The 70,932-nt window shown below is 39.8% G+C and overlaps 22 non-coding genes and 1 pseudogene across 22 annotated transcripts; 2 read left to right on the forward strand and 21 right to left on the reverse strand.

Moving 5' to 3' along the window:
• Positions 1–33,623: 33,623 nt before the first annotated feature.
• LOC134999266 (U1 spliceosomal RNA) lies at positions 33,624–33,786 on the reverse strand. Its single transcript, XR_010201399.1, has one exon. It is a non-coding gene; the product is annotated as a U1 spliceosomal RNA (small nuclear RNA).
• A 152-nt stretch (positions 33,787–33,938) lies between these two features.
• Positions 33,939–34,102, reverse strand: LOC134999252 (U1 spliceosomal RNA). Its single transcript, XR_010201385.1, has one exon. It is a non-coding gene; the product is annotated as a U1 spliceosomal RNA (small nuclear RNA).
• Positions 34,103–34,773: 671 nt separating this feature from the next.
• On the reverse strand, positions 34,774–34,936 carry LOC134999260 (U1 spliceosomal RNA). The gene has a single exon (XR_010201393.1). It is a non-coding gene; the product is annotated as a U1 spliceosomal RNA (small nuclear RNA).
• A 152-nt stretch (positions 34,937–35,088) lies between these two features.
• On the reverse strand, positions 35,089–35,252 carry LOC134999253 (U1 spliceosomal RNA). Its single transcript, XR_010201386.1, has one exon. It is a non-coding gene; the product is annotated as a U1 spliceosomal RNA (small nuclear RNA).
• A 671-nt stretch (positions 35,253–35,923) lies between these two features.
• On the reverse strand, positions 35,924–36,086 carry LOC134999264 (U1 spliceosomal RNA). The gene has a single exon (XR_010201397.1). It is a non-coding gene; the product is annotated as a U1 spliceosomal RNA (small nuclear RNA).
• Positions 36,087–36,238: 152 nt separating this feature from the next.
• Positions 36,239–36,402, reverse strand: LOC134999256 (U1 spliceosomal RNA). The gene has a single exon (XR_010201389.1). It is a non-coding gene; the product is annotated as a U1 spliceosomal RNA (small nuclear RNA).
• A 671-nt stretch (positions 36,403–37,073) lies between these two features.
• Positions 37,074–37,236, reverse strand: LOC134999267 (U1 spliceosomal RNA). Its single transcript, XR_010201400.1, has one exon. It is a non-coding gene; the product is annotated as a U1 spliceosomal RNA (small nuclear RNA).
• Positions 37,237–37,388: 152 nt separating this feature from the next.
• On the reverse strand, positions 37,389–37,552 carry LOC134999250 (U1 spliceosomal RNA). The gene has a single exon (XR_010201383.1). It is a non-coding gene; the product is annotated as a U1 spliceosomal RNA (small nuclear RNA).
• Positions 37,553–38,225: 673 nt separating this feature from the next.
• Positions 38,226–38,388, reverse strand: LOC134999265 (U1 spliceosomal RNA). Its single transcript, XR_010201398.1, has one exon. It is a non-coding gene; the product is annotated as a U1 spliceosomal RNA (small nuclear RNA).
• A 152-nt stretch (positions 38,389–38,540) lies between these two features.
• Positions 38,541–38,704, reverse strand: LOC134999255 (U1 spliceosomal RNA). The gene has a single exon (XR_010201388.1). It is a non-coding gene; the product is annotated as a U1 spliceosomal RNA (small nuclear RNA).
• A 698-nt stretch (positions 38,705–39,402) lies between these two features.
• On the reverse strand, positions 39,403–39,538 carry LOC134999271 (U1 spliceosomal RNA; annotated as a pseudogene).
• Positions 39,539–39,690: 152 nt separating this feature from the next.
• Positions 39,691–39,854, reverse strand: LOC134999258 (U1 spliceosomal RNA). Its single transcript, XR_010201391.1, has one exon. It is a non-coding gene; the product is annotated as a U1 spliceosomal RNA (small nuclear RNA).
• Positions 39,855–40,525: 671 nt separating this feature from the next.
• On the reverse strand, positions 40,526–40,688 carry LOC134999262 (U1 spliceosomal RNA). Its single transcript, XR_010201395.1, has one exon. It is a non-coding gene; the product is annotated as a U1 spliceosomal RNA (small nuclear RNA).
• A 152-nt stretch (positions 40,689–40,840) lies between these two features.
• Positions 40,841–41,004, reverse strand: LOC134999259 (U1 spliceosomal RNA). Its single transcript, XR_010201392.1, has one exon. It is a non-coding gene; the product is annotated as a U1 spliceosomal RNA (small nuclear RNA).
• A 671-nt stretch (positions 41,005–41,675) lies between these two features.
• LOC134999263 (U1 spliceosomal RNA) lies at positions 41,676–41,838 on the reverse strand. Its single transcript, XR_010201396.1, has one exon. It is a non-coding gene; the product is annotated as a U1 spliceosomal RNA (small nuclear RNA).
• A 152-nt stretch (positions 41,839–41,990) lies between these two features.
• LOC134999254 (U1 spliceosomal RNA) lies at positions 41,991–42,154 on the reverse strand. Its single transcript, XR_010201387.1, has one exon. It is a non-coding gene; the product is annotated as a U1 spliceosomal RNA (small nuclear RNA).
• Positions 42,155–42,825: 671 nt separating this feature from the next.
• On the reverse strand, positions 42,826–42,988 carry LOC134999269 (U1 spliceosomal RNA). The gene has a single exon (XR_010201401.1). It is a non-coding gene; the product is annotated as a U1 spliceosomal RNA (small nuclear RNA).
• A 152-nt stretch (positions 42,989–43,140) lies between these two features.
• LOC134999257 (U1 spliceosomal RNA) lies at positions 43,141–43,304 on the reverse strand. The gene has a single exon (XR_010201390.1). It is a non-coding gene; the product is annotated as a U1 spliceosomal RNA (small nuclear RNA).
• Positions 43,305–43,950: 646 nt separating this feature from the next.
• Positions 43,951–44,113, reverse strand: LOC134999270 (U1 spliceosomal RNA). The gene has a single exon (XR_010201402.1). It is a non-coding gene; the product is annotated as a U1 spliceosomal RNA (small nuclear RNA).
• A 152-nt stretch (positions 44,114–44,265) lies between these two features.
• Positions 44,266–44,429, reverse strand: LOC134999251 (U1 spliceosomal RNA). Its single transcript, XR_010201384.1, has one exon. It is a non-coding gene; the product is annotated as a U1 spliceosomal RNA (small nuclear RNA).
• Positions 44,430–45,100: 671 nt separating this feature from the next.
• On the reverse strand, positions 45,101–45,263 carry LOC134999261 (U1 spliceosomal RNA). Its single transcript, XR_010201394.1, has one exon. It is a non-coding gene; the product is annotated as a U1 spliceosomal RNA (small nuclear RNA).
• A 5,147-nt stretch (positions 45,264–50,410) lies between these two features.
• TRNAN-AUU (transfer RNA asparagine (anticodon AUU)) lies at positions 50,411–50,484 on the forward strand. The gene has a single exon. It is a non-coding gene; the product is annotated as a tRNA-Asn (tRNA).
• Positions 50,485–56,247: 5,763 nt separating this feature from the next.
• On the forward strand, positions 56,248–56,321 carry TRNAN-AUU (transfer RNA asparagine (anticodon AUU)). The gene has a single exon. It is a non-coding gene; the product is annotated as a tRNA-Asn (tRNA).
• Positions 56,322–70,932: the final 14,611 nt, after the last annotated feature.

Here is a 70,932-nt window from a genome sequence, read left to right on the forward strand (position 1 = left end):
TGCAGTGGCGTTAATGTTTCCTGGTGTCAACCTGTATTATTTCAGTAGACATTGAAATGAGGATGCATCTTGCTGCCTTTCCAATGAAGCAAGTTTAATTTAGTAATAGGTGAAAAACCATCCTTACAAAGGTGTTAATCAGAGACTTGGCTTTGTGGACACTTTTCAGAGAACAAATTTGTTAGCATAAAAATAAAGCCAGAAAATAAAGAGCTGTTTAATCACTCAATTGGATTTTTCTGCCAGCATATTTTTTTTCTCTGCAACCCACTGCTAAATTGTGCTTCCTAGCTGTTTTTATAAAATCACTGAATCAAATCTAACTCTGATTACATCAGAGAAGGCCAGGTACCCTACACCATAACAGGGAGTTTGAAATTTTGACTTGTCTACTTAAAGATCACCAAAATCTGATAACAAGGTCAATTAGGTCCCTGGGTGGGATTGAACCACCAACCTTTTGGTTAATAGCCGTACATACTAACTGATTGCGCCACAGAGACACTTTGCAAAAGTCCATACTGACAAAGGCTAATAAGCATTCATCTAAAACGTTTCCTAGAAAAACTTTAAAAAGTCAATAATCTGGAGAGTTTTTGTAAGATGTTTCTTCCATCTACCAACGAAGAAACACATTGGTACTTTCCCATGATGAGTGAGTGCTTCAGGATCTCTTGCACTTACATGTGCAGTAGAGTACTGCAATGGAAGCATGCTGGGCCCATAACCCAGAGGTAGGCAGATTGAAACTATCCTCTGCTATATGCATTTTTTTTTGTTAATTAAAGTAATCCAAAACTGGGATTGATATTTTGTCTCTTTTATTTTTACTTAAAGTACAATAACTTTTACCATTTTAATTTGTTTTAATAGTATATTGACAGTATTGTTTTCTTTCAAAAATCCACTTCATTTTCTTTACCCTATTATTAAAATGGTAATTGACAAAAACAAACTACATTGTCACCAGAAGAGCAATACAAAATGTACAAGTGATATATTAAAATCATCTTTCCAGCTTGAATTTCAATGATGCATTGGGTCAACAAATTTGTGAGAAACATCTTCACCCTTAAATAAAGATTTTCTTAATTCCTTACCTGTGTGCTAATTAGATATCACCTTGTTTTCACATTAAACAGACTTCCACATGAGAAAGCAGCAAGGAAGCAGTGGCGTTAATGTTTCCTGGTGTCAACTTGTATTATTTCAGTAGACATTGAAATGAGGATGCATCTTGCTGCCTTTCCAATGAAGCAAGTTTAATTTAGTAATAGGTGAAAAAACATCCTTACAAAGGTGTTAATCAGAGACTTGGCTTTGTGGACACTTTTCAGAGAACAAATTTGTTAGCATAAAAATAAAGCCAGAAAATGAAGAGCTGTTTAATCACTCGATTGGATTTTTCTGCCAGCATATTTTTTTTCTCTGCAACCCACTGCTAAATTGTGCTTCCTAGCTGTTTTTTATAAAATCACTGAATCAAATCTAACTCTGATTACATCAGAGAAGGCCATGTACCCTACACCCTAAGAGGGGGTTTGAAATTTTGACTTGTCTACTTAAATATCACCAAAATCTGACCACAAGTTTAATTACGTCCCTGGGTGGGATTGAACCACCAACCTTTTGGTTAATAACCGAACACACTAACCGATTGCGCCACAGAGACACTTTGCAAAAAGTGCATACTGACAAAGGCTAATAAGCATACATCTAGAACGTTTCCTAGAAAAACATTAAAAAATCAATAATCTGGAGAGTTTTTGTAAGATGTTTCTTCCATCAACCAACGAATAAACACATTGGTACTTTCCCATGATGAGTGAGTGCTTCAGGATCTCTTGCACTTACATGTGCAGCAGAGTACTGCAATGGAAGCATGCTGGACCCATAACCCAGAGGTAGGCAGATTGAAACTATCCTCTGCTATATGCATTTTTTTGTTTGTTAATTAAAGTAATCCAAAACTGGGATTGATATTTTGGCTCTTTTATTTTTACTTAAAGTACAATAACTTTTACCATTTTAATTTGTTTTAATAGTATATTGACAGTATTGTTTTCTTTCAAAAATCCACTTCATTTTCTTTACCCTATTATTAAAATGGTAATTGACAAAAACAAACTACATTGTCACCAGAAGAGCAATACAAAATGTACAAGTGATATATTAAAATCATCTTTCCAGCTTGAATTTCAATGATGCATTGGGGCAACGATTTTGTGAGAAACATCTTCACCCTTAAATAAAGATTTTCTTAATTCCTTACCTGTGTGCTAATTAGATATCACCTTGTTTTCGCATTAAACAGACTTCCACATGAGAAAGCAGCAAGGATGCAGTGGCGTTAATGTTTCCTGGTGTCAACCTGTATTATTTCAGTAGACATTGAAATGAGGATACATCTTGCTGCCTTTCCAATGAAGCAAGTTTAATTTAGTAATAGGTGAAAAACCATCCCTACAAAGGTGTTAATCAGAGACTTGGCTTTGTGGACACTTTTCAGAGAACAAATTTGTTAGCATAAAAATAAATCCAGAAAATGAAGAGCTGTTTAATCACGCAATTTGATTTTTTTGCCAGCATATTTCTTTTTCTCTGCAACCCACTGCTAAATTGTGCTTCCTAGATGTTTTTATAAAATCACTGAATCAAATCTAACTCTGATTACATCAGAGAAGGCCAGGTACCCTACAACATAACAGGGGGTATGAAATTTGACTTGTCTACTTAAAGATCACCAAAATCTGATAACAAGGTCAATTACGTCCCTGGGTGGGATTGAACCACCAACCTTTTGGTTAATAGCCGTACACACTAACTGATTGCGCCACAGAGACACTTTGCAAAAGTACATACTGACAAATGCTAATAAGCATTCATCTAAAACGTTTCCTAGAAAAACTTAAAAAAGTCAATAATCTGGAGCGTTTTTGTAAGATGTTTCTTCTATCAACCAACGAAGAAACACATTGGTACTTTCCCATGATGAGTGAGTGCTTCAGGATCTCTTGCACTTACATGTGCAGCAGAGTACAGCAATGGAAGCATGCTGGGCCCATAACCCAGAGGTAGGCAGATTGAAACTATCCTCTGCTATATGCATTTTTTTGTTTGTTAATTAAAGTAATCCAAAACTGGGATTGATATTTTGGCTCTTTTATTTTTACTTAAAGTACAATAACTTTTACCATTTTAATTTGTTTTAATAGTATATTGACAGTATTGTTTTCTTTCAAAAATCCACTTCATTTTCTTTACCCTATTATTAAAATGGTAATTGACAAAAACAAACTACATTGTCACCAGAAGAGCAATACAAAATGTACAAGTGATATATTAAAATCATCTTTCCAGCTTGAATTTCAATGATGCATTGGGGCAACGATTTTGTGAGAAACATCTTCACCCTTAAATAAAGATTTTCTTAATTCCTTACCTGTGTGCTAATTAGATATCACCTTGTTTTCACATTAAACAGACTTCCACATGAGAAAGCAGCAAGGATGCAGTGGCGTTAATGTTTCCTGGTGTCAACCTGTATTATTTCAGTAGACATTGAAATGAGGATGCATCTTGCTGCCTTTCCAATGAAGCAAGTTTAATTTAGTAATAGGTGAAAAACCATCCTTACAAAGGTGTTAATCAGAGACTTGGCTTTGTGGACACTTTTCAGAGAACAAATTTGTTAGCATAAAAATAAAGCCAGAAAATGAAGAGCTGTTTAATCACTCAATTGGATTTTTTTTGCCAGCATATTTTTTTTCTCTGCAACCCACTGCTAAATTGTGCTTCCTAGCTGTTTTTTTATAAAATCACTGAATCAAATCTAACTCTGATTACATCAGAGAAGGCCAGGTACCCTACACAATAAGAGGGGGTTTGAAATTTTGACTTGTCTACTTAAATATCACCAAAATCTGATCACAAGGTCAAATACGTTCCTGGGTGGGATTGAACCACCAACCTTTTGGTTAATAGCCTTACACACTAACCAATTGCACCACAGAGACACTTTGCAAAAAGTACATACTGACAAAGGCTAATAAGCATTCATCAAGAACGTTTCCTAGAAAAACTTTAAAAAGTCAATAATCTGGAGAGTTTTTGTAAGATGTTTCTTCCATCAACCAACGAAGAAACACATTGGTACTTTCCCATGATGAGTGAGTGCTTCAGGATCTCTTGCACTTACATGTGCAGCAGAGTACTGCAATGGAAGCATGCTGGGCCCATAACCCAGAGGTAGGCAGATTGAAACTATCCTCTGCTATATGCATTTTTTTTTGTTAATTAAAGTAATCCAAAACTGGGATTGATATTTTGTCTCTTTTATTTTTACTTAAAGTACAATAACTTTTACCATTTTAATTTGTTTTAATAGTATATTGACAGTATTGTTTTCTTTCAAAAATCCACTTCATTTTCTTTACCCTATTATTAAAATGGTAATTGACAAAAACAAACTACATTGTCACCAGAAGAGCAATACAAAATGTACAAGTGATATATTAAAATCATCTTTCCAGCTTGAATTTCAATGATGCATTGGGTCAACAAATTTGTGAGAAACATCTTCACCCTTAAATAAAGATTTTCTTAATTCCTTACCTGTGTGCTAATTAGATATCACCTTGTTTTCACATTAAACAGACTTCCACATGAGAAAGCAGCAAGGATGCAGTGGCGTTAATGTTTCCTGGTGTCAACCTGTATTATTTCAGTAGACATTGAAATGAGGATGCATCTTGCTGCCTTTCCAATGAAGCAAGTTTAATTTAGTAATAGGTGAAAAACCATCCCTACAAAGGTGTTAATCAGAGACTTGGCTTTGTGGACACTTTTCAGAGAACAAATTTGTTAGCATAAAAATAAAGCAAGAAAATTAAGAGCTGTTAAATCACACAATTTGATTTTTTTGCCAGCATATTTCTTTTTCTCTGCAACCCACTGCTAAATTGTGCTTCCTAGACGTTTTTATAAAATCACTGAATCAAATCTAACTCTGATTACATCAGAGAAGGCCAGGTACCCTACACCATAACAGGGGGTATGAAATTTGACTTGTCTACTTAAAGATCACCAAAATCTGATAACAAGGTCAATTACGTCCCTGGGTGGGATTGAACCACCAACCTTTTGGTTAATAGCCGTACACACTAACTGATTGCGCCACAGAGACACTTTGCAAAAGTACATACTGACAAAGGCTAATAAGCATTCATCTAAAACGTTTCCAAGAAAAACTTAATAAAGTCAATAATCTGGAGAGTTTTTGTAAGATGTTTCTTCTATCAACCAACGAAGAAACACATTGGTACTTTCCCATGATGAGTGAGTGCTTCAGGATCTCTTGCACTTACATGTGCAGCAGAGTACAGCAATGGAAGCATGCTGGGCCCATAACCCAGAGGTAGGCAGATTGAAACTATCCTCTGCTATATGCATTTTTTTGTTTGTTAATTAAAGTAATCCAAAACTGGGATTGATATTTTGTCTCTTTTATTTTTACTTAAAGTACAATAACTTTTACCATTTTAATTTGTTTTAATAGTATATTGACAGTATTGTTTTCTTTCAAAAATCCACTTCATTTTCTTTACCCTATTATTAAAATGGTAATTGACAAAAACAAACTACATTGTCACCAGAAGAGCAATACAAAATGTACAAATGATATATTAAAATCATCTTTCCAGCTTGAATTTCAATGATGCATTGGGGCAACGATTTTGTGAGAAACATCTTCACCCTTAAATAAAGATTTTCTTAATTCCTTACCTGTGTGCTAATTAGATATCACCTTGTTTTCACATTAAACAGACTTCCACATGAGAAAGCAGCAAGGATGCAGTGGCGTTAATGTTTCCTGGTGTCAACCTGTATAATTTCAGTAGACATTGAAATGAGGATGCATCTTGCTGCCTTTCCAATGAAGCAAGTTTAATTTAGTAATAGGTGAAAAACCATCCTTACAAAGGTGTTAATCAGAGACTTGGCTTTGTGGACACCTTTCAGAGAACAAATTTGTTAGCATAAAAATAAAGCCAGAAAATAAAGAGCTGTTTAATCACTCAATTGGATTTTTCTGCCAGCATATTTTTTTTCTCTGCAACCCACTGCTAAATTGTGCTTCCTAGCTGTTTTTATAAAATCACTGAATCAAATCTAACTCTGATTACATCAGAGAAGGCCAGGTACCCTACACCATAACAGGGGGTTTGAAATTTTGACTTGTCTACTTAAAGATCACCAAAATCTGATAACAAGGTCAATTAGGTCCCTGGGTGGGATTGAACCACCAACCTTTTGGTTAATAGCCGTACATACTAACTGATTGCGCCACAGAGACACTTTGCAAAAGTACATACTGACAAAGGCTAATAAGCATTCATCTAAAACGTTTCCTAGAAAAAATTAATAAAGTCAATAATCTGGAGAGTTTTTGTAAGATGTTTCTTCTATCAACCAACGAAGAAACACATTGGTACTTTCCCATGATGAGTGAGTGCTTCAGGATCTCTTGCACTTACATGTGCAGCAGAGTACAGCAATGGAAGCATGCTGGGCCCATAACCCAGAGGTAGGCAGATTGAAACTATCCTCTGCTATATGCATTTTTTTGTTTGTTAATTAAAGTAATCCAAAACTGGGATTGATATTTTGTCTCTTTTATTTTTACTTAAAGTACAATAACTTTTACCATTTTAATTTGTTTTAATAGTATATTGACAGTATTGTTTTCTTTCAAAAATCCACTTCATTTTCTTTACCCTATTATTAAAATGGTAATTGACAAAAACAAACTACATTGTCACCAGAAGAGCAATACAAAATGTACAAGTGATATATTAAATTCATCTTTCCAGCTTGAATTTCAATGATGCATTGGGTCAACAATTTTGTGAGAAACATCTTCACCCTTAAATAAAGATTTTCTTAATTCCTTACCTGTGTGCTAATTAGATATCACCTTGTTTTCACATTAAACAGACTTCCACATGAGAAAGCAGCAAGGATGCAGTGGCGTTAATGTTTCCTGGTGTCAACTTGTATTATTTCAGTAGACATTGAAATGAGGATGCATCTTGCTGCCTTTCCAATGAAGCAAGTTTAATTTAGTAATAGGTGAAAAACCATCCTTACAAAGGTGTTAATCAGAGACTTGGCTTTGTGGACACTTTTCAGAGAACAAATTTGTTAGCATAAAAATAAAGCCAGAAAATGAAGAGCTGTTTAATCACTCAATTGGATTTTTCTGCCAGCATATTTTTTTTCTCTGCAACCCACTGCTAAATTGTGCTTCCTAGCTGTTTTTAATAAAATCACTGAATCAAATCTAACTCTGATTACATCAGAGAAGGCCAGGTACCCTACACAATAAGAGGGGGCTTGAAATTTTGACTTGTCTACTTAAATATCACCAAAATCTGATCACAAGGTCAATTACGTCCCTGGGTGGGATTGAACCACCAACCTTTTGGTTAATAGCCGAACACACTAACCGATTGCGCCACAGAGACACTTTGCAAAAAGTACATACTGACAAAGGCTAATAAGCATACATCTAGAACATTTCCAAGAAAAACATTAAAAAATCAATAATCTGGAGAGTTTTTGTAAGATGTTTCTTCCATCAACCAACGAATAAACACATTGGTACTTTCCCATGATGAGTGAGTGCTTCAGGATCTCTTGCACTTACATGTGCAGCAGAGTACTGCAATGGAAGCATGCTGGACCCATAACCCAGAGGTAGGCAGATTGAAACTATCCTTTGCTATATGCATTTTTTTTTGTTAATTTAAGTAATCAAAACTGGGATTGATATTTTTGCTCTTTTATTTTTACTTAAAGTACAATAACTTTTACCATTTTAATTTGTTTTAATAGTATATTGACAGTATAGTTTTCTTTCAAAAATCCACTTAATTTTCTTTACCCTATTATTAAAATGGTAATTGACAAAAAAAACTACATTGTCACCAGAAGAGCAATACAAAATGTACAAGTGATATATTAAAATCATCTTTCCAGCTTGAATTTCAATGATGCATTGGGGCAACAATTTTGTGAGAAACATCTTCACCCTTAAATAAAGATTTTCGTAATTCCTTACCTGTGTGCTAATTAGATATCACCTTGTTTTCACATTAAACAGACTTCCACATGAGAAAGCAGCAAGGATGCAGTGGCGTTAATGTTTCCTGGTTTCAACCTGTATTATTTCAGTAGACATTGAAATGAGGATGCATCTTGCTGCCTTTCCAATGAAGCAAGTTTAATTTAGTAATAGGTGAAAAATCATCCCTACAAAGGTGTTAATCAGAGACTTGGCTTTGTGGACACTTTTCAGAGAACAAATTTGTTAGCATAAAAATAAAGCCAGAAAATGAAGAGCTGTTTAATCACGCAATTTGATTTTTTTGCCAGCATATTTCTTTTTCTCTGCAACCCACTGCTAAATTGTGCTTCCTAGATGTTTTTAGAAAATCATTGAATCAAATCTAACTCTGATTACATCAGAGAAGGCCAGGTACCCTACACAATAAGAGGGGGTATGACATTTGACTTGTCTACTTAAAGATCACCAAAATCTGATAACAAGGTCAATTACGTCCCTGGGTGGGATTGAACCACCAACCTTTTGGTTAATAGCCGTACACACTAACTGATTGCGCCACAGAGACACTTTGCAAAAGTACATACTGACAAATGCTAATAAGCATTCATCTAAAACGTTTCCTAGAAAAACTTAAAAAAGTCAATAATCTGGAGAGTTTTTGTAAGATGTTTCTTCTATCAACCAACGAAGAAACACATTGATACTTTCCCATGATGAGTGAGTGCTTCAGGATCTCTTGCACTTACATGTGCAGCAGAGTACAGCAATGGAAGCATGCTGGGCCCATAACCCAGAGGTAGGCAGATTGAAACTATCCTCTGCTATATGCATTTTTTTTTGTTAATTAAAGTAATCCAAAACTGGGATTGATATTTTGGCTCTTTTATTTTTACTTAAAGTACAATAACTTTTACCATTTTAATTTGTTTTAATAGTATATTGACAGTATTGTTTTCTTTCAAAAATCCACTTCATTTTCTTTACCCTATTATTAAAATGGTAATTGACAAAAACAAACTACATTGTCACCAGAAGAGCAATACAAAATGTACAAGTGATATATTAAAATCATCTTTCCAGCTTGAATTTCAATGATGCATTGGGGCAACGATTTTGTGAGAAACATCTTCACCCTTAAATAAAGATTTTCTTAATTCCTTACCTGTGTGCTAATTAGATATCACCTTGTTTTCACATTAAACAGACTTCCACATGAGAAAGCAGCAAGGATGCAGTGGCGTTAATGTTTCCTGGTGTCAACCTGTATTATTTCAGTAGACATTGAAATGAGGATGCATCTTGCTGCCTTTCCAATGAAGCAAGTTTAATTTAGTAATAGGTGAAAAACCATCCCTACAAAGGTGTTAATCAGAGACTTTGCTTTGTGGACACTTTTCAGAGAACAAATTTGTTAGCATAAAAATAAAGCCAGAAAATGAAGAGCTGTTTAATCACTCAATTGGATTTTTCTGCCAGCATATTTCTTTTTCTCAGCAACCCACTGCTAAATTGTGCTTCCTAGCTGTTTTTATAAAATCACTGAATCAAATCTAACTCTGATTACATCAGAGAAGGCCAGGTACCCTACACCATAACAGGGGGTTTGAAATTTTGACTTGTCTACTTAAAGATCACCAAAATCTGATAACAATGTCAATTACGTACCTGGGTGGGATTGAACCACCAACCTTTTGGTTAATAGCCGTACACACTAACTGATTGCGCCACAGAGACACATTGCAAAAGTATATACTGACAAGGGCTAATAAGCATTCATCTAAAACGTTTCCTAGAAAAACTTTAAAAAGTCAATAATCTGGAGAGTTTTTGTAAGATGTTTCTTCCATCAACCAACGAAGAAACACATTGGTACTTTCCCATGATGAGTGAGTGCTTCAGGATCTCTTACACTTACATGTGCAGCAGAGTACTGCAATGGAAGCATGCTGGGCCCATAACCCAGAGGTAGGCAGATTGAAACTATCCTCTGCTATATGCATTTTTTTTTTGTTAATTAAAGTAATCCAAAACTGGGATTGATATTTTGTCTCTTTTATTTTTACTTAAAGTACAATAACTTTTACCATTTTAATTTGTTTTAATAGTATATTGACAGTATTGTTTTCTTTCAAAAATCCACTTAATTTTCTTTACCCTATTATTAAAATGGTAATTGACAAAAACAAACTACATTGTCACCAGAAGAGCAATACAAAATGTACAAGTGATATATTAAAATCATCTTTCCAGCTTGAATTTCAATGATGCATTGGGGCAACGATTTTGTGAGAAACATCTTCACCCTTAAATAAAGATTTTCTTAATTCCTTACCTGTGTGCTAATTAGATATCACCTTGTTTTCGCATTAAACAGACTTCCACATGAGAAAGCAGCAAGGATGCAGTGGCGTTAATGTTTCCTGGTGTCAACCTGTATTATTTCAGTAGACATTGAAATGAGGATACATCTTGCTGCCTTTCCAATGAAGCAAGTTTAATTTAGTAATAGGTGAAAAACCATCCCTACAAAGGTGTTAATCAGAGACTTGGCTTTGTGGACACTTTTCAGAGAACAAATTTGTTAGCATAAAAATAAAGCCAGAAAATGAAGAGCTGTTTAATCACGCAATTTGATTTTTTTGCCAGCATATTTCTTTTTCTCTGCAACCCACTGCTAAATTGTGCTTCCTAGATGTTTTTATAAAATCACTGAATCAAATCTAACTCTGATTACATCAGAGAAGGCCAGGTACCCTACAACATAACAGGGGGTATGAAATTTGACTTGTCTACTTAAAGATCACCAAAATCTGATAACAAGGTCAATTACGTCCCTGGGTGGGATTGAACCACCAACCTTTTGGTTAATAGCCGTACACACTAACTGATTGCGCCACAGAGACACTTTGCAAAAGTACATACTGACAAATGCTAATAAGCATTCATCTAAAACGTTTCCTAGAAAAACTTAAAAAAGTCAATAATCTGGAGCGTTTTTGTAAGATGTTTCTTCTATCAACCAACGAAGAAACACATTGGTACTTTCCCATGATGAGTGAGTGCTTCAGGATCTCTTGCACTTACATGTGCAGCAGAGTACAGCAATGGAAGCATGCTGGGCCCATAACCCAGAGGTAGGCAGATTGAAACTATCCTCTGCTATATGCATTTTTTTGTTTGTTAATTAAAGTAATCCAAAACTGGGATTGATATTTTGGCTCTTTTATTTTTACTTAAAGTACAATAACTTTTACCATTTTAATTTGTTTTAATAGTATATTGACAGTATTGTTTTCTTTCAAAAATCCACTTCATTTTCTTTACCCTATTATTAAAATGGTAATTGACAAAAACAAACTACATTGTCACCAGAAGAGCAATACAAAATGTACAAGTGATATATTAAAATCATCTTTCCAGCTTGAATTTCAATGATGCATTGGGGCAACGATTTTGTGAGAAACATCTTCACCCTTAAATAAAGATTTTCTTAATTCCTTACCTGTGTGCTAATTAGATATCACCTTGTTTTCACATTAAACAGACTTCCACATGAGAAAGCAGCAAGGATGCAGTGGCGTTAATGTTTCCTGGTGTCAACCTGTATAATTTCAGTAGACATTGAAATGAGGATGCATCTTGCTGCCTTTCCAATGAAGCAAGTTTAATTTAGTAATAGGTGAAAAACCATCCTTACAAAGGTGTTAATCAGAGACTTGGCTTTGTGGACACCTTTCAGAGAACAAATTTGTTAGCATAAAAATAAAGCCAGAAAATAAAGAGCTGTTTAATCACTCAATTGGATTTTTCTGCCAGCATATTTTTTTTCTCTGCAACCCACTGCTAAATTGTGCTTCCTAGCTGTTTTTATAAAATCACTGAATCAAATCTAACTCTGATTACATCAGAGAAGGCCAGGTACCCTACACCATAACAGGGGGTTTGAAATTTTGACTTGTCTACTTAAAGATCACCAAAATCTGATAACAAGGTCAATTAGGTCCCTGGGTGGGATTGAACCACCAACCTTTTGGTTAATAGCCGTACATACTAACTGATTGCGCCACAGACACACTTTGCAAAAGTACATACTGACAAAGGCTAATAAGCATTCATCTAAAACGTTTCCTAGAAAAAATTAATAAAGTCAATAATCTGGAGAGTTTTTGTAAGATGTTTCTTCTATCAACCAACGAAGAAACACATTGGTACTTTCCCATGATGAGTGAGTGCTTCAGGATCTCTTACACTTACATGTGCAGCAGAGTACTGCAATGGAAGCATGCTGGGCCCATAACCCAGAGGTAGGCAGATTGAAACTATCCTCTGCTATATGCATTTTTTTTTTGTTAATTAAAGTAATCCAAAACTGGGATTGATATTTTGTCTCTTTTATTTTTACTTAAAGTACAATAACTTTTACCATTTTAATTTGTTTTAATAGTATATTGACAGTATTGTTTTCTTTCAAAAATCCACTTAATTTTCTTTACCCTATTATTAAAATGGTAATTGACAAAAACAAACTACATTGTCACCAGAAGAGCAATACAAAATGTACAAGTGATATATTAAAATCATCTTTCCAGCTTGAATTTCAATGATGCATTGGGGCAACGATTTTGTGAGAAACATCTTCACCCTTAAATAAAGATTTTCTTAATTCCTTACCTGTGTGCTAATTAGATATCACCTTGTTTTCGCATTAAACAGACTTCCACATGAGAAAGCAGCAAGGATGCAGTGGCGTTAATGTTTCCTGGTGTCAACCTGTATTATTTCAGTAGACATTGAAATGAGGATACATCTTGCTGCCTTTCCAATGAAGCAAGTTTAATTTAGTAATAGGTGAAAAACCATCCCTACAAAGGTGTTAATCAGAGACTTGGCTTTGTGGACACTTTTCAGAGAACAAATTTGTTAGCATAAAAATAAAGCCAGAAAATGAAGAGCTGTTTAATCACGCAATTTGATTTTTTTGCCAGCATATTTCTTTTTCTCTGCAACCCACTGCTAAATTGTGCTTCCTAGATGTTTTTATAAAATCACTGAATCAAATCTAACTCTGATTACATCAGAGAAGGCCAGGTACCCTACAACATAACAGGGGGTATGAAATTTGACTTGTCTACTTAAAGATCACCAAAATCTGATAACAAGGTCAATTACGTCCCTGGGTGGGATTGAACCACCAACCTTTTGGTTAACAGCCGTACACACTAACTGATTGCGCCACAGAGACACTTTGCAAAAGTACATACTGACAAATGCTAATAAGCATTCATCTAAAACGTTTCCTAGAAAAACTTAAAAAAGTCAATAATCTGGAGCGTTTTTGTAAGATGTTTCTTCTATCAACCAACGAAGAAACACATTGGTACTTTCCCATGATGAGTGAGTGCTTCAGGATCTCTTGCACTTACATGTGCAGCAGAGTACAGCAATGGAAGCATGCTGGGCCCATAACCCAGAGGTAGGCAGATTGAAACTATCCTCTGCTATATGCATTTTTTTGTTTGTTAATTAAAGTAATCCAAAACTGGGATTGATATTTTGGCTCTTTTATTTTTACTTAAAGTACAATAACTTTTACCATTTTAATTTGTTTTAATAGTATATTGACAGTATTGTTTTCTTTCAAAAATCCACTTCATTTTCTTTACCCTATTATTAAAATGGTAATTGACAAAAACAAACTACATTGTCACCAGAAGAGCAATACAAAATGTACAAGTGATATATTAAAATCATCTTTCCAGCTTGAATTTCAATGATGCATTGGGGCAACGATTTTGTGAGAAACATCTTCACCCTTAAATAAAGATTTTCTTAATTCCTTACCTGTGTGCTAATTAGATATCACCTTGTTTTCACATTAAACAGACTTCCACATGAGAAAGCAGCAAGGATGCAGTGGCGTTAATGTTTCCTGGTGTCAACCTGTATAATTTCAGTAGACATTGAAATGAGGATGCATCTTGCTGCCTTTCCAATGAAGCAAGTTTAATTTAGTAATAGGTGAAAAACCATCCTTACAAAGGTGTTAATCAGAGACTTGGCTTTGTGGACACCTTTCAGAGAACAAATTTGTTAGCATAAAAATAAAGCCAGAAAATAAAGAGCTGTTTAATCACTCAATTGGATTTTTCTGCCAGCATATTTTTTTTCTCTGCAACCCACTGCTAAATTGTGCTTCCTAGCTGTTTTTATAAAATCACTGAATCAAATCTAACTCTGATTACATCAGAGAAGGCCAGGTACCCTACACCATAACAGGGGGTTTGAAATTTTGACTTGTCTACTTAAAGATCACCAAAATCTGATAACAAGGTCAATTAGGTCCCTGGGTGGGATTGAACCACCAACCTTTTGGTTAATAGCCGTACATACTAACTGATTGTGCCACAGAGACACTTTGCAAAAGTACATACTGACAAAGGCTAATAAGCATTCATCTAAAACGTTTCCTAGAAAAAATTAATAAAGTCAATAATCTGGAGAGTTTTTGTAAGATGTTTCTTCTATCAACCAACGAAGAAACACATTGGTACTTTCCCATGATGAGTGAGTGCTTCAGGATCTCTTGCACTTACATGTGCAGCAGAGTACAGCAATGGAAGCATGCTGGGCCCATAACCCAGAGGTAGGCAGATTGAAACTATCCTCTGCTATATGCATTTTTTTGTTTGTTAATTAAAGTAATCCAAAACTGGGATTGATATTTTGTCTCTTTTATTTTTACTTAAAGTACAATAACTTTTACCATTTTAATTTGTTTTAATAGTATATTGACAGTATTGTTTTCTTTCAAAAATCCACTTCATTTTCTTTACCCTATTATTAAAATGGTAATTGACAAAAACAAACTACATTGTCACCAGAAGAGCAATACAAAATGTACAAGTGATATATTAAATTCATCTTTCCAGCTTGAATTTCAATGATGCATTGGGTCAACAATTTTGTGAGAAACATCTTCACCCTTAAATAAAGATTTTCTTAATTCCTTACCTGTGTGCTAATTAGATATCACCTTGTTTTCACATTAAACAGACTTCCACATGAGAAAGCAGCAAGGATGCAGTGGCGTTAATGTTTCCTGGTGTCAACTTGTATTATTTCAGTAGACATTGAAATGAGGATGCATCTTGCTGCCTTTCCAATGAAGCAAGTTTAATTTAGTAATAGGTGAAAAACCATCCTTACAAAGGTGTTAATCAGAGACTTGGCTTTGTGGACACTTTTCAGAGAACAAATTTGTTAGCATAAAAATAAAGCCAGAAAATGAAGAGCTGTTTAATCACTCAATTGGATTTTTCTGCCAGCATATTTTTTTTCTCTGCAACCCACTGCTAAATTGTGCTTCCTAGCTGTTTTTAATAAAATCACTGAATCAAATCTAACTCTGATTACATCAGAGAAGGCCAGTTACCCTACACAATAAGAGTGGGCTTGAAATTTTGACTTGTCTACTTAAATATCACCAAAATCTGATCACAAGGTCAATTACGTCCCTGGGTGGGATTGAACCACCAACCTTTTGGTTAATAGCCGAACACACTAACCGATTGCGCCACAGAGACACTTTGCAAAAAGTACATACTGACAAAGGCTAATAAGCATACATCTAGAACATTTCCAAGAAAAACATTAAAAAATCAATAATCTGGAGAGTTTTTGTAAGATGTTTCTTCCATCAACCAACGAATAAACACATTGGTACTTTCCCATGATGAGTGAGTGCTTCAGGATCTCTTGCACTTACATGTGCAGCAGAGTACTGCAATGGAAGCATGCTGGACCCATAACCCAGAGGTAGGCAGATTGAAACTATCCTTTGCTATATGCATTTTTTTTTTGTTAATTTAAGTAATCAAAACTGGGATTGATATTTTTGCTCTTTTATTTTTACTTAAAGTACAATAACTTTTACCATTTTAATTTGTTTTAATAGTATATTGACAGTATAGTTTTCTTTCAAAAATCCACTTAATTTTCTTTACCCTATTATTAAAATGGTAATTGACAAAAAAAACTACATTGTCACCAGAAGAGCAATACAAAATGTACAAGTGATATATTAAAATCATCTTTCCAGCTTGAATTTCAATGATGCATTGGGGCAACAATTTTGTGAGAAACATCTTCACCCTTAAATAAAGATTTTCGTAATTCCTTACCTGTGTGCTAATTAGATATCACCTTGTTTTCACATTAAACAGACTTCCACATGAGAAAGCAGCAAGGATGCAGTGGCGTTAATGTTTCCTGGTTTCAACCTGTATTATTTCAGTAGACATTGAAATGAGGATGCATCTTGCTGCCTTTCCAATGAAGCAAGTTTAATTTAGTAATAGGTGAAAAATCATCCCTACAAAGGTGTTAATCAGAGACTTGGCTTTGTGGACACTTTTCAGAGAACAAATTTGTTAGCATAAAAATAAAGCCAGAAAATGAAGAGCTGTTTAATCACGCAATTTGATTTTTTTGCCAGCATATTTCTTTTTCTCTGCAACCCACTGCTAAATTGTGCTTCCTAGATGTTTTTATAAAATCATTGAATCAAATCTAACTCTGATTACATCAGAGAAGGCCAGGTACCCTACACAATAAGAGGGGGTATGACATTTGACTTGTCTACTTAAAGATCACCAAAATCTGATAACAAGGTCAATTACGTCCCTGGGTGGGATTGAACCACCAACCTTTTGGTTAATAGCCGTACACACTAACTGATTGCGCCACAGAGACACTTTGCAAAAGTACATACTGACAAATGCTAATAAGCATTCATCTAAAACGTTTCCTAGAAAAACTTAAAAAAGTCAATAATCTGGAGAGTTTTTGTAAGATGTTTCTTCTATCAACCAACGAAGAAACACATTGATACTTTCCCATGATGAGTGAGTGCTTCAGGATCTCTTGCACTTACATGTGCAGCAGAGTACAGCAATGGAAGCATGCTGGGCCCATAACCCAGAGGTAGGCAGATTGAAACTATCCTCTGCTATATGCATTTTTTTTTGTTAATTAAAGTAATCCAAAACTGGGATTGATATTTTGGCTCTTTTATTTTTACTTAAAGTACAATAACTTTTACCATTTTAATTTGTTTTAATAGTATATTGACAGTATTGTTTTCTTTCAAAAATCCACTTCATTTTCTTTACCCTATTATTAAAATGGTAATTGACAAAAACAAACTACATTGTCACCAGAAGAGCAATACAAAATGTACAAGTGATATATTAAAATCATCTTTCCAGCTTGAATTTCAATGATGCATTGGGGCAACGATTTTGTGAGAAACATCTTCACCCTTAAATAAAGATTTTCTTAATTCCTTACCTGTGTGCTAATTAGATATCACCTTGTTTTCACATTAAACAGACTTCCACATGAGAAAGCAGCAAGGATGCAGTGGCGTTAATGTTTCCTGGTGTCAACCTGTATTATTTCAGTAGACATTGAAATGAGGATGCATCTTGCTGCCTTTCCAATGAAGCAAGTTTAATTTAGTAATAGGTGAAAAACCATCCCTACAAAGGTGTTAATCAGAGACTTTGCTTTGTGGACACTTTTCAGAGAACAAATTTGTTAGCATAAAAATAAAGCCAGAAAATGAAGAGCTGTTTAATCACTCAATTGGATTTTTCTGCCAGCATATTTCTTTTTCTCTGCAACCCACTGCTAAATTGTGCTTCCTAGCTGTTTTTATAAAATCACTGAATCAAATCTAACTCTGATTACATCAGAGAAGGCCAGGTACCCTACACCATAACAGGGGGTTTGAAATTTTGACTTGTCTACTTAAAGATCACCAAAATCTGATAACAATGTCAATTACGTACCATGGTGGGATTGAACCACCAACCTTTTGGTTAATAGCCGTACACACTAACTGATTGCGCCACAGAGACACATTGCAAAAGTATATACTGACAAGGGCTAATAAGCATTCATCTAAAACGTTTCCTAGAAAAACTTTAAAAAGTCAATAATCTGGAGAGTTTTTGTAAGATGTTTCTTCCATCAACCAACGAAGAAACACATTGGTACTTTCCCATGATGAGTGAGTGCTTCAGGATCTCTTGCACTTACATGTGCAGCAGAGTACTGCAATGGAAGCATGCTGGGCCCATAACCCAGAGGTAGGCAGATTGAAACTATCCTCTGCTATATGCATTTTTTTTTTGTTAATTAAAGTAATCCAAAACTGGGATTGATATTTTGTCTCTTTTATTTTTACTTAAAGTACAATAACTTTTACCATTTTAATTTGTTTTAATAGTATATTGACAGTATTGTTTTCTTTCAAAAATCCACTTAATTTTCTTTACCCTATTATTAAAATGGTAATTGACAAAAACAAACTACATTGTCACCAGAAGAGCAATACAAAATGTACAAGTGATATATTAAAATCATCTTTCCAGCTTGAATTTCAATGATGCATTGGGGCAACGATTTTGTGAGAAACATCTTCACCCTTAAATAAAGATTTTCTTAATTCCTTACCTGTGTGCTAATTAGATATCACCTTGTTTTCGCATTAAACAGACTTCCACATGAGAAAGCAGCAAGGATGCAGTGGCGTTAATGTTTCCTGGTGTCAACTTGTATTATTTCAGTAGACATTGAAATGAGGATGCATCTTGCTGCCTTTCCAATGAAGCAAGTTTAATTTAGTAATAGGTGAAAAACCATCCCTACAAAGGTGTTAATCAGAGACTTGGCTTTGTGGACACTTTTCAGAGAACAAATTTGTTAGCATAAAAATAAAGCCAGAAAATGAAGAGCTGTTTAATCACTCAATTGGATTTTTTTTGCCAGCATATTTTTTTTCTCTGCAACCCACTGCTAAATTGTGCTTCCTAGCTGTTTTTTTTATAAAATCACTGAATCAAATCTAACTCTGATTACATCAGAGAAGGCCAGGTACCCTACACAATAAGAGGGGGTTTGAAATTTTGACTTGTCTACTTAAATATCACCAAAATCTGATCACAAGGTCAAATACGTTCCTGGGTGGGATTGAACCACCAACCTTTTGGTTAATAGCCTTACACACTAACCAATTGCACCACAGAGACACTTTGCAAAAAGTACATACTGACAAAGGCTAATAAGCATTCATCAAGAACGTTTCCTAGAAAAACTTTAAAAAGTCAATAATCTGGAGAGTTTTTGTAAGATGTTTTTTCCATCAACCAATGAAGAAACACATTGGTACTTTCCCATGATGAGTGAGTGCTTCAGGATCTCTTGCACTTACATGTGCAGCAGAGTACTGCAATGGAAGCATGCTGGGCCCATAACCCAGAGATAGGCAGATTGAAACTATCCTTTGCTATATGCATTTTTTTTGTTAATTAAAGTAATCCAAAACTGGGATTGATATTTTTGCTCTTTTATTTTTACTTAAAGTACAATAACTTTTACCATTTTAATTTGTTTTAATAGTATATTGACAGTATTGTTTTCTTTCAAAAATCCACTTCATTTTCTTTACCCTATTATTAAAATGGTAATTGACAAAAACAAACTACATTGTCACCAGAAGAGCAATACAAAATGTACAAGTGATATATTAAAATCATCTTTCCAGCTTGAATTTCAATGATGCATTGGGGCAACGATTTTGTGAGAAACATCTTCACCCTTAAATAAAGATTTTCTTAATTCCTTACCTGTGTGCTAATTAGATATCACCTTGTTTTCACATTAAACAGACTTCCACATGAGAAAGCAGCAAGGATGCAGTGGCGTTAATGTTTCCTGGTGTCAACCTGTATTATTTCAGTAGACATTGAAATGAGGATGCATCTTGCTGCCTTTCCAATGAAGCAAGTTTAATTTAGTAATAGGTGAAAAACCATCCCTACAAAGGTGTTAATCAGAGACTTTGCTTTGTGGACACTTTTCAGAGAACAAATTTGTTAGCATAAAAATAAAGCCAGAAAATGAAGAGCTGTTTAATCACTCAATTGGATTTTTCTGCCAGCATATTTCTTTTTCTCTGCAACCCACTGCTAAATAGTGCTTCCTAGATGTTTTTATAAAATCACTGTATCAAATCTAACTCTGATTACATCAGAGAAGGCCAGGTACCCTACACCATAACAGGGGGTATAAAATTTGACTTGTCTACTTAAAGATCACCAAAATCTGATAACAAGGTCAATTACGTCCCTGGGTGGGATTGAACCACCAACCTTTTGGTTAATAGCCGTACACACTAACTGATTGCGCCACAGAGACACTTTGCAAAAGTACATACTGACAAAGGCTAATAAGCATTCATCTAAAACGTTTCCTAGAAAAACTTAATAAAGTCAATAATCTGGAGAGTTTTTGTAAGATGTTTCTTCTATCAACCAACGAAGAAACACATTGGTACTTTCCCATGATGAGTGAGTGCTTCAGGATCTCTTGCACTTACATGTGCAGCAGAGTACAGCAATGGAAGCATGCTGGGCCCATAACCCAGAGGTAGGCAGATTGAAACTATCCTCTGCTATATGCATTTTTTTGTTTGTTAATTAAAGTAATCCAAAACTGGGATTGATATTTTGGCTCTTTTATTTTTACTTAAAGTACAATAACTTTTACCATTTTAATTTGTTTTAATAGTATATTGACAGTATTGTTTTCTTTCAAAAATCCACTTCATTTTCTTTACCCTATTATTAAAATGGTAATTGACAAAAACAAACTACATTGTCACCAGAAGAGCAATACAAAATGTACAAGTGATATATTAAAATCATCTTTCCAGCTTGAATTTCAATGATGCATTGGGGCAACGATTTTGTGAGAAACATCTTCACCCTTAAATAAAGATTTTCTTAATTCCTTACCTGTGTGCTAATTAGATATCACCTTGTTTTCACATTAAACAGACTTCCACATGAGAAAGCAGCAAGGATGCAGTGGCGTTAATGTTTCCTGCTGTCAACCTGTATTATTTCAGTAGACATTGAAATGAGGATGCATCTTGCTGCCTTTCCAATGAAGCAAGTTTAATTTAGTAATAGGTGAAAAACCATCCTTACAAAGGTGTTAATCAGAGACTTGGCTTTGTGGACACCTTTCAGAGAACAAATTTGTTAGCATAAAAATAAAGCCAGAAAATAAAGAGCTGTTTAATCACTCAATTGGATTTTTCTGCCAGCATATTTTTTTTCTCTGCAACCCACTGCTAAATTGTGCTTCCTAGCTGTTTTTATAAAATCACTGAATCAAATCTAACTCTGATTACATCAGAGAAGGCCAGGTACCCTACACCATAACAGGGGGTTTGAAATTTTGACTTGTCTACTTAAAGATCACCAAAATCTGATAACAAGGTCAATTAGGTCCCTGGGTGGGATTGAACCACCAACCTTTTGGTTAATAGCCGTACATACTAACTGATTGCGCCACAGAGACACTTTGCAAAAGTACATACTGACAAAGGCTAATAAGCATTCATCTAAAACGTTTCCTAGAAAAAATTAATAAAGTCAATAATCTGGAGAGTTTTTGTAAGATGTTTCTTCTATCAACCAACGAAGAAACACATTGGTACTTTCCCATGATGAGTGAGTGCTTCAGGATCTCTTGCACTTACATGTGCAGCAGAGTACAGCAATGGAAGCATGCTGGGCCCATAACCCAGAGGTAGGCAGATTGAAACTATCCTCTGCTATATGCATTTTTTTGTTTGTTAATTAAAGTAATCCAAAACTGGGATTGATATTTTGGCTCTTTTATTTTTACTTAAAGTACAATAACTTTTACCATTTTAATTTGTTTTAATTGTATATTGACAGTATTGTTTTCTTTCAAAAATCCACTTCATTTTCTTTACCCTATTATTAAAATGGTAATTGACAAAAACAAACTACATTGTCACCAGAAGAGCAATACAAAATGTACAAGTGATATATTAAATTCATCTTTCCAGCTTGAATTTCAATGATGCATTGGGTCAACAATTTTGTGAGAAACATCTTCACCCTTAAATAAAGATTTTCTTAATTCCTTGCCTGTGTGCTAATTAGATATCACCTTGTTTTTTTTACATTAAACAGACTTCCACATGAGAAAGCAGCAAGGATGCAGTGGCGTTAATGTTTCCTGGTGTCAACTTGTATTATTTCAGTAGACATTGAAATGAGGATGCATCTTGCTGCCTTTCCAATGAAGCAAGTTTAATTTAGTAATAGGTGAAAAACCATCCTTACAAAGGTGTTAATCAGAGACTTGGCTTTGTGGACACTTTTCAGAGAACAAATTTGTTAGCATAAAAATAAAGCCAGAAAATGAAGAGCTGTTTAATCACTCAATTGGATTTTTCTGCCAGCATATTTTTTTTCTCTGCAACCCACTGCTAAATTGTGCTTCCTAGCTGTTTTTTATAAAATCACTGAATCAAATCTAACTCTGATTACATCAGAGAAGGCCAGGTACCCTACACAATAAGAGGGGGTTTGAAATTTTGACTTGTCTACTTAAATATCACCAAAATCTGATCACAAGGTCAATTACGTCCCTGGGTGGGATTGAACCACCAACCTTTTGGTTAATAGCCGAACACACTAACCGATTGCGCCACAGAGACACTTTGCGAAAAGTACATACTGACAAAGGCTAATAAGCATACATCTAGAACATTTCCTAGAAAAACATTAAAAAATCAATAATCTGGAGAGTTTTTGTAAGATGTTTCTTCCATCAACCAACGAATAAACACATTGGTACTTTCCCATGATGAGTGAGTGCTTCAGGATCTCTTGCACTTACATGTGCAGCAGAGTACAGCAATGGAAGCATGCTGGGCCCATAACCCAGAGGTAGGCAGATTGAAACTATCCTCTGCTATATGCATTTTTTTGTTTGTTAATTAAAGTAATCCAAAACTGGGATTGATATTTTGGCTCTTTTATTTTTACTTAAAGTACAATAACTTTTACCATTTTAATTTGTTTTAATAGTATATTGACAGTATTGTTTTCTTTCAAAAATCCACTTAATTTTCTTTACCCTATTATTAAAATGGTAATTGACAAAAACAAACTACATTGTCACCAGAAGAGCAATACAAAATGTACAAGTGATATATTAAAATCATCTTTCCAGCTTGAATTTCAATGATGCATTGGGGCAACGATTTTGTGAGAAACATCTTCACCCTTAAATAAAGATTTTCTTAATTCCTTACCTGTGTGCTAATTAGATATCACCTTGTTTTCACATTAAACAGACTTCCACATGAGAAAGCAGCAAGGATGCAGTGGCGTTAATGTTTCCTGGTGTCAACCTGTATTATTTCAGTAGACATTGAAATGAGGATGCATCTTGCTGCCTTTCCAATGAAGCAAGTTTAATTTAGTAATAGGTGAAAAACCATCCTTACAAAGGTGTTAATCAGAGACTTGGCTTTGTGGACACCTTTCAGAGAACAAATTTGTTAGCATAAAAATAAAGCCAGAAAATAAAGAGCTGTTTAATCACTCAATTGGATTTTTCTGCCAGCATATTTTTTTTCTCTGCAACCCACTGCTAAATTGTGCTTCCTAGCTGTTTTTATAAAATCACTGAATCAAATCTAACTCTGATTACATCAGAGAAGGCCAGGTACCCTACACCATAACAGGGGGTTTGAAATTTTGACTTGTCTACTTAAAGATCACCAAAATCTGATAACAAGGTCAATTAGGTCCCTGGGTGGGATTGAACCACCAACCTTTTGGTTAATAGCCGTACATACTAACTGATTGCGCCACAGAGACACTTTGCAAAAGTACATACTGACAAAGGCTAATAAGCATTCATCTAAAACGTTTCCTAGAAAAAATTAATAAAGTCAATAATCTGGAGAGTTTTTGTAAGATGTTCCTTCTATCAACCAACGAAGAAACACATTGGTACTTTCCCATGATGAGTGAGTGCTTCAGGATCTCTTGCACTTACATGTGCAGCAGAGTACAGCAATGGAAGCATGCTGGGCCCATAACCCAGAGGTAGGCAGATTGAAACTATCCTCTGCTATATGCATTTTTTTGTTTGTTAATTAAAGTAATCCAAAACTGGGATTGATATTTTGTCTCTTTTATTTTTACTTAAAGTACAATAACTTTTACCATTTTAATTTGTTTTAATAGTATATTGACAGTATTGTTTTCTTTCAAAAATCCACTTCATTTTCTTTACCCTATTATTAAAATGGTAATTGACAAAAACAAACTACATTGTCACCAGAAGAGCAATACAAAATGTACAAATGATATATTAAATTCATCTTTCCAGCTTGAATTTCAATGATGCATTGGGTCAACAATTTTGTGAGAAACATCTTCACCCTTAATTAAAGATTTTCTTAATTCCTTACCTGTGTGCTAATTAGATATCACCTTGTTTTCACATTAAACAGACTTCCACATGAGAAAGCAGCAAGGATGCAGTGGCGTTAATGTTTCCTGGTGTCAACTTGTATTATTTCAGTAGACATTGAAATGAGGATGCATCTTGCTGCCTTTCCAATGATGCAAGTTTAATTTAGTAATAGGTGAAAAACCATCCTTACAAAGGTGTTAATCAGAGACTTGGCTTTGTGGACACTTTTCAGAGAACAAATTTGTTAGCATAAAAATAAATCCAGAAAATGAAGAGCTGTTTAATCACTCAATTGGATTTTTCTGCCAGCATATTTTTTTTCTCTGCAACCCACTACTAAATTGTGCTTCCTAGCTGTTTTTTATAAAATCACTGAATCAAATCTAACTCTGATTACATCAGAGAAGGCCAGGTACCCTACACAATAAGAGGGGGTTTGAAATTTTGACTTGTCTACTTAAATATCACCAAAATCTGATCACAAGGTCAATTACGTCCCTGGGTGGGATTGAACCACCAACCTTTTGGTTAATAGCCGAACACACTAACCGATTGCGCCACAGAGACACTTTGCAAAAAGTACATACTGACAAAGGCTAATAAGCATACATCTAGAACATTTCCTAGAAAAACATTAAAAAATCAATAATCTGGAGAGTTTTTGTAAGATGTTTCTTCCATCAACCAACGAATAAACACATTGGTACTTTCCCATGATGAGTGAGTGCTTCAGGATCTCTTGCACTTACATGTGCAGCAGAGTACTGCAATGGAAGCATGCTGGACCCATAACCCAAAGGTAGGCAGATTGAAACTATCCTCTGCTATATGCATTTTTTTTTGTTAATTAAAGTAATCCAAAACTGGGATTGATATTTTGGCTCTTTTATTTTTACTTAAAGTACAATAACTTTTACCATTTTAATTTGTTTTAATAGTATATTGACAGTATTGTTTTCTTTCAAAAATCCACTTCATTTTCTTTACCCTATTATTAAAATGGTAATTGACAAAAACAAACTACATTGTCACCAGAAGAGCAATACAAAATGTACAAGTGATATATTAAAATCATCTTTCCAGCTTGAATTTCAATGATGCATTGGGGCAACGATTTTGTGAGAAACATCTTCACCCTTAAATAAAGATTTTCTTAATTCCTTACCTGTGTGCTAATTAGATATCACCTTGTTTTCACATTAAACAGACTTCCACATGAGAAAGCAGCAAGGATGCAGTGGCGTTAATGTTTCCTGGTGTCAACCTGTATTATTTCAGTAGACATTGAAATGAGGATGCATCTTGCTGCCTTTCCAATGAAGCAAGTTTAATTTAGTAATAGGTGAAAAACCATCCCTACAAAGGTGTTAATCAGAGACTTTGCTTTGTGGACACTTTTCAGAGAACAAATTTGTTAGCATAAAAATAAAGCCAGAAAATGAAGAGCTGTTTAATCACTCAATTGGATTTTTCTGCCAGCATATTTCTTTTTCTCTGCAACCCACTGCTAAATTGTGCTTCCTAGCTGTTTTTATAAAATCACTGAATCAAATCTAACTCTGATTACATCAGAGAAGGCCAGGTACCCTACACCATAACAGGGGGTTTGAAATTTTGACTTGTCTACTTAAAGATCACCAAAATCTGATAACAAGGTCAATTACGTACCTGGGTGGGATTGAACCACCAACCTTTTGGTTAATAGCCGTACACACTAACTAATTGCGCCACAGAGACACATTGCAAAAGTATATACCGACAAGGGCTAATAAGCATTCATCTAAAACGTTTCCTAGAAAAACTTTAAAAAGTCAATAATCTGGAGAGTTTTTGTAAGATGTTTCTTCCATCAACCAACGAAGAAACACATTGGTACTTTCCCATGATGAGTGAGTGCTTCAGGATCTCTTGCACTTACATGTGCAGCAGAGTACTGCAATGGAAGCATGCTGGGCCCATAACCCAGAGGTAGGCAGATTGAAACTATCCTCTGCTATATGCATTTTTTTTTTGTTAATTAAAGTAATCCAAAACTGGGATTGATATTTTGGCTCTTTTATTTTTACTTAAAGTACAATAACTTTTACCATTTTAATTTGTTTTAATAGTATATTGACAGTATTGTTTTCTTTCAAAAATCCACTTCATTTTCTTTACCCTATTATTAAAATGGTAATTGACAAAAACAAACTACATTGTCACCAGAAGAGCAATACAAAATGTACAAGTGATATATTAAAATCATCTTTCCAGCTTGAATTTCAATGATGCATTGGGGCAACGATTTTGTGAGAAACATCTTCACCCTAATATAAAGATTTTCTTAATTCCTTACCTGTGTGCTAATTAGATATCACCTTGTTTTCGCATTAAACAGACTTCCACATGAGAAAGCAGCAAGGATGCAGTGGCGTTAATGTTTCCTGGTGTCAACTTGTATTATTTCAGTAGACATTGAAATGAGGATGCATCTTGCTGCCTTTCCAATGAAGCAAGTTTAATTTAGTAATAGGTGAAAAACCATCCCTACAAAGGTGTTAATCAGAGACTTGGCTTTGTGGACACTTTTCAGAGAACAAATTTGTTAGCATAAAAATAAAGCCAGAAAATGAAGAGCTGTTTAATCACTCAATTGGATTTTTTTTGCCAGCATATTTTTTTTCTCTGCAACCCACTGCTAAATTGTGCTTCCTAGCTGTTTTTTTATAAAATCACTGAATCAAATCTAACTCTGATTACATCAGAGAAGGCCAGGTACCCTACACAATAAGAGGGGGTTTGAAATTTTGACTTGTCTACTTAAATATCACCAAAATCTGATCACAAGGTCAATTACGTTCCTGGGTGGGATTAAACCACCAACCTTTTGGTTAATAGCCTTACACACTAACCAATTGCACCACAGAGACACTTTGCAAAAAGTACATACTGACAAAGGCTAATAAGCATTCATCAAGAACGTTTCCTAGAAAAACTTTAAAAAGTCAATAATCTGGAGAGTTTTTGTAAGATGTTTCTTCCATCAACCAATGAAGAAACACATTGGTACTTTCCCATGATGAGTGAGTGCTTCAGGATCTCTTGCACTTACATGTGCAGCAGAGTACTGCAATGGAAGCATGCTGGGCCCATAACCCAGAGATAGGCAGATTGAAACTATCCTTTGCTATATGCATTTTTTTTGTTAATTAAAGTAATCCAAAACTGGGATTGATATTTTTGCTCTTTTATTTTTACTTAAAGTACAATAACTTTTACCATTTTAATTTGTTTTAATAGTATATTGACAGTATTGTTTTCTTTCAAAAATCCACTTAATTTTCTTTACCCTATTATTAAAATGGTAATTGACAAATACAAACTACATTGTCACCAGAAGAGCAATACAAAATGTACAAGTGATATATTAAAATCATCTTTCCAGCTTGAATTTCAATGATGCATTGGGGCAACGATTTTGTGAGAAACATCTTCACCCTTAAATAAAGATTTTCGTAATTCCTTACCTGTGTGCTAATTAGATATCACCTTGTTTTCACATTAAACAGACTTCCACATGAGAAAGCAGCAAGGATGCAGTGGCGTTAATGTTTCCTGGTGTCAACCTGTATTATTTCAGTAGACATTGAAATGAGGATGCATCTTGCTGCCTTTCCAATGAAGCAAGTTTAATTTAGTAATAGGTGAAAAACCATCCCTACAAAGGTGTTAATCAGAGACTTGGCTTTGTGGACACTTTTCAGAGAACAAATTTGTTAGCATAAAAATAAACCAGAAAATGAAGAGCTGTTTAATCACTCAATTGGATTTTTTTGCCAGCATATTTTTTTTCTCTGCAACCCACTGCTAAATTGTGCTTCCTAGCTGTTTTTTTATAAAATCACTGAATCAAATCTAACTCTGATAACATCAGAGAAGGCCAGGTACCCTACACAATAAGAGGGGGTTTGAAATTTTGACTTGTCTACTTAAATATCACCAAAATCTGATCACAAGGTCAATTACGTCCCTGGGTGGGATTGAACCACCAACCTTTTGGTTAATAGCCTTACACACTAACCAATTGCACCACAGAGACACTTTGCAAAAGTACATACTGACAAAGGCTAATAAGCATTCATCTAGAACGTTTCCTAGAAAAACTTTAAAAAGTCAATAATCTGGAGAGTTTTTGTAAGATGTTTCTTCCATCAACCAATGAAGAAACACATTGGTACTTTCCCATGATGAGTGAGTGCTTCAGGATCTCTTGCACTTACATGTGCAGCAGAGTACTGCAATGGAAGCATGCTGGGCCCATAACCCTGAGGTAGGCAGATTGAAACTATCCTTTGCTATATGCATTTTTTTTGTTAATTAAAGTAATCCAAAACTGGGATTGATATTTTTGCTCTTTTATTTTTACTTAAAGTACAATAACTTTTACCATTTTAATTTGTTTTGATAGTATATTGACAGTATTGTTTTCTTTCAAAAATCCACTTAATTTTCTTTACCCTATTATTAAAATGGTAATTGACAAAAACAAACTACATTGTCACCAGAAGAGCAATACAAAATGTACAAGTGATATATTAAAATCATCTTTCCAGCTTGAATTTCAATGATGCATTGGGGCAACGATTTTGTGAGAAACATCTTCACCCTTAAATAAAGATTTTCTTAATTCCTTACCTGTGTGCTAATTAGATATCACCTTGTTTTCACATTAAACAGACTTCCACATGAGAAAGCAGCAAGGATGCAGTGGCGTTAATGTTTCCTGGTGTCAACCTGTATTATTTCAGTAGACATTGAAATGAGGATGCATCTTGCTGCCTTTCCAATGAAGCAAGTTTAATTTAGTAATAGGTGAAAAACCATCCCTACAAAGGTGTTAATCAGAGACTTGGCTTTGTGGACACTTTTCAGAGAACAAATTTGTTAGCATAAAAATAAAGCCAGAAAATGAAGAGCTGTTTAATCACTCAATTGGATTTTTTTGCCAGCATATTTCTTTTTCTCTGCAACCCACTGCTAAATTGTGCTTCCTAGCTGTTTTTATAAAATCACTGAATCAAATCTAACTCTGATTACATCAGAGAAGGCCAGGTACCCTACACCATAACAGGGGGTTTGAAATTTTGACTTGTCTCCTTAAAGATCACCAAAATCTGATCACAAGGTCAATTACGTCCCTGGGTGTGATTGAATTACCAACCTTTTGGTTAGTAGCCGTACACACTAACTGATTGCGCCACAGAGACACTTTGCAGAAGTAAATACTGACAAAGGCTAATAAGCATTCATCTAAAACGTTTCCTAGAAAAACTTTAAAAAGTCAATAATCTGGAGAGTTTTTGTAAGATGTTTCTTCCATCAACCAACGAAGAAACACATTGGTACTTTCCCATGATGAGTGAGTGCTTCAGGATCTCTTGCACTTACATGTGCAGCAGAGTACAGCAATGGAAGCATGCTGGGCCCATAACCCAGAGGTAGGCAGATTGAAACTATCCTCTGCTATATGCATTTTTTTTTGTTAATTAAAGTAATCCAAAACTGGGATTGATATTTTGCCTCTTTTATTTTTACTTAAAGTACAATAACTTTTACCAATTAATTTGTTTTAATAGTATATTGACAGTATTGTTTTCTTTCAAAAATCCACTTAATTTTCTTTACCCTATTATTAAAATGGTAATTGACAAAAACAAACTACATTGTCACCAGAAGAGCAATACAAAATGTACAAGTGATACATTAAAATCATCTTTCCAGCTTGAATTTCAATGATGCATTGGGGCAACGATTTTGTGAGAAACATCTTCACCCTTAAATAAAGATTTTCTTAATTCCTTGCTTGTGTGCTAATTAGATATCACCTTGTTTTCACATTAAACAGACTTCCACATGAGAAAGCAGCAAGGATGCAGTGGCGTTAATGTTTCCTGGTGTCAACTTGTATTATTTCAGTAGACATTGAAATGAGGATGCATCTTGCTGCCTTTCCAATGAAGCAAGTTTAATTTAGTAATATGTGAAAAACCATCCCTACAAAGGTGTTAAACAGAGACTTGGCTTTGTGGACACTTTTCAGAGAACAAATTTGTTAGCATAAAAATAAAGCCAGAAATGAAGAGCTGTTTAATCACTCAATTGGATTTTTTTGCCAGCATATTTCTTTTTCTCTGCAACCCACTGCTAAATTGTGCTTCCTATCTGTTTTTATAAAATCACTGAATCAAATCTAACTCTGATTACATCAGAGAAGGCCAGGTACCCACACCATAACAGGGGGTTTGAAATTTTGACTTGTCTACTTAAATATCACCAAAATCTGATCACAAGGTCAATTACATCCCTGGGTGGGATTGAACCACCTACCTTTTGGTTAATAGCCGAACACACTAACCGATTGCGCCACAGAGACACTTTGCAAAAAGTTCATACTGACAAAGGCTAATAAGCATTCATCTAGAACGTTTCCTAGAAAAACTTTAAAAAGTCAATAATCTGGAGAGTTTTTGTAAGATGTTTCTTCCATCAACCAACGAAGAAACACATTGGTACTTTCCCATGATGAGTGAGTGCTTCAGGATCTCTTGCACTTACATGTGCAGCAGAGTACTGCAATGGAAGCATGCTGGGCCGATAACCCAGAGGTAGGCAGATTGAAACTATCCTCTGCTATATGCATTTTTTTTTAATTAAAGTAATCCAAAATTGGGATTGATATTTTAGCTCTTTTATTTTTACTTAAAGTACAATAACTTTTACCATTTTAATTTGTTTAATAGTATATTGACAGTATTGTTTTCTTTCAAAAATCCACTTAATTTTCTTTACCCTATTATTAAAATGGTAATTGACAAAAACAAACTACATTGTCACCAGAAGAGCAATACAAAATGTACAAGTGATATATTAAAATCATCTTTCCAGCTTGAATTTCAATGATGCATTGGGGCAACGATTTTGTGAGAAACATCTTCACCCTTAAATAATGATTTTCTTAATTCCTTACCTGTGTGCTAATTAGATATCACCTTGTTTTCACATTAAACAGACTTCCACATGAGAAAGCAGCAAGGATGCAGTGGCGTTAATGTTTCCTGGTGTCAACCTGTATTATTTCAGTAGATATTGAAATGACGATGCATCTTGCTGCCTTTCCAATGAAGCAAGTTTAATTTAGTAATAGGTGAAAAACCATCCCTACAAAGGTGTTAAACAGAGACTTGGCTTTGTGGACACTTTTCAGAGAACAAATTTGTTAGCATAAAAATAAAGCCAGAAAATGAAGAGCTGTTTAATCACTCAATTGGATTTTTTTGCCAGCATATTTCTTTTTCTCTGCAACCCACTGCTAAATTGTGCTTCCTATCTATTTTTATAAAATCACTGAATCAAATCTAACTCTGATTACATCAGAGAAGGCCAGGTACCCACACCATAACAGGGGGTTTGAAATTTTGACTTGTCTACTTAAATATCACCAAAATCTGATCACAAGGTCAATTACATCCCTGGGTGGGATTGAACCACCTACCTTTTGGTTAATAGCCGAACACACTAACCGATTGCGCCACAGAGACACTTTGCAAAAAGTTCATACTGACAAAGGCTAATAAGCATTCATCTAGAACGTTTCCTAGAAAAACTTTAAAAAGTCAATAATCTGGAGAGTTTTTGTAAGATGTTTCTTCCATCAACCAACGAAGAAACACATTGGTACTTTCCCATGATGAGTGAGTGCTTCAGGATCTCTTGCACTTACATGTGCAGCAGAGTACTGCAATGGAAGCATGCTGGGCCGATAACCCAGAGGTAGGCAGATTGAAACTATCCTCTGCTATATGCATTTTTTTTTAATTAAAGTAATCCAAAATTGGGATTGATATTTTAGCTCTTTTATTTTTACTTAAAGTACAATAACTTTTACCATTTTAATTTGTTTAATAGTATATTGACAGTATTGTTTTCTTTCAAAAATCCACTTAATTTTCTTTACCCTATTATTAAAATGGTAATTGACAAAAACAAACTACATTGTCACCAGAAGAGCAATACAAAATGTACAAGTGATATATTAAAATCATCTTTCCAGCTTGAATTTCAATGATGCATTGGGGCAACGATTTTGTGAGAAACATCTTCACCCTTAAATAATGATTTTCTTAATTCCTTACCTGTGTGCTAATTAGATATCACCTTGTTTTCACATTAAACAGACTTCCACATGAGAAAGCAGCAAGGATGCAGTGGCGTTAATGTTTCCTGGTGTCAACCTGTATTATTTCAGTAGATATTGAAATGACGATGCATCTTGCTGCCTTTCCAATGAAGCAAGTTTAATTTAGTAATAGGTGAAAAACCATCCCTACAAAGGTGTTAATCAGATACTTGGCTTTGTGGACACTTTTCAGAGAACAAATTTGTTAGCATAAAAATAAAGCCAGAAAATGAAGAGCTGTTTAATCACTCAATTGGATTTTTTTGCCAGCATATTTCTTTTTCTCTGCAACCCACTGCTAAATTGTGCTTCCTAGCTGTTTTTTTTATAAAATCACTTAATCAAATCTAACTCTGATTACATCAGAGAAGGCCAGGTACCCTACACCACTAGAGGGGGTTTGAAATTTTGACTTGTCTACTTAAAGATCACCAAAATCTGATAACAAGGTAAATTACGTCCCTGGGTGGGATTGAACCACCAATCTTTTGGATAATAACCGAACACACTAACTGATTGCGCCACAGTGACACTTTGCAAACGTACATTCTGACAAACGCTAATAAGCATTCATCTAGAACGTTTCCTAGAAAAACTTTAAAAAGTCAATAATCTGGAGAGTTTTTGTAAGATGTTTCTTCCATCAATCAACGAAGAACATTCAAGCTGATTTCTTGCAGCAGCTGGGCACTGTAACAGCTCCAGAGCTGCTCTGTAAGGCAACTAAAAGGGTGTGGGCCCTGCAGCACTACCTGTAGTTCGCATTGTGCGTTGGAAGGCACAAAGTAAGCAGACGGGAGAAGTCAGGATAGTGCGCAAGGGCATAGAAGGGAGCGGCTCAAGAAAAGAGAAGTGGAAACAGACAGCAAACTAGGCTGGAGAAAGACCTGAGACAAAGAGATCTGAATTATACGAGAGCCGACCAGGGGAAACACAAATTATGCAGTCGAGTTTCCCACATTTGGGGAAATCGCTGGAGCAGCACACACAGAGTGCAATGGGTGAGCCTTGCCCTGGGAGAAGCACCTTCATGATCATAGTATCTCACCTGGCAGGTAAGTAGGAGTTGGGCAAGAGCTGAGGAGGGTCGCTGCTCGGGCAAACCCCTGTCAAGTGAAGGAGATCCAACTGAGGCAGCACAAGAGAACTCTCGAAAGAAGAACAAGGCTAGAGGAAGATCTGAGACACAGAAATCTGGCTTTTGCCAGAGCTGACCAGAGGAAAGCACAAACACAGTCCCCCACTACCACAAATAATGCAGTCGAGTTTCCCACATTTGGGGAAATCACAGGGGTCAGCATACCCAGAATGCAATGAATGAACCTCACCCTGGGAGAACAATCTTCATGACCATGGTATCTCCTATGCAAAATAAGTATGATTTGGGATAGGGCTGGGGAGGGCCGCTGCTCAGGCACATCTCTGTCAAGTAAAGGAGATTCAACTGAGGCAGCACAAGGGAACTCTCATCTGGGGACAACAACTGCAGGTAGAACACATATTTTCAGATGAACATGGGAGGGCAGAAGGCTGCCTAATACTGAAGCACCCCCAAACAACAAACCAAATGCAACAACTAGTACAAGCATTCCTGGGGGAAGGCCTGCAGCAGATGGATTTGCATATGGTGATGTCATCCAAGCAGTGGGTCAAAGTTGGCTTCAACCCTCATCTGCATATGAAAAGAAAAAAGGGATGTGCAGGGCATGGCATCCTTTTGTGGCGCTTGGATGACCCTTAATTCGCATTAAACATCTCCACCCTCCTTCGGTGTGGGGCTCATGTTGGCTATGCCCCAGCCCCTGAAGCATTCAAGATGATTTCTTGCAGCAGCTGGGCACTGTAACAGCTCCAGAGCTGTTCTGTAAAGCATGTAAAAGGGTGTGGGCCCTGCAGCACTACCTGTAGTATGCATTGTGCGTTGGAAGGCACAAAGTAAGCAGACGGGAGAGGTCAGGATAGTGCGCAAGGGCATAGAAGGGAGCGGCTCAAGAAAAGAGAAGTGGAAACAGACAGCAAACTAGGCTGGAGAAAGACCTGAGACAAAGAGATCTGAATTATACGAGAGCCGACCAGAGGAAACACAAATTATGCAGTCAAGTTTCCCACATTTGGGGAAATCGCAGGAGCAGCACACCCAGAGTGCAATGGGTGAGCCTTTCCCTGGGAGAAGCACCTTCCTGATCATAGTATCTCACCTGGCAGGTAAGTAGGAGTTGGGCTAGAGCTAGGGAGGGTCGCTGCTCGGGCACCCCCCTGTCAAGTGAAGGAGATCCAACTGAGGCAGCTCAAGGGAACTCTCGAAAGAAGAACAAGGCTAGAGGAAGATCTGAGACAAAGAAATCTGACTTTTACCAGAGCTGAGCAGAGGAAAGCACAAACACAGTCCCCCACTACCACAAATAATGCAGTCGAGTTTCCCACATTTGGGGAAATCACAGGGGTCAGCATACCCAGAATGCAATGAATGAACCTCACCCTGGGAGAACAATCTTCATGACCATGGTATCTCCTATGCAAAATAAGTATGATTTGGGATAGGGCTGGGGAGGGCCGCTGCTCAGGCACATCTCTGTCAAGTAAAGGAGATTCAACTGAGGCAGCACAAGGGAACTCTCATCTGGGGACAACAACTGCAGGGAGAACACATATTTTCAGATGAACATGGGAGGGCAGAAGGCTGCCTAATACTGAAGCACCCCCAAACAACAAACCAAATGCAACAACTAGTGCAAGCATTCCTGGGGGAAGGCCTGCAGCAGATTGATTTGCATATGGTAATGCCATCCAAGCAGTGGGTCAAAGTTGGCTTCAACCCTCGTCTGCATATGAAAAGAGAAAAGGGGCGTGCAGGGCATGGCGGCCTTTTGCGGCGCTTGGGTGACCCTTAGTTCGCATTAAACACCCCCACCCTCCTTCGGTGTGGGGCTCATGTTGGCAATGCCCCAGCCCCTGAAGCATTCAAGCTGATTTCTTGCAGCAGCTGGGCACTGTAACAGCTCCAGAGCTGCTCTGTGAGGCAAGTAAAAGGGTGTGGGCCCTGCAGCACTACCTGTAGTTTGCATTGTGTGTTGGAAGGCACAAAGTAAGCAGACGGGAGAAGTCAGGATAGTGCGCAAGGGCATAGAAGGGAGCGGCTCAAGAAAAGAGAAGTGGAAACAGACAGCAAACTAGGCTGGAGAGAGACCTGAGACAAAGAGATCTGAATTATACGAGAGCCGACCAGAGGAAACACAAATTATGCAGTCAAGTTTCCCACATTTGGGGAAATCACAGGGGCAGCACACCCAGAGTGCAATGGGTGAGCCTTGCCCTGGGAGAAGCACCTACATGATCATAGTATCTCACCTGGCAGGTAAGTAGGAGTTGGGCTAGAGCTGCGAAGGGTCGCTGCTCGGGTACCCCCCTGTCAAGTGAAGGAGATCCAACTGAGGCAGCACAAGGGAACTCTCGAAAGAGGAACAAGGCTAGAGGAAGATCTGAGACAAAGAAATCTGATTTTTACCAGAGTTGACCAGAAGAAAGCACAAACACAGTCCCCCACTACCACAAATAATGCAGTTGAGTTTCCCACATTTGGGGAAATCACAGGGGTCAGCATACCCAGAATGCAATGAATGAACCTCACCCTGGGAGAACAATCTTCATGACCATGGTATCTCCTATGCAAAATAAGTATGATTTGGGATAGGGCTGGGGAGGGCCGCTGCTCAGGCACATCTCTGTCAAGTAAAGGAGATTCAACTGAGGCAGCACAAGGGAACTCTCATCTGGGGACAACAACTGCAGGGAGAACACATATTTTCAGATGAACATGGGAGGGCAGAAGGCTGCCTAATACTGAAGCACCCCCAAACAACAAACCAAATGCAACAACTAGTGCAAGCATTCCTGGGGGAAGGCCTGCAGCAGATGGATTTGCATATGGTGATGTCATCCAAGCAGTGGGTCAAAGTTGGCTTCAACCCTCGTCTGCATATGAAAAGAAAAAAGGGATGTGCAGGGCATGGCGTCCTTTTGTGGCGCTTGGATGACCCCTAATTCGCATTAAACATCTCCACCCTCCTTCGGTGTGGGGCTCATGTTGGCTATGCCCCAGCCCCTGAAGCATTCAAGATGATTTCTTGCAGCAGCTGGGCACTGTAGCAGCTCCAGAGCTTCTCTGTAAAGCATGTAAAAGGGTGTGGGCCCTGCAGCACTACCTGTAGTATGCATTGTGCGTTGGAAGGCACAAAGTAAGCAGACGGGAGAGGTCAGGATAGTGCGCAAGGGCATAGAAGGGAGCGGCTCAAGAAAAGAGAAGTGGAAACAGACAGCAAACTAGGCTGGAGAAAGACCTGAGACAAAGAGATCTGAATTATATGAGAGCCGACCAGAGGAAACACAAATTATGCAGTCAAGTGTCCCACATTTGGGGAAATCGCAGGAGCAGCACACCCAGAGTGCAATGGGTGAGCCTTGCCCTGGGAGAAGCACCTTCCTGATCATAGTATCTCACCTGGCAGGTAAATAGGAGTTGGGCTAGAGCTGGGGAGGGTCGCTGCTCGTGCACCCCACTGTCAAGTGAAGGAGATCCAACTGAGGCAGCACAAGGGAACTCTCGAAAGAAGAACAAGGCTAGAGGAAGATCTGAGACAAAGAAATCTGACTTTTACCAGAGCTGACCAGAGGAAAGCACAAACACAGTCCCCCACTACCACAAATAATGCAGTTGAGTTTCCCACATTTGGGGAAATCACAGGGGTCAGCATACCCAGAATGCAATGAATGAACCTCACCCTGGGAGAACAATCTTCATGACCATGGTATCTCCTATGCAAAATAAGTATGATGTGGGATAGGGCTGGGGAGGGCCGCTGCTCAGACACATCTCTGTCAAGTAAAGGAGATTCAACTGAGGCAGCACAAGGGAACTCTCATCTGGGGACAACAACTGCAGGGAGAACACATATTTTCAGATGAACATGGGAGGGCAGAAGGCTGCCTAATACTGAAGCACCCCCAAACAACAAACCAAATGCAACAACTAGTGCAAGCAATCCTGGGGGAAGGCCTGCAGCAGATTGATTTGCATATGGTAATGCCATCCAAGCAGTGGGTCAAAGTTGGCTTCAACCCTCGTCTGCATATCAAAAAAGAGAAAAGGGGCGTGCAGGGCATGGCGGCCTTTTGCGGCGCTTGGATGACCCCTAGTTTGCATTAAACACCTCCACCCTCCTTCGGTGTGGGGCTCATGTTGGCTATGCCCCAGCCCCTGAAGCATTCAAGCTGATTTCTTGCAGCAGCTGGGCACTGTAACAGCTCAAGAGCTGCTCTGTAAGGCAAGTAAAAGGGTGTGGGCCCTGCAGCACTACCTGTAGTTTGCATTGTGCATTGGAAGGCACAAAGTAAGCAGACGGGAGAAGTCAGGATAGTGCGCAAGGGCATAGAAGGGAGCGGCTCAAGAAAAGAGAAGTGGAAACAGACAGCAAACTAGGCTGGAGAGAGACCTGAGACAAAGAGATCTGAATTATACGAGAGCCGACCAGGGGAAACACAAATTATGCAGTCAAGTGTCCCACATTTGGGGAAATTGCAGGAGCAGCACACCCAGAGTGCAATGGGTGAGCCTTGCCCTGGGAGTAGCACCTTCATGATCATAGTATCTCACCTGGCAGGTAAGTAGGAGTTGGGCTAGAGCTGGGGAGGGTCGCTGCTCGGGCACCCCCCTGTCAAGTGAAGGAGATCCAACTGAGGCAGCACAAGGGAACTCTTGAAAGAGGAACAAGGCTAGAGGAAGATCTGAGACAAAGAAATCTGACTTTTATCAGAGCTGACCAGAGGAAAGCACAAACACAGTCCCCCTCTACCACAAATAATGCAGTCGAGTTTCCCACATTTGGGGAAATCACAGGGGTCAGCATACCCAGAATGCAATGAATGAACCTCACCCTGGGAGAACAATCTTCATGACCATGGTATCTCCTATGCAAAATAAGTATGATTTGGGATAGGGCTGGGGAGGGCCGCTGCTCAGGCACATCTCTGTCAAGTAAAGGAGATTCAACTGAGGCAGCACAAGGGAACTCTCATCTGGGGACAACAACTGCAGGGAGAACACATATTTTCAGATGAACATGGGAGGGCAGAAGGCTGCCTAATACTGAAGCACCCCCAAACAACAAACCAAATGCAACAACTAGTACAAGCATTCCTGGGGGAAGGCCTGCAGCAGATGGATTTGTATAGGGTGATGTCATCCAAGCAGTGGGTCAAAGTTGGCTTCAACCCTCATCTGCATATGAAAAGAGAAAAGGGGCGTGCAGGGCATGGCGGCCTTTTGCGGCGCTTGGATGACCCCTAGTTCGCATTAAACACCTCCACCCTCATTCGGTGTGGGGCTCATGTTGGCTATGCCCCAGCCCCTGAAGCATTCAAGCTGATTTCTTGCAGCAGCTGGGCACTGTAACAGCTCCAGAGCTGCTCTGTAAGGCAAGTAAAAGGGTGTGGGCCCTGCAGCACTACCTGTAGTTCGCATTGTGCGTTGGAAGGCACAAAGTAAGCAGACGGGAGAAGTCAGGATAGTGCGCAAGGGCATAGAAGGGAGCGGCTCAAGAAAAGAGAAGTGGAAACAGACAGCAAACTAGGCTGGAGAGAGACCTGAGACAAAGAGATCTGAATTATATGAGAGCCGACCAAGGGAAACACAAATTATGCAGTCAAGTTTCCCACATTTGGGGAAATCAAAGGGGCAGCACACCCAGAGTGCAATAGGTGAGCCTTGCCCTGGGAGAAGCACCTACATGATCATAGTATCTCACCTGGCAGGTAAGTAGGAGTTGAGCTAGAGCTGGGGAGGGTCGCTGCTCGGGCACCCCCCTGTCAAGTGAAGGAGATCCAACTGAGGCAGCACAAGGGAACTCTCGAAAGAAGAACAAGGCTAGAGGAAGATCTGAGACAAAGAAATCTGACTTTTGCCAGAGCTGACCAGAGGAAAGCACAAACACAGTCCCCCTCTACCACAAATAATGCAGTCGAGTTTCCCACATTTGGGGAAATCACAGGGGTCATCATACCCAGAATGCAATGAATGAACCTCACCCTGGGAGAACAATCTTCATGACCATGATATCTCCTATGCAAAATAAGTATGATTTGGGATAGGGCTGGGGAGGGCCGCTGCTCAGGCACATCTCTGTCAAGTAAAGGCGATTCAACTGAGGCAGCACAAGGGAACTCTCATCTGGGGACAACAACTGCAGGGAGAACACATATTTTCAGATGAACATGGGAGGGCAGAAGGCTGCCTAATACTGAAGCACCCCCAAACAACAAACCAAATGCAACAACTAGTACAAGCATTCCTGGGGGAAGGCCTGCAGCAGATGGATTTGCATATGGTGATGTCATCCAAGCAGTGGGTCAAAGTTGGCTTCAACCCTCGTCTGCATATGAAAAGAAAAAAGGGATGTGCAGGGCATGGCGGCCTTTTGCGGCGCTTGCATGACCCCTAATTCGCATTAAACACCTCCACCCTCCTTCGGTGTGGGGCTCATGTTGGCTATGCCCCAGTACCTGAAGCATTCAAGCTGATTTCTTGCAGCAGCTGGGCACTGTAACAGCTCCAGAGCTGCTCTGTAAGGCATCTAAAAGGGTGTGGGCCCTGCAGCACTACCTGTAGTTCGCATTGTGCGTTGGAAGGCACAAAGTAAGCAGACGGGAGAAGTCAGGATAGTGCGCAAGGGCATAGAAGGGAGCGGTTCAAGAAAAGAGAAGTGGAAACAGACAGCAAACTAGGCTGGAGAGAGACCTGAGACAAAGAGATCTGAATTATACGAGAGCCGACCAGAGGAAACACAAATTATGCAGTCAAGTGTCCCACATTTGGGGAAATCGCAGGAGCAGCACACCCAGAGTGCAATGGGTGAGCCTTGCCCTGGGAGAAGCACCTTCCTGATCATAGTATCTCACCTGGCAGGTAAGTAGGAGTTGAGCTAGAGCTGGGGAGGGTCGCTGCTCGGGCACCCCCCTGTCAAGTGAAGGAGATCCAACTGAGGCAGCACAAGGGAACTCTCGAAAGAAGAACAAGGCTAGAGGAAGATCTGAGACAAAGAAATCTGACTTTTACCAGAGCTGACCAGAGGAAAGCACAAACACAGTCCCCCTCTACCACAAATAATGCAGTCGAGTTTCCCACATTTGGGGAAATCACAGGGGTCATCATACCCAGAATGCAATGAATGAACCTCACCCTGGGAGAACAATCTTCATGACCATGATATCTCCTATGCAAAATAAGTATGATTTGGGATAGGGCTGGGGAGGGCCGCTGCTCAGGCACATCTCTGTCAAGTAAAGGCGATTCAACTGAGGCAGCACAAGGGAACTCTCATCTGGGGACAACAACTGCAGGGAGAACACATATTTTCAGATGAACATGGGAGGGCAGAAGGCTGCCTAATACTGAAGCACCCCCAAACAACAAACCAAATGCAACAACTAGTACAAGCATTCCTGGGGGAAGGCCTGCAGCAGATGGATTTGCATATGGTGATGTCATCCAAGCAGTGGGTCAAAGTTGGCTTCAACCCTCGTCTGCATATGAAAAGAAAAAAGGGATGTGCAGGGCATGGCGTCCTTTTGTGGCGCTTGGATGACCCTTAATTCGCATTAAACATCTCCACCCTCCATCGGTGTGGGGCTCATGTTGGCTATGCCCCAGCCTCTGAAGCATTCAAGATGATTTCTTGCAGCAGCTGGGCACTGTAACAGCTCCAGAGCTGTTCTGTAAAGCATGTAAAAGGGTGTAGGCCCTGCAGCACTACCTGTAGTATGCATTGTGCGTTGGAAGGCACAAAGTAAGCAGACGGGAGAGGTCAGGATAGTGCGCAAGGGCATAGAAGGGAGCGGCTCAAGAAAAGAGAAGTGGAAACAGACAGCAAACTAGGCTGGAGAAAGACCTGAGACAAAGAGATCTGAATTATACGAGAGCCGACCAGAGGAAACACAAATTATGCAGTCAAGTTTCCCACATTTGGGGAAATCGCAGGAGCAGCACACCCAGAGTGCAATGGGTGAGCCTTGCCCTGGGAGAAGCACCTACATGATCATAGTATCTCACCTGGCAGGTAAGTAGGAGTTGGGCTAGAGCTGGGGAGGGTCGCTGCTCGGGCACCCCCCTGTCAAGTGAAGGAGATCCAACTGAGGCAGCACAAGGGAACTCTCGAAAGAAGAACAAGGCTAGAGGAAGATCTGAGACAAAGAAATCTGACTTTTACCAGAGCTGAGCAGAGGAAAGCACAAACACAGTCCCCCACTACCACAAATAATGCAGTCGAGTTTCCCACATTTGGGGAAATCACAGGGGTCAGCATACCCAGAATGCAATGAATGAACCTCACCCTGGGAGAACAATCTTCATGACCATGGTATCTCCTATGCAAAATAAGTATGATTTGGGATAGGGCTGGGGAGGGCCGCTGCTCAGGCACATCTCTGTCAAGTAAAGGAGATTCAACTCAGGCAGCACAAGGGAACTCTCATCTGGGGACAACAACTGCAGGGAGAACACATATTTTCAGATGAACATGGGAGGGCAGAAGGCTGCCTAATACTGAAGCACCCCCAAACAACAAACCAAATGCAACAACTAGTGCAAGCATTCCTGGGGGAAGGCCTGCAGCAGATTGATTTGCATATGGTAATGCCATCCAAGCAGTGGGTCAAAGTTGGCTTCAACCCTCGTCTGCATATGAAAAGAGAAAAGGGGCGTGCAGGGCATGGCGGCCTTTTGCGGCGCTTGGGTGACCCTTAGTTCGCATTAAACACCCCCACCCTCCTTCGGTGTGGGGCTCATGTTGGCAATGCCCCAGCCCCTGAAGCATTCAAGCTGATTTCTTGCAGCAGCTGGGTACTGTAACAGCTCCAGAGCTGCTCTGTAAGGCAAGTAAAAGGGTGTGGGCCCTGCAGCACTACCTGTAGTTTGCATTGTGTGTTGGAAGGCACAAAGTAAGCAGACGGGAGAAGTCAGGATAGTGCGCAAGGGCATAGAAGGGAGCGGCTCAAGAAAAGAGAAGTGGAAACAGACAGCAAACTAGGCTGGAGAGAGACCTGAGACAAAGAGATCTGAATTATACGAGAGACGACCAGGGGAAACACAAATTATGCAGTCAAGTTTCCCACATTTGGGGAAATCACAGGGGCAGCACACCCAGAGTGCAATGGGTGAGCCTTGCCCTGGGAGAAGCACCTACATGATCATAGTATCTCACCTGGCAGGTAAGTAGGAGTTGGGCTAGAGCTGGGGAGGGTCGCTGCTCGGGTACCCCCCTGTCAAGTGAAGGAGATCCAACTGAGGCAGCACAAGGGAACTCTCGAAAGAGGAACAAGGCTAGAGGAAGATCTGAGACAAAGAAATCTGATTTTTACCAGAGTTGACCAGAAGAAAGCACAAACACAGTCCCCCACTACCACAAATAATGCAGTCGAGTTTCCCACATTTGGGGAAATCACAGGGGTCAGCATACCCAGAATGCAATGAATGAACCTCACCCTGGGAGAACAATCTTCATGACCATGGTATCTCCTATGCAAAATAAGTATGATTTGGGATAGGGCTGGGGAGGGCCGCTGCTCAGGCACATCTCTGTCAAGTAAAGGAGAGTCAACTGAGGCAGCACAAGGGAACTCTCATCTGGGGACAACAACTGCAGGGAGAACACATATTTTCAGATGAACATGGGAGGGCAGAAGGCTGCCTAATACTGAAGCACCCCCAAACAACAAACCAAATGCAACAACTAGTGCAAGTATTCCTGGGGGAAGGCCTGCAGCAGATGGATTTGTATATGGTGATGTCATCCAAGCAGTGGGTCAAAGTTGGCTTCAACCCTCGTCTGCATATGAAAAGAAAAAAGGGATGTGCAGGGCATGGTGTCCTTTTGTGGCGCTTGGATGACCCCTCCTTCGGTGTGGGGCTCATGTTGGCTATGCCCCAGCCCCTGAAGCATTCAAGATGATTTCTTGCAGCAGCTGGGAACTGTAACAGCTCCAGAGTTGCTCTGTAAAGCATGTAAAAGGGTGTGGGCCCTGCAGCACTACCTGTAGTATGCATTGTGCGTTGGAAGGCACAAAGTAAGCAGACGGGAGAGGTCAGGATAGTGCGCAACTGCATAGAAGGGAGCGGCTCAAGAAAAGAGAAGTGGAAACAGACAGCAAACTAGGCTGGAGAAAGACCTGAGACAAAGAGATCTGAATTATATGAGAGACGACCAGAGGAAACACAAATTATGCAGTCAAGTGTCCCACATTTGGGGAAATCGCAGGAGCAGCACACCCAGAGTGCAATGGGTGAACCTTGCCCTGGGAGAAGCACCTTCCTGATCATAGTATCTCACCTGGCAGGTAAATAGGAGTTGGGCTAGAGCTGGGGAGGGTCGCTGCTCGTGCACCCCCCTGTCAAGTGAAGGAGATCCAACTGAGGCAGCACAAGGGAACTCTCGAAAGAAGAACAAGGTTAGAGGAAGATCTGAGACAAAGAAATCTGACTTTTACCAGAGCTGACCAGAGGAAAGCACAAACACAGTCCCCCACTACCACAAATAATGCAGTCGAGTTTCCCACATTTGGGGAAATCACAGGGGTCAGCATACCCAGAATGCAATGAATGAACCTCACCCTGGGAGAACAATCTTCATGACCATAGTATCTCCTATGCAAAATAAGTATGATTTGAGATAGGGCTGGGGAGGGCCGCTGCTCAGGCACATCTCTGTCAAGTAAAGGAGATTCAACTGAGGCAGCACAAGGGAACTCTCATCTGGGGACAACAACTGCAGGGAGAACACATATTTTCAGATGAACATGGGAGGGCAGAAGGCTGCCTAATACTGAAGCACCCCCAAACAACAAACCAAATGCAACAACTAGTACAAGCATTCCTGGGGGAAGGCCTGCAGCAGATTGATTTGCATATGGTAATGCCATCCAAGCAGTGGGTCAAAGTTGGCTTCAACCCTCGTCTGCATATGAAAAGAGAAAAGGGGCGTGCAGGGCATGGCGGCCTTTTGCGGCGCTTGGATGACCCCTAGTTCGCATTAAACACCTCCACCCTCCTTCGGTGTGGGGCTCATGTTGGCTATGCCCCAGCCCCTGAAGCATTCAAGCTGATTTCTTGCAGCAGCTGGGCACTGTAACAGCCCCAGAGCTGCTCTGTAAGGCAAGTAAAAGGGTGTGGGCCCTGCAGTACTACCTGTAGTTTGCATTGTGCATTGGAAAGCACAAAGTAAGCAGACGGGAGAAGTCAGGATAGTGCGCAAGGGCATAGAAGGGAGCGGCTCAAGAAAAGAGAAGTGGAAACAGACAGCAAACTAGGCTGGAGAGAGACCTGAGACAAAGAGATCTGAATTATACGAGAGCCGACCAGGGGAAACACAAATTATGCAGTCAAGTTTCCCACATTTGGGGAAATCGCAGGAGCAGCACACCCAGAGTGCAATGGGTGAGCCTTGCCCTGGGAGAAGCACCTTCATGATCATAGTATCTCACCTGGCAGGTAAGTAGGAGTTGGGCTAGAGCTGGGGAGGGTTGCTGCTCGGGTACCCCCCTGTCAAGTGAAGGAGATCCAACTGAGGCAGCACAAGGGAACTCTCATCTGGGGACAACAACTGCAGGGAGAACACATATTTTCAGATGAACATGGGAGGGCAGAAGGCTGCCTAATACTGAAGCACCCCCAAACAACAAACCAAATGCAACAACTAGTGCAAGCATTCCTGGGGGAAGGCCTGCAGCAGATGGATTTGCATATGGTGATGTCATCACATCAACCCTCGTCTGCATATGAAAAGAGAAAAGGGGCGTGCAGGGCATGGCGGCCTTTTGCGGCGCTTGGATGACCCCTAGTTCGCATTAAACACCTCCACCCTCCTTCGGTGTGGGGCTCATGTTGGCTATGCCCCAGCCGCTTAAGCATTCAAGCTGATTTCTTGCAGCAGCCGGGCACTGTAACAGCTCCAGAGCTGCTCTATAAGGCAAGTAAAAGGGTCTATGTGGCGCAATCAGTTAGTATGTACGGCTATTAACCAAAAGGTTGGTGGTTCAATCCCACCCAGGGACCTAATTGACCTTGTTATCAGATTTTGGTGATCTTTAAGTAGACAAGTCAAATTTCATACCCCCTGTTATGGTGTAGGGTACCTGGCCTTCTCTGATGTAATCAGAGTTAGATTTGATTCAGTGATTTTATAAAAACAAGTAGGAAGCACTATTTAGCAGTGGGTTGCAGAGAAAAAGAAATATGCTGGCAAAAAAATCAAATTGCGTGATTAAACAGCTCTTCATTTTCTGGCTTTATTTTTATGCTAACAAATTTGTTCTCTGAAAAGTGTCCACAAAGCCAAGTCTCTGATTAACACCTTTGTAGGGATGGTTTTTCACCTATTACTAAATTAAACTTGCTTCATTGGAAAGGCAGCAAGATGCATCCTCATTTCAATGTCTACTGAAATAATACAGGTTGACACCAGGAAACATTAACGCCACTGCATCCTTGCTGCTTTCTCATGTGGAAGTCTGTTTAATGTGAAAACAAGGTGATATCTAATTAGCACACAGGTAAGAAATTACGAAAATCTTTATTTAAGGGTGAAGAGGTTTCTCACAAAATTGTTGCCCCAATGCATCATTGAAATTCAAGCTGGAAAGATGATTTTAATATATCACTTGTACATTTTGTATTGCTCTTCTGGTGACAATGTAGTTTTTTTTGTCAATTACCATTTTAATAATAGGGTAAAGAAAATTAAGTGGATTTTTGAAAGAAAAGTATACTGTCAATATACTATTAAAACAAATTAAAATGGTAAAAGTTGTTGTACTTTAAGTAAAAATAAAAGAGCAAAAATATCAATCCCAGTTTTGATTACTTAAATTAACAAAAAAAAATGCATATAGCAAAGGATAGTTTCAATCTGCCTACCTCTGGGTTATGGGTCCAGCATGCTTCCATTGCAGTACTCTGCTGCACATGTAAGTGCAAGAGATCCTGAAGCACTCACTCATCATAGGAAAGTACCAATGTGTTTATTCATTGGTTGATGGAAGAAACATCTTACAAAAACTCTCCAGATTATTGATTTTTTAATGTTTTTCTAGGAAACGTTCTAGATGTATGCTTATTAGCCTTTGTCAGTATGTACTGTTTGCAAAGTGTCTCTGTGGCGCAATCGGTTAGTGTGTTCGGCTATTAACCAAAAGGTTGGTGGTTCAATCCCACCCAGGGACGTAATTGACCTTGTGATCAGATTTTGGTGATATTTAAGTAGACAAGTCAAAATTTCAAACCCCCTCTTATTGTGTAGGGTACCTGGCCTTCTCTGATGTAATCAGAGTTAGATTTGATTCAGTGATTTTATAAAAAACAGCTAGGAAGCACAATTTAGCAGTGGGTTGCAGAGAAAAAAAATATGCTGGCAGAAAAATCCAATTGAGTGATTAAACAGCTCTTCATTTTCTGGCTTTATTTTTATGCTAACAAATTTGTTCTCTGAAAAGTGTCCACAAAGCCAAGTCTCTGATTAACACCTTTGTAAGGATGGTTTTTCACCTATTACTAAATTAAACTTGCTTCATTGGAAAGGCAGCAAGATGCATCCTCATTTCAATGTGTACTGAAATAATACAAGTTGACACCAGGAAACATTAACGCCACTGCATCCTTGCTGCTTTCTCATGTGGAAGTCTGTTTAATGTGAAAACAAGGTGATATCTAATTAGCACACAGGTAAGGAATTAAGAAAATCTTTATTTAAGGGTGAAGATGTTTCTCACAAAATTGTTGACCCAATGCATCATTGAAATTCAAGCTGGAAAGATGAATTTAATATATCACTTGTACATTTTGTATTGCTCTTCTGGTGACAATGTAGTTTGTTTTTGTCAATTACCATTTTAATAATAGGGTAAAGAAAATGAAGTGGATTTTTGAAAGAAAACAATACTGTCAATATACTATTAAAACAAATTAAAATGGTAAACGTTATTGTACTTTAAGTAAAAATAAAAGAGACAAAATATCAATCCCAGTTTTGGATTACTTTAATTAACAAAAAAAAATGCATATAGCAGAGGATAGTTTCAATCTGCCTACCTCTGGTTTATGGGCCCAGCATGCTTCCATTGCAGTACTCTGCTGCACATGTAAGTGCAAGAGATCCTGAAGCACTCACTCATCATGGGAAAGTACCAATGTGTTTCTTCGTTGGTTGATGGAAGAAACATCTTACAAAAACTCTCCCGTTTATTGACTTTTTAAAGTTTTGCTAGGAAACGTTTTAGATGAATGCTTATTAGCCTTTGTCAGTATGGACTTTTGCAAAGTGTCTCTGTGGCGCAATCAGTTAGTATGTACGGCTATTAACCAAAAGGTTGGTGGTTCAATCCCACCCAGGGACCTAATTGACCTTGTTATCAGATTTTGGTGATCTTTAAGTAGACAAGTCAAAATTTCAAACCCCCTGTTATGGTGTAGGGTACTTGGCCTTCTCTGATGGAGTTAGATTTGATTCAGTGATTTTATAAAAACAGCTAGGAAGCACAATTTAGCAGTGGGTTGCAGAGAAAAAAAATATGCTGGCAGAAAAATCCAATTGAGTGATTAAACAGCTCTTTATTTTCTGGCTTTATTTTTATGCTAACAAAATTGTTCTCTGAAAAGTGTCCACAAAGCCAAGTCTCTGATTAACACCTTTGTAAGGATGGTTTTTCACCTATTACTAAATTAAACTTGCTTCATTGGAAAGGCAGCAAGATGCATCCTCATTTCAATGTGTACTGAAATAATACAGGTTGACACCAGGAAACATTAACGCCACTGCATCCTTGCTGCTTTCTCATGTGGAAGTCTGTTTAATATGAAAACAAGGTGATATCTAATTAGCACACAGGTAAGGAATTAAGAAAATCTTTATTTAAGGGTGAAGATGTTTCTCACAAAATCGTTGCCCCAATGCATCATTGAAATTCAAGCTGGAAAGATGATTTTAATATATCACTTGTACATTTTGTATTGCTCTTCTGGTGACAATGTAGTTTGTTTTTGTCAATTACCATTTTAATAATAGGGTAAAGAAAATGAAGTGGATTTTTGAAAGAAAACAATACTGTCAATATACTATTAAAACAAATTAAAATGGTAAAAGTTATTGTACTTTAAGAAAAAATAAAAGAGCCAAAATATCAATCCCAGTTTTGGATTACTTTAATTAACAAAAAAAAATGCATATAGCAGAGGATAGTTTCAATCTGCCTACCTCTGGGTTATGGGCCCAGCATGCTTCCATTGCAGTACTCTGCTGCACATGTAAGTGCAAGAGATCCTGAAGCACTCACTCATCATGGGAAAGTACCAATGTGTTTCTTCGTTGGTTGATGGAAGAAACATCTTACAAAAACTCTCCAGATTATTGACTTTTTAAAGTTTTTCTAGGAAACGTTTTAGATGAATGCTTATTAGCATTTGTCAGTATGTACTTTTGCAAAGTGTCTCTGTGGCGCAATCAGTTAGCGTGTACGGCTATTAACCAAAAGGTTGGTGGTTCAATCCCACCCAGGGACCTAATTGACCTTGTTATCAGATTTTGGTGATCTTTAAGTAGACAAGTCAAATTTCATACCCCCTGTTATGGTGTAGGGTACCTGGCCTTCTCTGATGTAATCAGAGTTAGATTTGATTCAGTGATTTTATAAAAACATATAGGAAGCACAATTTAGCAGTGGCTTGCAGAGAAAAAGAAATATGCTGGCAAAAAAATCAAATTGCGTGATTAAACAGCTCTTAATTTTCTGGCTTTATTTTTATGCTAACAAATTTGTTCTCTGAAAAGTGTCCACAAAGCCAAGTCTCTGATTAACACCTTTGTAGGGATGGTTTTTCACCTATTACTAAATTAAACTTGCTTCATTGGAAAGGCAGCAAGATGCATCCTCATTTCAATGTCTACTGAAATAATACAGGTTGACACCAGGAAACATTAACGCCACTGCATCCTTGCTGCTTTCTCATGTGGAAGTCTGTTTAATGTGAAAACAAGGTGATATCTAATTAGCACACAGGTAAGAAATTACGAAAATCTTTATTTAAGGGTGAAGATGTTTCTCACAAAATTGTTGCCCCAATGCATCATTGAAATTCAAGCTGGAAAGATGATTTTAATATATCACTTGTACATTTTGTATTGCTCTTCTGGTGACAATGTAGTTTTTTTTGTCAATTACCATTTTAATAATAGGGTAAAGAAAATTAAGTGGATTTTTGAAAGAAAACTATACTGTCAATATACTATTAAAACAAATTAAAATGGTAAAAGTTATTGTACTTTAAGTAAAAATAAAAGAGCAAAAATATCAATCCCAGTTTTGATTACTTAAATTAACAAAAAAAATGCATATAGCAAAGGATAGTTTCAATCTGCCTACCTCTGGGTTATGGGTCCAGCATGCTTCCATTGCAGTACTCTGCTGCACATGTAAGTGCAAGAGATCCTGAAGCACTCACTCATCATGGGAAAGTACCAATGTGTTTATTCGTTGGTTGATGGAAGAAACATCTTACAAAAACTCTCCAGATTATTGATTTTTTAATGTTTTTCTAGGAAACGTTCTAGATGTATGCTTATTAGCCTTTGTCAGTATGTACTTTTTCGCAAAGTGTCTCTGTGGCGCAATCGGTTAGTGTGTTTGGCTATTAACCAAAAGGTTGGTGGTTCAATCCCACCCAGGGACGTAATTAACCTTGTGATCAGATTTTGGTGATATTTAAGTAGACAAGTCAAAATTTCAAACCTCCTCTTATGGTGTAGGGTACATGGCCGTCTCTGATGTAATCAGAGTTAGATTTGATTCAGTGATTTTATAAAAAACAGCTAGGAAGCACAATTTAGCAGTGGGTTGCAGAGAAAAAAAATATGCTGGCAGAAAAATCCAATCGAGTGATTAAACAGCTCTTCATTTTCTGGCTTTATTTTTATGCTAACAAATTTGTTCTCTGAAAAGTGTCCACAAAGCCAAGTCTCTGATTAACACCTTTGTAAGGATGGTTTTTCACCTATTACTAAATTAAACTTGCTTCATTGGAAAGGCAGCAAGATGCATCCTCATTTCAATGTCTACTGAAATAATACAAGTTGACACCAGGAAACATAAACGCCACTGCATCCTTGCTGCTTTCTCATGTGGAAGTCTGTTTAATGTGAAAACAAGGTGATATCTAATTAGCACACAGGTAAGGAATTAAGAAAATCTTTATTTAAGGGTGAAGATGTTTCTCACAAAATTGTTGACCCAATGCATCATTGAAATTCAAGCTGGAAAGATGATTTTAATATATCACTTGTACATTTTGTATTGCTCTTCTGGTGACAATGTAGTTTGTTTTTGTCAATTACCATTTTAATAATAGGGTAAAGAAAATGAAGTGGATTTTTGAAAGAAAACAATACTGTCAATATACTATTAAAACAAATTAAAATGGTAACAGTTATTGTACTTTAAGTAAAAATAAAAGAGACAAAATATCAATCCCAGTTTTGGATTACTTTAATTAACAAAAAAAAAATGCATATAGCAGAGGATAGTTTCAATCTGCCTACCTCTGGGTTATGGGCCCAGCATGCTTCCATTGCAGTACTCTGCTGCACATGTAAGTTCAAGAGATCCTGAAGCACTCACTCATTATGGGAAAGTACCAATGTGTTTCTTCGTTGGTTGATGGAAGAAACATCTTACAAAAACTCTCCAGATTATTGACTTTTTAAAGTTTTTCTAGGAAACGTTTTAGATGAATGCTTATTAGCCTTTGTTAGTATGGACTTTTGCAAAGTGTCTCTGTGGCGCAATCAGTTAGTATGTATGACTATTAACCAAAAGGTTGGTGGTTCAATCCCACCCAGGGACCTAATTGACCTTGTTATCAGATTTTGGTGATCTTTAAGTAGACAAGTCAAAATTTCAAACCCCCTGTTATGGTGTAGGGTACCTGGCCTTCTCTGATGTAATCAGAGTTAGATTTGATTCAGTGATTTTATAAAAACAGCTAGGAAGCACAATTTAGCAGTGGGTTGCAGAGAAAAAAAATATGCTGGCAGAAAAATCCAATTGAGTGATTAAACAGCTCTTTATTTTCTGGCTTTATTTTTATGCTAACAAATTTGTTCTCTGAAAAGTGTCCACAAAGCCAAGTCTCTGATTAACACCTTTGTAAGGATGGTTTTTCACCTATTACTAAATTAAACTTGCTTCATTGGAAAGGCAGCAAGATGCATCCTCATTTCAATGTCTACTGAAATAATACAGGTTGACACCAGGAAACATTAACGCCACTGCATCCTTGCTGCTTTCTCATGTGGAAGTCTGTTTAATGTGAAAACAAGGTGATATCTAATTAGCACACAGGTAAGGAATTAAGAAAATCTTTATTTAAGGGTGAAGATGTTTCTCACAAAATCGTTGCCCCAATGCATCATTGAAATTCAAGCTGGAAAGATGATTTTAATATATCACTTGTACATTTTGTATTGCTCTTCTGGTGACAATGTAGTTTGTTTTTGTCAATTACCATTTTAATAATAGGGTAAAGAAATTTAAGTGGATTTTTGAAAGAAAACAATACTGTCAATATACTATTAAAACAAATTAAAATGGTAAAAGTTATTGTACTTTAAGTAAAAATAAAAGAGCCAAAATATCAATCCCAGTTTTGGATTACTTTAATTAACAAACAAAAAAATGCATATAGCAGAGGATAGTTTCAATCTGCCTACCTCTGGGTTATGGGCCCAGCATGCTTCCATTGCTGTACTCTGCTGCACATGTAAGTGCAAGAGATCCTGAAGCACTCACTCATCATGGGAAAGTACCAATGTGTTTCTTCGTTGGTTGATGGAAGAAACATCTTACAAAAACTCTCCAGATTATTGACTTTTTAAAGTTTTTCTAGGAAACGTTTTAGATGAATGCTTATTAGCCTTTGTCAGTATGAACTTTTGCAAAGTGTCTCTGTGGTGCAATCAGTTAGTATGTATGGCTATTAACCAAAAGGTTGGTGGTTTAATCCCACCCAGGGACCTAATTGACCTTGTTATCAGATTTTGGTGATCTTTAAGTAGACAAGTCAAATTTCATACCCCCTGTTATGGTGTAGGGTACCTGGCCTTCTCTGATGTAATCAGAGTTAGATTTGATTCAGTGATTTTATAAAAACATCTAGGAAGCACAATTTAGCAGTGGGTTGCAGAGAAAAAGAAATATGCTGGCAAAAAAATCAAATTGCGTGATTAAACAGCTCTTCATTTTCTGGCATTGTTTTTATGCTAACAAATTTGTTCTCTGAAAAGTGTCCACAAAGCCAAGTCTCTGATTAACACCTTTGTAGGGATGGTTTTTCACCTATTACTAAATTAAACTTGCTTCATTGGAAAGGCAGCAAGATGCATCCTCATTTCAATGTCTACTGAAATAATACAGGTTGACACCAGGAAACATTAACGCCACTGCATCCTTGCTGCTTTCTCATGTGGAAGTCTGTTTAATGTGAAAACAAGGTGATATCTAATTAGCACACAGGTAAGGAATTAAGAAAATCTTTATTTAAGGGTGAAGATGTTTCTCACAAAATCGTTGACCCAATGCATCATTGAAATTCAAGCTGGAAAGATGATTTTAATATATCACTTGTACATTTTGTATTGCTCTTCTGGTGACAATGTAGTTTGTTTTTGTCAATTACCATTTTAATAATAGGGTAAAGAAAATGAAGTGGATTTTTGAAAGAAAACAATACTGTCAATATACTATTAAAACAAATTAAAATGGTAAAAGTTATTGTACTTTAAGTAAAAATAAAAGAGACAAAATATCAATCCCAGTTTTGGATTACTTTAATTAACAAAAAAAAAATGCATATAGCAGAGGATAGTTTCAATCTGCCTACCTCTGGGTTATGGGCCCAGCATGCTTCCATTGCAGTACTCTGCTGCACATGTAAGTGCAAGAGATCCTGAAGCACTCACTCATCATGGGAAAGTACCAATGTGTTTCTTCGTTGGTTGATGGAAGAAACATCTTTCAAAAACTCTCCAGATTATTGACTTTTTAAAGTTTTTCTAGGAAACGTTTTAGATGAATGCTTATTAGCCTTTGTCAGTATGGACTTTTGCAAAGTGTCTCTGTGGCGCAATCAGTTAGTATGTATGGCTATTAACCAAAAGGTTGGTGGTTCAATCCCACCCAGGGACCTAATTGACCTTGTTATCAGATTTTGGTGATCTTTAAGTAGACAAGTCAAAATTTCAAACCTCCTGTTATGGTGTAGGGTACCTGGCCGTCTCTGATGTAATCAGAGTTAGATTTGATTCAGTGATTTTATAAAAACAGCTAGGAAGCACAATTTAGCAGTGGGTTGCAGAGAAAAAAAATATGCTGGCAGAAAAATCCAATTGAGTGATCAAACAGCTCTTTATTTTCTGGCTTTATTTTTATGCTAACAAATTTGTTCTCTGAAAAGTGTCCACAAAGCCAAGTCTCTGATTAACACCTTTGTAAGGATGGTTTTTCACCTATTACTAAATTAAACTTGCTTCATTGGAAAGGCAGCAAGATGCATCCTCATTTCAATGTCTACTGAAATAATACAGGTTGACACCAGGAAACATTAACGCCACTGCATCCTTGCTGCTTTCTCATGTGGAAGTCTGTTTAATGTGAAAACAAGGTGATATCTATTTAGCACACAGGTAAGGAATTAAGAAAATCTTTATTTAAGGGTGAAGATGTTTCTCACAAAATCGTTGCCCCAATGCATCATTGAAATTCAAGCTGGAAAGATGATTTTAATATATCACTTGTACATTTTGTATTGCTCTTCTGGTGACAATGTAGTTTGTTTTTGTCAATTACCATTTTAATAATAGGGTAAAGAAAATTAAGTGGATTTTTGAAAGAAAACAATACTGTCAATATACTATTAAAACAAATTAAAATGGTAAAAGTTATTGTACTTTAAGTAAAAATAAAAGAGCCAAAATATCAATCCCAGTTTTGGATTACTTTAATTAACAAACAAAAAAATGCATATAGCAGAGGATAGTTTCAATCTGCCTACCTCTGGGTTATGGGCCCAGCATGCTTCCATTGCTGTACTCTGCTGCACATGTAAGTGCAAGAGATCCTGAAGCACTCACTCATCATGGGAAAGTACCAATGTGTTTCTTCGTTGGTTGATAGAAGAAACATCTTACAAAAACTCTCCAGATTATTGATTTTTTAAGTTTTTCTAGGAAACGTTTTAGATGAATGCTTATTAGCCTTTGTCAGTATGAACTTTTGCAAAGTGTCTCTGTGGCGCAATCAGTTAGTATGTACGGCTATTAACCAAAAGGTTGGTGGTTCAATCCCACCCAGGGACCAAATTGACCTTGTTATCAGATTTTGGTGATCTTTAAGTAGACAAGTCAAATTTCATACCCCCTGTTATGGTGTAGGGTACCTGGCCTTCTCTGATGTAATTAGATTTGATTCAGTGATTTTATAAAAACATCTAGGAAGCACAATTTAGCAGTGGGTTGCAGAGAAAAAGAAATATGCTGGCAAAAAAATCAAATTGCGTGATTAAACAGCTCTTCATTTTCTGGCTTTATTTTTATGCTAACAAATTTGTTCTCTGAAAAGTGTCCACAAAGCCAAGTCTCTGATTAACACCTTTGTAGGGATGGTTTTTCACCTATTACTAAATTAAACTTGCTTCATTGGAAAGGCAGCAAGATGCATCCTCTTTTCAATGTCTACTGAAATAATACAGGTTGACACCAGGAAACATTAACGCCACTGCATCCTTGCTGCTTTCTCATGTGGAAGTCTGTTTAATGTGAAAACAAGGTGATATCTAATTAGCACACAGGTAAGGAATTAAGAAAATCTTTATTTAAGGGTGAAGATGTTTCTCACAAAATTGTTGCCCCAATGCATCATTGAAATTCAAGCTGGAAAGATGATTTTAATATATCACTTGTACATTTTGTATTGCTCTTCTGGTGACAATGTAGTTTTTTTTGTGAATTACCATTTTAATAATAGGGTAAAGAAAATTAAGTGGATTTTTGAAAGAAAACTATACTGTCAATATACTATTAAAACAAATTAAAATGGTAAAAGTTATTGTACTTTAAGTAAAAATAAAAGAGCAAAAATATCAATCCCAGTTTTGATTACTTAAATTAACAAAAAAAATGCATATAGCAAAGGATAGTTTCAATCTGCCTACCTCTGGGTTAAGGGTCCAGCATGCTTCCATTGCAGTACTCTGCTGCACATGTAAGTGCAAGAGATCCTGAAGCACTCACTCATCATGGGAAAGTACCAATGTGTTTCTTCGTTGGTTGATGGAAGAAACATCTTACAAAAACTCTCCAGATTATTGACTTTTTAAAGTTTTTCTAGGAAACGTTTTAGATGAATGCTTATTAGCCTTTGTCAGTATGGACTTTTGCAAAGTGTCTCTGTGGCGCAATCGGTTAGTGTGTTTGGCTATTAACCAAAAGGTTGGTGGTTCAATCCCACCCAGGGATGTAATTAACCTTGTGATCAGATTTTGGTGATATTTAAGGAGACAAGTCAAAATTTCAAACCTCCTCTTATGGTGTAGGGTACATGGCCTTCTCTGATGTAATCAGAGTTAGATTTGATTCAGTGATTTTATAAAAAACAGCTAGGAAGCACAATTTAGCAGTGGGTTGCAGAGAAATAAAATATGCTGGCAGAAAAATCCAATCGAGTGATTAAACAGCTCTTCATTTTCTGGCTTTATTTTTATGCTAACAAATTTGTTCTCTGAAAAGTGTCCACAAAGCCAAGTCTCTGATTAACACCTTTGTAAGGATTGTTTTTCACCTATTACTAAATTAAACTTGATTCATTGGAAAGGCAGCAAGATGCATCCTCATTTCAATGTGTACTGAAATAATACAAGTTGACACCAGGAAACATTAACGCCACTGCATCCTTGCTGCTTTCTCATGTGGAAGTCTGTTTAATGTGAAAACAAGGTGATATCTAATTAGCACACAGGTAAGGAATTAAGAAAATCTTTATTTAAGGGTGAAGATGTTTCTCACAAAATTGTTGACCCAATGCAACATTGAAATTCAAGCTGGAAAGATGATTTTAATATATCACTTGTACATTTTGTATTGCTCTTCTGGTGACAATGTAGTTTGTTTTTGTCAATTACCATTTTAATAATAGGGTAAAGAAAATGAAGTGGATTTTTGAAAGAAAACAATACTGTCAATATACTATTAAAACAAATTAAAATGGTAAACGTTATTGTACTTTAAGTAAAAATAAAAGAGACAAAATATCAATCCCAGTTTTGGATTACTTTAACAAAAAAAAATGCATATAGCAGAGGATAGTTTCAATCTGCCTACCTCTCGGTTATGAGCCCAGCATGCTTCCATTGCAGTACTCTGCTGCACATGTAAGTTCAAGAGATCCTGAAGCACTCACTCATCATGGGAAAGTACCAATGTGTTTCTTCGTTGGTTGATGGAAGAAACATCTTACAAAAACTCTCCAGATTATTGACTTTTTAAAGTTTTTCTAGGAAACGTTTTAGATGAATGCTTATTAGCCTTTGTCAGTATGGACTTTTGCAAAGTGTCTCTGTGGTGCAATCAGCTAGCGTGTACGGCTATTAACCAAAAGGTTGGTGGTTCAATCCCACCCAGGGACCTAATTGACCTTGTTATCAGATTTTGGTGATCTTTAAGTAGACAAGTCAAATTTCATACCCCCTGTTATGGTGTAGGGTACCTGGCCTTCTCTGATGTAATCAGAGTTAGATTTGATTCAGTGATTTTATAAAAACATCTAGGAAGCACAATTTAGCAGTGGGTTGCAGAGAAAAAGAAATATGCTGGCAAAAAAATCAAATTGCGTGATTAAACAGCTCTTCATTTTCTGGCTTTATTTTTATGCTAACAAATTTGTTCTCTGAAAAGTGTCCACAAAGCCAAGTCTCTGATTAACACCTTTGTAGGGATGGTTTTTCACCTATTACTAAATTAAACTTGCTTCATTGGAAAGGCAGCAAGATGTATCCTCATTTCAATGTCTACTGAAATAATACAGGTTGACACCAGGAAACATTAACGCCACTGCATCCTTGCTGCTTTCTCATGTGGAAGTCTGTTTAATGTGAAAACAAGGTGATATCTAATTAGCACACAGGTAAGGAATTAAGAAAATCTTTATTTAAGGGTGAAGATGTTTCTCACAAAATTGTTGACCCAATGCATCATTGAAATTCAAGCTGGAAAGATGATTTTAATATATCACTTGTACATTTTGTATTGCTCTTCTGGTGACAATGTAGTTTGTTTTTGTCAATTACCATTTTAATAATAGGGTAAAGAAAATGAAGTGGATTTTTGAAAGAAAACAATACTGTCAATATACTATTAAAACAAATTAAAATGGTAAAAGTTATTGTACTTTAAGTAAAAATAAAAGAGACACAATATCAATCCCAGTTTTGGATTACTTTAATTAACAAAAAAAATGCATATAGCAGAGGATAGTTTCAATCTGCCTACCTCTGGGTTATGGGCCCAGCATGCTTCCATTGCAGTACTCTGCTGCACATGTAAGTGCAAGAGATCCTGAAGCACTCACTCATCATGGGAAAGTACCAATGTGTTTCTTCGTTGGTTGATGGAAGAAACATCTTACAAAAACTCTCCAGATTATTGACTTTTTAAAGTTTTTCTAGGAAACGTTTTAGATGAATGCTTATTAGCCTTTGTCAGTATGGACTTTTGCAAAGTGTCTCTGTGGCGCAATCGGTTAGTGTGTTTGGCTATTAATCAAAAGGTTGGTGGTTCAATCCCACCCAGGTAAATCTGTCAGAGGGACACAGAGGATTTTTCAGCTCACAATCCAGCGCCAAAAGTACACAGTCTGGGAAATAATAAACTCTATAGTGATAGACTTGTAATGCTCTAAAGATGTTCTGGTGAGGTGAGGAAGAAGCCCCGCCGCTGTAATGGCGCGTATCTGTCCCGCTCAGAAATAATTAATTACGCTAGCGGGGTAAGGACAGTGCCCAGGCACTAATGTCCACTTTTGCCAGCCTTTTGTGAGGAATTTATGCTGCCCAGGGTGCCCCCCCCCCCACCCACCCACATGCCCTGCACCCTGCAGTGCCTGTGTTTGTGTGGAAGCATGGCGCACAGCATTCCGCTCGCTGCGTGGAACCTCAGAATGCCGTCACTGGAGAAGAAGTCTTCTGTTCTTCTGCTACTCGCCTGTCTTCTGACTTCTGGCTCTGTAAGGGGGTGATGGCAGGCTACGGGAGTGGGCATCTAGGCGTACCCAGCGATCAGCACCCTCAGGAGCTAATGGTGTCCTGTCAGCCAGAAGCAGAGCCATTGAACTCACTAGAAGTTGGTCATACTTCTCTCCCCTAAGTTCCACGAAGCAGGGAGACTGTTGCCAGCAGCCTCCCTGAAAATAAGAAAAACTAACATAAGTCTTTTCAGAGAAACTCAGTAGAGCTCCCCTGTAGTGCATCCAGTCTCACTGGGCACAATTCTAAAACTGGAGTCTGGAGGAGGGGCATAGAGGGAGGAGACAGTTCACACCCTTTGAAAGTCTTAAAGTGCCCATGTCTCCTGCGGATCCCGTCTATACCCCATGGTTCTTAATGTGATCCCAGCATCCTCTAGGACGTATGAGAAAACAAATAACGCACACACGAGGAGGAGAGAACAAAGGAAGCTATAAGGAGGGGAGGGGAGGGGGGGGGGGGTAAGGTAGTAAAGGGATATTGGATAAACTACAACCTTATACATATTCATTAATGTACCAGTAGTTAGAAGTAGAAGAGCTCTAACAGAAACCACAAAGCTTATCTAAAGCCACACCACGCTGGATATGCCCAATCTCATTTGATCTTTGAAGCAAAGCAGTATTGGACTTTGTTACTACCAAGCAGTCTCCCATCCATGTATTATCAGATTATTTAGGTGTTTTTAAACTACCAACACCCTTTTCTTGGTACTGTACATTTAATTTTTACACATATTCTTTTATGTACCAGAAGTTAGAAGTAGAAGAGCTCTAACAGAAACCACGAGGTCATCTACAGCCACAGCACACTGGATTTGCCCAATCTCTCCTGATCATGGAAGCTGAGCAGTGTTGGTCCTGGTTTTAGTACTTGGATGGGAGACCACCAGGAAATACCAGGAGCTGTGTGTATTTTTACAATACCAACACCGTTCTCTTGATGCATTCCATTTTGAAACATTGGGGCAGATCTATTAAGCCTGGTGAACTGATAAAGTGCAAGGTGATAAAGTACCAGCCAGTCAGCTCCTAACTGTCATTTTTCAAACCCAGCCTGTGACATGGCAATTAGGAGCTGATTGGCTGGTACTTTATCACCATGCAAATTATCATTTCACCAGGTTTAATAAATCAAAACAAAAGAAGTACAGATAGCGCTTGCAGATTTATTATTATAAATTTATTAATTAACTATTATCTCAATGATAATTCTTCACTAGTACTATTATAGTACCAAGGATATAGATTAATAAAAAAAAAAAATATCTTTCCCTTGCCTTGACAACAAATTTACATATATAAAAAAACTAAAACCACATTGACATCAATTAATAATATATAAGAAAATGCTCTGCTCCACAAATTGGTTTAGCTAGCCCTCTTAGTACAGAAAGAGATACAATAGTTTCAATGAGTCCCAGTGTTTCACTTAACTGCTACAACTGCAACAGCTGAGTCCAATGTCTGGTTACTTAGTTTCATTTAGTTTACTGCTGTTTCCTTTCTTTGGTGATGGTAATCTTAGGATAGATGTTATAACGTTAGATAATGTATGATATATGGAATAGGGCTTGCTTTCAATCATATATAGTACGTATAGTATTTAGCAGCTTTTTTGTCCACTTTAAATGACGCTGATCAGATTAACAGCAATTTCATCGTGAAGCAGTAGGATTAATGGATATAGTCACAGTTTTTATAAGACATGGCCATGTTAAGTTTTAATTACCACTCCGCCTCAGGTTTCCGTCTTTGTAACCCTCCCGGCTCTGGTGCTAATTTACCGTTCCAAACGAGCCTTATCCGGAGATACGTCCAAAGTCCTCCTGATGCTCGGCGTGAGTGGTAGATTAGGTTGTCACTGGCAGGTGCAAATACAGTAGGTGTTTCTCAGGTTTAATAAATCGTCCGCTTATTCATTTATGTACGAGTAGTTAGAAGTAGAAGAACTCTAACAGAAACCACTAAGCTCATCTACAGCCACACCACACTGTATATGCCCAATATCACCTGATCTTAGGCCTGGTTTGTTCTTGGATGTGAGACCACCTGGGAATACCAGGTGCTGTAGGTAGTTTTATACTACCAACACCGTTCTCTTGATGCATTCTATTTTGAAACTTATTCATTGATGTAGAAGTTAGAAACAGCAAAAATCATCTACAGCCGCATCACACTGGATATGTCCAATCCAGTGGCGTAACTAGAAATTTTTCTCCCCCAAGCCAAAAAATTCTTCGGCGCCCCCCCCCCCCCCCCTTCATGCTCCATAATTGGGAGCAAGAAAGGGATAAATATGCGCGCGCCTAAGGCGCGCGCGGCAAAAAAAGGGGCGTGGTTTTGTTGGAGTGGGCGTGATTTCGCATAAAGGGGCGTGGCATTGCAGGAAAAGACTACCTTATACCCCAGTTTTGCAACCTGCACGCCCATACGTTGGCCACCACAGGAAAGAAAAATAATCCTGATTCATGCCCCTTACATTATTTGTCATTTTTCCTCCTTATAGTAATGCCCAGTATACATTATGCCACATACTGCAATGGCCCTTAGACATTATGCCGCACACAATAATGCACGACACAATATGCACACACTGTAATGCCCCCGACACATTATGCCACACACCGTAATGTCTGTGACACATTATGCCACACACCGTAATGCCTGTGACACATTATGACAGGAATCGCAATGCCCGTTATACATTATGCTACACACTGCAATGCCCCTGATACATTATAGCACATACAATGTCTGTGACACATTATGACACACACCGCAATGTCCGTGATACATTATGCCACACACTGCAATGCCCGATACATTATAGCACATACAATGCCTGTGACACATTATGCCACACACTGCAATGACCTTGAGACATTATACCACAATGCCCGTGATATAGTATACCATACACCGTAATGCCTGTGACACATACCGCAATGCCCTGCCCGTTATACCCTATGCCACACATCGCAATGCCCGTTATGTATTATGCCACACTGCAATGACCCTGAGACATTATACCACATACCACAATGCCGTGATATACTATACCACACACCGTAATGCCTGACACATTATGACACACACCGCAATGTCCGTGATACATTATGCCACACACTGCAATGACCCTGAGACATTATACCACATATCACAATGCCCGCGATATAGTATACCATACACCGTAATGCCTGCGACACATTATGACACACACCGCAATGTCCGTGATACATTATGCCACACACCGTAATGCCCATTACACATTAAGTCTACAGTAAGGCTTCTAATTACTTTTCAATTACCTGCTCGTTGTCAGGGGTTTCATGCACTGGGTGTCATGCTCGTTGCCAGGGGTTTCATGCTCTTGGTTCCATGCACGGTGCCAGGGGTTTTCATGCTCAGGGTGTCATGCTCGTTGCCAGGGGTTTCATGCACTGGGTGTCATGCTCGTTGCCAGGTGTTTCATGCACTGGGTGTCATGCTCGTTGCCAGATGTTTCATGCACTGGGTGTCATGCTCGTTGCTAGGAGGTAGTCTTTGTTGCTAGGGCAGTGCTCCCAGTGCCACATATGTCCCCAGTGCCAGATATTCCCCCACGGTGCCAGGTACTTACATGCCCCAGTGCCAAATATAGTCGTCCCCCCCATGTGCCAGGTACACATGTGCCCCCAGTGCCAGATATTCCCCCCCAGTGCCATATATGCCCCCAGTGCCAGATATTCCCCCCAGTGCCATATATGCCCCCCGTGCCATATATGCCCCCAGTGCCAGATACCCCCCCCCAGTGCCATATATGCCCCCAGTGCCAGATATTCCCCCCCAGTGCCATATATGCCCCAGTGCCAGATATCCCCCCCAGTGCCAGATATGCCCCCAGTGCCAGATATTCCCCCCAGTGCCAGAAATGCCCCAGTGCCAGATATTCCTCCCCCCCGTGCCATATATGCCCCCAGTGCCAGATATTTACCCCCCCCCCCGCCGTCGCTTTTTGGAGGGACACGGAGGGCACAGCTCGTCTCTCCTGTGTCCCTCCTGCTGCATCATCTCCGGCGGCCGCGGGTCTAATAGGGGGAAGTGCCGGTTCGTGAGCCAATTAGAGCTCACGGACGGCACTTCCCCCTATTAGACCCGCGGCCGCCGGAGATGATGCAGCAGGAGGGACACAGGGAGGCACGCTGTGTGCCCTCCGTGTCCCTCCAAAAAGCGGCGGAGGGAAGGAGACTGCAGACTGACATGCGGACGCTCGTCCGCATGTCAGTCTGCTGTAAATCAGTGGCGCCCCCGCAGCCCCTCGCCCCCAAGCCACCGCGAGGACTGCGGGGGCAGTAGTTACGCCACTGGTCCAATCTCATCTGATGATGGAAGCTAAGCAGTGTTGTGCCTGGTTTGTTTTTGGATTTCAAGTCCTGCCTTCTGGTTTGGCCACGGCACCTCGGATATTCACCAAGGTCATGGCCGTGATGACGACCCTTCACCATCAGAGAATCAGGATCCTGACAAATCTGGACGACTTGCTGATCCTGGTGAACTCCCAAGAGGTTCTCCACAGTTATCTGGAACTGGCGGTCCAATTCCTAAAAGTCCACGGGTGGCTATTCAACTGCAAAAAGTCCTCGCTGGTCCCTGCTCGGAACATTGTGCACCTAGGGGCACTGCTGGACACACACAGCCAACAATTGTTTCTGTCTCCAGAGAAAGTCCTGAAAATTCAGGACAGTATCGTCCTCTCTCGCCCAAGAGTGTTGATACACACGGCGATGCAAGTACTAGACCTCATGGTGTCGGCTTTCGATATGGTAGAGTACGCTCAATTTCATTACCGCCCTCTGCAGAGGTTAATCCTCTCCAAGTGGGACGGCCTGCCTCATCAGATGATGTCTCAAATGATCTCCTTGACTCCGGAGGTTCGTCTGACACTGAGCTGGTGGCTACAGGACCAACAGTTGAGCAGGGGCCATCCCTTCTGGATCTCCAACTGTGTCCTCCTGACAATGGATGCCAGTCTTTTGGGCTGGGCCATGGTGTTGGAGCAACACTTTCTCCAGGGTCGGTGGACCAGGGAGGAATCTCTCCTCCTGATATACATTCTGGAATTGCAGGCAGTGTTCAATTAATTGACACTGGCCCTGCCTCTAGTACAGAACAGGGCTGTTCAAGTACAATCTGACAACGCCACCACGGTAGTGTACACAAATCATCAAGGCGGCACTCGAAACTGCATGGCAAAGCTGGAAGTATCAAAAATCCTCCGTTGGGTAGAAAGTCATCTGACAGCAATATCGGCAGTGTTCATTCCAGGAGTCCTCAACTAGGAAGCGGATTTCCTCAGTCGTCAGGACGTTCACGCTGGAGAGTGGAGAGGCCGCAGCAGAAATGTCTGCACTGGTGTCAGTAGGTGACTGAGGCAGGGATGACTGGGAGATAGTGGGTGACTGAAGCATGTATGAGTGGGAGATAGTGGGTGACTGAGGCCGGGGTGACTGGGAGATAGTGGGTGACAGGGAGATAGTGGGTTACTGAGGGAGGGGTGATAGGAAGGGGTTGGGTAAGTATGGGAAGAAAGTGGGTGACAGGTATAATAAATGACTAAGGCAGGGGTGATAGGGAGATAGTGGATGACTGTGGCAGGGGTGACAGGGACAGTAAGAGACTGAGGCAGGGGTGACAGGGATAGTGGCTGACTGAGGCAGGGGTGACTGGGAGATAGTGGGTGACTGAGGCAGGGTTGACAGGGATAGTGGGTGACTGAAGCAGGGGTGATAGGGTGACAGTGGGTGACTAAAGCAGGGGTGACTGGTATAGTGGGTGACTGAGGCAGGGATCGCAGATATAGTGGTTGACTGAGGCAGCGGTGACTGGGAGATAGTGGGTAACTGAGGCAGGGGTGACAGGGAAAGTGTGTGACTCAGGCAGGGGTGATAGGGAGATAGTGGGCTGCATATCTCTGCCTCACTGCAGCAGCACATTCCTGCTTCAATGACAGCAGCACATCCCTACCTCACTTATAGCAGCACATCCCTGCCTCGCTGACAGCAGCACATCCCTGCCTCGCTGACAGCAGCACATCCCTGCCTCGCTGACAGCAGCACATCCCTGCTTCGCTGACAGCAGCACATCCCTGCTTCGCTGACAGCAGCACATCCCTGCTTCGCTGACAGCAGCACATCCCTGCCTCGCTGACAGCAGCACATCCCTGTCTCGCTGACAGCAGCACAGCACTGCTTCGCTGACAGCAGCACATCACTGCTTCACTACCAGCAGCACATCCCTGCCTCACTGGCAGCAGCACATCCCTGCCTTACTGACAGCTGTATATAGGGCCTAATTCAGACCTGATCCCTGCTGTGCATATTCACACAACAGGAGATCAGGTCTGAAGTGCGTGTGTGCTGGTGCCGCAGTGCACCGGCACATGCCAGAGATGCGATCAGCATCTCTGCCCAGTGAGCGCCTCTGCCTGATTGACAGGCAGAGGCGGTCACTGGGCAGGAGGAGTCGGGCCAGCGGCGTTGTGCCGCCATTTTGGGGGCACAGTCAGGACAACGCAGACATGACCGGACCGTATGGGGGCGGGCCGTGACGGCTGCGTGACCCGGACAGCAACGGGCCTTATTTACTAAAATCTCAGATAAATTTTATGGCATTTATGTGCAGTCTAGTTTGCACAGTTGATAGAGTGTTGATCTTGGACTATCAATGTAAGCCTCACATAGGTTTGATACACATGTAAGTTTGTTTTTATTTTACTACATTGTGGTTTGTGGCTCTATACCATGTAATGCATGTCTTTTAACAGTAGTCAAGTCTTCCAATGTGCTTGTTAGTGAAACCCAATAGATAGCTTTATTTTATTTTGTTTCTTCAAATATTGAATGCATATGTCTTATAACTTTTTTTTTTTTTTCAATATACAGGTTGAGTATCTGTATATACATTTTTATTATAAGATTTTCAATGACACAAGTACATCCAAGTTGCAGATTATGGATTGTGAAGGACAAATCAACCATATAAACAATTTAAGCAATTTAAATTGCATGCAGGTAGTAGAATATCAAACTCCTTGGATGAGAGTTGGTCGTAATAAACTAGGATAGAAAAGAATAAAGTAGAAAATAAGATTTTAAACCTACCGGTAAATCTTTTTCTCGTAGTCCGTAGAGGATGCTGGGGACTCCGTAAGGACCATGGGGATAGACGGGCTCCACAGGAGACATGGGCACTTTAAGAAAGACTTTAGTTCTGGGTGTGCACTGGCTCCTCCCTCTATGCCACAGTTAGAGAAACTGTGCCCAGAGGAGACGGACAGTATGAGGAAAGGATTTTGTTAATCCAGGGCAAGATTCATACCAGCCACACCAATCACACCGTATAACTTGTGATAAACTACCCAGTTATCAGTATGAAAAAACAACATAGCATCAGTGCAGGACCGATGCAACTATAACATAACCCTTATTGAAGCAATAACTATATACAAGTATTGCAGAAGTAGTCCGCACTTGGGACGGGCGCCCAGCATCCTCTACGGACTACGAGAAAAAGATTTACCAGTAGGTTTAAAATCTTATTTTCTCTAACGTCCTAGAGGATGCTGGGGACTCCGTAAGGACCATGGGGATTATACCAATGCTCCAAAACGGGCGGGAGAGTGCGGATGACTCTGCAGCACCGATTGAGCAAACATGAGTTCCTCCTCAGCCAGGGTATCAAACTTATAGTATTTTGCAAAGGTGTGTGAACCCGACCAAGTAGCAGCTTGACACAGCTGTAGTGCCGAGACCCCTCGGGCAGCCGCCCAAGAAGAGCCCACTTTCCTCGTGGAATGGGCCTTGACCGATTTCAGTAACTGCAATCCAGCCATAGAATGCGCTTGCTGAATCGTGTTACAAATCCGGCGAGCAATAGCCTGCTTTGAAGCAGGGGCACCAATCTTGTTGGTTGCATACAGGACAAACAGCGCTTCAGTTTTCCTGACTCTAGCCGTCCTGGCCACGTAAATTTTCAAAGCCCTAACCACATCAAGTAACTCGGAATCCTCCAAGTCACGCGTAGCCACAGGCACCACAATAGGTTGGTTCATATGAAAAGATGAGACCACTTTTGGTAGGAATTGAGGACGGGTCTGCAATTCCGCTCTATCCACATGGAATACCAAATATGGGCTTTTATGTGACAAAGCCGCTAATTCCGACACTCGCCTAGCCGAAGCCAAGGCTAATAACATGACCACCTTCCATGTGAGATATTTTAACTCCACTGTTTTAAGTGGTTCAAACCAGTGTAATTTTAGAAAACTTAACACCACGTTAAGGTCCTAAGGTGCCACCGGAGGCACAAAAGGAGGCTGAATATGCAGCACTCCTTTTACAAAAGTCTGAACTTCTGGAAGAGAAGCCAATTCTTTTTGAAAGAAAATGGATAAGGCCGAAATCTGGACCTTAATAGAGCCTAATTTTAGGCCCAAATTCACTCCAGTTTGTAGGAAGTGAAGGAAACGGCCCAGATGGAATTCTTCCGTAGGAGCATTCCTGGCCTCACACCAAGAAACATAATTTCGCCATATACGGTGTAATGTTTTAACGTTACATCCTTCCTAGCCTTTATCAGCGTAGGGATGACCTCAACCGGAATGCTAGGATCCGGCATTCAACCGCCATGCCGTCAAACGCAGCCGCGGTAAGTCTTGGAACAGACAGGGCCCCTGATGCAACAGGTCCTGTCTTAGAGGGAGAGGCCACAGATCTTCTGTGAGCATTTCCTGCAGATCCGGATACCTGGTCCTCCGTGGCCAATCTGGAACAATGAGGATTGTTCTCACTCCTCTTTGTCTTATTATCCTCAACACCTTGGGTATGAGAGGAAGAGGAGGAAATACATAGACCGACCGGAACACCCACGGTGTCACTAGGGCGTCTACAGCTACTGCCTGAGGGTCTCTTGACCTTGCGCAATACCTCTGTAGCTTTTTGTTGAGCCGGGACGGCATCATGTCTATCTGTGGCAGTTCCCACCGACTTGTAATCTGTGCAAAGACTTCCTGATGAAGTCCCCACTCTCCCGGATGTAGGTCGTGTCTGCTGAGGATGTCTGCTTCCCAGTTGTCCACTCCCGGAATGAACACTGCTGACAGTGCGCTTGCGTGATTCTCCACCCAGCGAAGAATTCTGGTGGCTTGTGCCATCGCCACTCTGCTTCTTGTGCCGCCTTGGCGGTTTACATGAGCCACTGCGGTGACGTTGTCTGACTGGATCAGAACCGGTTGGTCGCAAAGTAAGGTCTCCGCTTGACGTAGGGCATTGTATATGGCCCTTAGTTCCAGGATGTTGATGTGAAGACAAGTCTCTTGACTTGACCAAAGACCTTGGAAATTTCTTCCCTGTGTGACTGCTCCCCAACCTTGGAGGCTTGCGTCTGTGGTCACCAGGATCCAGCCCTGAATGCTGAATCTGCGTCCCTCGAGAAGGTGAGCACTCTGCAGCCACCACAAGAGTGATACCCTGACCCTGGGGGACAGGGTGATCAACCAGTGCATCTGTAAATGTGACCCGGACCACTTGTCCAGTAGGTCCCATTGGAAAGTCCTCGCATGGAACCTGCCGATTGGAATGGCCTCGTATGATGCCACCATCTTTCCCAGGACTCGAGTGCAGTGATGCACTGACACCTGTTTTGGTTTCAATAGGTTCCTGACAAGAGTCATGAGTTCCTGGGCCTTTTCTATCAGGAGATAAACCCTCTTCTGGTCTGTGTCCAGAATCATGCCCAAGAAAGACAGACGAGTAGTAGGAATCAACTGCGACTTCGGGATATTGAGAATCCAGCCGTGTTGCTGTAACACATTCAGTGAAAGTGATACGCTGTTCAGCAACTGCTCTCTTGATCTCACTTTTATGAGATCGCCCAAGTACGGGATAATTGTGACACCTTGCTTGCACAGGAGCACCATCATTTCCGCCATTACCTTGGTGAAAATTCTCAGGGCCATGGAGAGACCAAACAGCAACGTCTGAAATTGGCAATGACAGTCCTGTACCGCAAATCTGAGTTACGCCTGATGAGGTGGATAAATGGGGACATGAAGGTATGCATCCTGTACACAAATGCGGACAACAGGTGTCAAGCCGTGTGTTGCCTTTGTCAAGCTGTAATAAGTAGGGATAAGGACGTTAACCACCTCGGAACATCCTCCCTTATATGTCACCTGCAGCGCATTCATCATAAGTCAGTGACAAGTTCAAAAACTTTGGATGACAGCGGAAGCAGTCCACTAACCACTAAATCCCTTCCTCTTGTAACCAAGCTCCTGCAAACCACACCACCAACTCCCTCAGTGTCAATTTCCTCCTTAGACAGGAGAGCCAATAGTCCTGCAGGCCATGTCACTGGCAACTCTGACGAGTCCTCTCCTGCCTGGGATTCCTCCGATGCATCCTTGAGTGTAACGCCTACTGCTGCTGGCGCTGCTGTTGTTGCTGCTGGGAGTCGATCGTCATCCCAGAGGGGAAGTCGGAAGACCACTTGTACTTCTTCCAGTAAGCAATTGACTGTCCAACAGTCCTTTGCGAGGAAGATGAAATATCACAGCAGTCATCCTGCTGCAAAGCGGATAACTCAGGTCTGGGTGGTGAGAAACGTGGTTCCGGTATCCATCGTTAATTTAGAGGCAACTAGAGACTTGATTGAGGTACTGTGTCCCCGGTACCAAATACCCTCTAGGTTCCATTTCTCTAGGCAGGCGATACCGAAAATGTACACAGACCTCAGAAAAAGAGTCACCAGTGTCCTAAAAAATGCAGTTGTACCCAATGTCCACTTGTCTGTGGTTAAGTGGAGCAGGGCAGACTCAGGACTATATGACTGTGACAGCCCACTGGGTAGATGTATTGCCTCCCGCAGCAAGAACAGCAGCGGCGGCACCAGTAGCAGCATCTCGCAATTGCCAACTCGTTCCTAGGCAGGCTACGCTTTGTATCACCGCTTTCCATAAGAGGCACACAGCTGACAACCTCTTACGGAAACTGAGGAACATCATCGCAGAATGGCTTACCCCAATTGAACTCTCCTGGGGATTTGTGACATCGGACAACGCCACCAATATTGTGCGTGCATTACATCTGGGCAAATTCCAGCACGTCCCATGTTTTGCACATACATTGAACTTGGTGGTGCAGAATTATTTAAAAAACGGCAGGGTCGTGCAAGAGATGCTGTCGGTGGCCCGAAGAATTGCGGGCCACTTTCTGCCTTCAGCCACCGCATGCCGAAGACTGGAGCACCACCAAACATTCCTGAACCTGCCCTGCCATCATCTGAAGCAAGAGGTGGTAACGAGGTGGAATTCAACCCTCTACAGATGTAGCCACCTTTATCTTGAGTGGCCGCGGCGTTTGTCCCGTTCGACCATACGCAGCGTACTGTGGCGTAGCGAGGCGCGCCTAGCCACAGAGAGGCTATCTAATCGCACGGAGACAGACATTTGACGTTTGGCGTTACCTTTACGTGTAATACCTGCGATCAGCCACCAGATGTCGCTTTTTACAATCACCACTGCGCATGCGTGTGGTCTCCCGTAAAATACAATACTGACATACATAATAAGGACTACTTTACTAAGGCGTCTCATTACGCTGCATACAGTAAATACTGTACTCATTACGCTGCATTATTTAATACAGTACTGTATATACAGTACGACACCGACGCAAATAGTACAGCATACAGTATATGATCCATCTACAATACTTTATGAATACTGTATGTGAGCGTCCAAGTCCCGCAGACAAAACACAGTACTGTAAAACCAGTAGCGTACACTGTCGCA

This window comes from Pseudophryne corroboree, unplaced genomic scaffold, assembly GCF_028390025.1.
Source record: "Pseudophryne corroboree isolate aPseCor3 unplaced genomic scaffold, aPseCor3.hap2 scaffold_1492, whole genome shotgun sequence".
Classification (NCBI taxonomy): Eukaryota; Metazoa; Chordata; class Amphibia; order Anura; family Myobatrachidae; genus Pseudophryne; species Pseudophryne corroboree.